The 72,089-nt window shown below is 41.6% G+C and overlaps 1 protein-coding gene across 1 annotated transcript; it reads left to right on the top strand.

The window, feature by feature from the left end:
* Positions 1–40,015: 40,015 nt before the first annotated feature.
* C1H21orf91 (chromosome 1 C21orf91 homolog) lies at positions 40,016–60,453 on the top strand. The gene is made up of 5 exons (XM_086631462.1): positions 40,016–40,033; positions 40,468–40,597; positions 54,609–55,142; positions 59,136–59,198; positions 59,593–60,453. The coding sequence occupies exons 2-5, from the start codon at positions 40,474–40,476 to the stop codon at positions 59,751–59,753; spliced, it is 882 nt and encodes a 293-aa protein (XP_086487588.1). The 5' UTR covers positions 40,016–40,033; positions 40,468–40,473; the 3' UTR covers positions 59,754–60,453.
* The last annotated feature ends 11,636 nt before the right edge of the window (positions 60,454–72,089 follow it).

Below are 72,089 nucleotides of genomic sequence, written 5' to 3'. Positions count from 1 at the left end.
AATGACTGTATTTAATTACTGAGTTAATTTTGACTGTTTTTTCTTCCTGATCAACTGGACTAATTTATGGTTGTGTTGAATTACAGTATTCAGTAAATATTTAAACAGAAATCCATACACCTAAATGTGTGCCAAATCTTTTTTAAAGAAAAACAAAACAATACATAACTGAAAAGAAAGAATCCTCCCCAAAAGCGTAGGAAGACTGTAACAATTATTTCAGACTAACAGACTGCCTGTATTGGGTTTGCGTGGCAAGGTTTTGGTAGCAGAGGGACTGCAGGGGTGTCTTCTGTGAGATGTCAGAAGCTTCCCCCATGTCTGATAAAACCAACGCCAGCCAACTTCAAGACAGACCCATCGGTGGCTAAGGCCGAGCCCATCAGTGATGGTGGTAGCATCTCTGCGATAATATATTTAAGTAGGGGAAAAAAAACTACTGCTACCCAACCATAAAGGGGTTAAAGTTTTTGTGTAAGAATTTCATGAAGAGTTTAGTAGGCAGTAGGTAATTTACCTAAAGAATATAACAAGATGACCATCCTTGAAGCTGTCAGGAGTGATTAAAAGGGAGACTCTTTTATCAAGAACTCTCTGCCCTTGAAGGGATTGTCCCAGAAACTGTATGAACTTTGTTATCATGTTTTTCTAAACTGTGAACATGCACAGCAGTGACTTGGGGAAGAAGTAATTCCAGCAGGGGGAGATCGTGACCACCGACTCACGGACCACCTACCCTAAACATAACCCATACCCAAAAGAAAGGGTAGAGGAAGAGAACTGAGCATGTGAAGTAATTTACATGTAAAGCAAGAGAAAATTAACCAATTGTTTAAGAGAATAACAATGAATATGTAGACGTGTTATGAATATGCATGATTGTAGTGTGTAACTAATTTTCTGTCCAGGGGACAGGTGTGCACGCTAGGAGGAGATATCCTACGTGCACCTGGCACCGCAATAAAGAATGCCTGCTTTCCAAACTCCAAAACAAGTCTTGGAGAATTTGATTTCAATTGCAAAGATTTTTCGGCTATCAGTACCATCAGAAGTCTGCTCAGCAACAAAAGCTAACAGAAAGGAGGAAGGGAGGGGGCATTTGTGCTTAACTCATTTGTCTTCTGGAGCCACAGATGCAAGTACTGAGGCCCTACTTCCAGGTAGTGGCTGGACATTGCCTGCTGATGGGAAGTAGAAAATAATTTTTTTGTTGTTTTCATTGTTTCCACATGCAGCCTTTGCTTTTTCGTTATTAAGCTGTTTTATTCTCATCCTATGAGTTCTTTTGTTTTCATTTTCTTTTCTACCCCCCTTCCCTGGTAAGGAGGAGAGTAACAGAACAACTGGGTGGGCATCTGACAGCCAGCGAAGGTCAACCGACTGCAAAGGCCATACTGACGCACCCGTGCAGAGGAGTGAGGGGAGCCAAGACATGCCATAGAAGCCCACCCTGCCCCAGCCCTCCACTGAGTACAGGGGGCCAGAACATGCCATAAAGGGCCATACTGACCCACCCCTCCATTGAGTGCTATGGGCCAGGACATGCCATGTACGGCCATACTGCCCCAATCCTCCGTTGCATGCACTGGGACAGAACATCTCATACAAGGCAATATGGCCTCAATCCTCCATTGTACGCAAGGAGCCAGGCCATGCCATGTACAGCCATACTGCCCCACTCCTCCATTGTGTGCAAGAAGCTAAGTGCCAGCCTGCGGCGGGTGCTGTGCTCCAGGTGCCAGGGCCGGCGGGGCAAGACCTGGCGCTTCCACGCAGCCCTCGCAACCGGCTGCTGGAGCACAAGGCCCGCCTGCAGCATGCCCTGGAAGAGCTGGAGAGGTGACGCGGCGCCCTGCAGATGGAGAACAACCGCCTGAGAAAGGGAAGCTCTCCAGAAGCGCATGAGGAGGCAGGGAGGCTCCAGCAGCGATGTGCCAAGCTAGCTGCGCTGGCGGAGCAGCTGGAAGCAAGAGACAGGCATTTGCAGCAGACCATCGAGGCCCTGATGAATCCTCCAGTGCCACTGCCCGTCCAAAGCACTGCTGAGGAACTGGGCGTGATCTCCTTGCCTCAGCAGAGGGCTGGAGGAAGAAGGAAGCCTGCCGGAACTTTGCTGGCACAGGGCAAGCAGAAGGAAGCCTCCCAGAAGGCTGCTGAGGAGCTTCAGGCCCAACCGGCTGCAGGCAAAGAGGGCACCTCTCACCTGGCCACCCTCAGACAAAGGTGTCAGGAGTTAGAGGTGCAGCTTGTGGAGATGAAGGTTGAAAACACCAGACTGACCCAAGAAAACTCTCACCTCCATGAGCTGATGCACTGGGCAGAAAAGGTTCAAGCTGAGAACGCCGACCTGAAGGGGCAGCTGATGCGAGTGGCAGAGAAGCAAAATTCTGTCACCCGAGTCATCAGTTGTGTGCAAACCCGAGTGGAGAAAGCCGTGAGAGAAATGGCAGAAAGAAAGCCACAGCTGGAGAAGGGAGGTGAGCAAAGTCAGTGCCGCGGAGGAAAGAAGCAGCAGTCGAGCTTTTGCCCCAAGAAGCCAAGCAACTGTTTCAAGCCCAGGTGAGCGAGCTGGAGAATCGATTTCAGAGCCCCTCAGTGTCAGCTTGGGCAGAGGACAGTCCTGGAACCTCCTGCCTTCTTTCAGAGGAAGACCCTGCCAGGGAGTCAGAGGAGCATTCATAGCTTGAGACAGCTACAAACCTTTTGATGGCCCCGGTCAGCATCCTGAAGTAGAGCTTCCTCTAACTGCTGAACAATATGTTTATGTCTTGGGACAGGTGGGTGAAGACAGCAGGTGGGTGAGGACAGTAGGTGTGTGAGACAGCTGGCGGACAGCAGAAGAGGATTTGTCCTCTCCAATTGTATCCAAGAGTTTCCAGATGACGACCTGGAAAAGAAGAATGGTAAGGATCCTTTTTATCTTTTCGGTCTCTCATCTATCTTGGAGGAAGATGAAGAGGATCTAGGTGCCATTACGGCAGGCTAAAATGCATGGAAGCAACGAATTGTAATAAATGCAGCCTCCACGACCTTCCAGCATGTCTGCAGCAGGGAATTTGTACTTCAAAGGCATTTGGTTTAGTCTGCTAGATTTTTTAGAGTCGGGGAACTGCCAAGGTGCGTTGGGGTCTCTCAAATTTACAGGACAATGTCCTCTGTGGTATAAACTTTCTTTTATGAGCTCCTTAAGAAATATAATAAGCAAACACGACAAACAGGGGCTCCATTCCCTTTTGCTCAGATTGCTCCACCACACTAATTCACTTATCCACTAGTCAAGTCACAAGGTTTCATCACTTATAACCCGTAACTCTCAGCATCCTGCACCTCTGAGCAAAAGAAAAGAATGAGCTGCCTGGCCAACGGTGAGCGTGCTCATTCTTCCCCCTCCCTCACGGGGCGGGCATCCCCTGGATCCCACCAGGAAGCGTGAAAGCCTCAGCAGTCCAGCTGCTGTTGGACCTGCTTCAAAAGTTTTTTGCAGAAGCTGCTGTTTAATACCTTCCAGCTCAGCTTGGAGGTTTGGTCTAGAACATTTCCAGAAGTTTGTGGGTTCTGGGCAAACTGCCAGACAAAAGAGAATGGCTGCCGGAGAGAGCAATTTTCAGATAGCCATGGCTGCAGAACGGCCTGTGTGCTCTTCCTGCCACCTGTCCTGACTCTGTGCTGCTCTCACTTTGACTTAATGGCGCTGCTGCCGGCGTGCATCAGGCCTTAGCAGGAGCTGGGTTAGCCAAAATTGGAGCAAGATTTCCGTGAACAGTCACAGGGGACCTCTGAAGGGCAGCAGAGGCCTCTAACAGGCTCCTGCAAAGCCCAAAGAAGGATCCAGGGCGCTCTGGAGGGTAATCAGGGCCCGTAGGGGCCCCTGCAGAGCCCAGCAAAGGCCCCTGGGGCTTTCTGGAGGGCAGCTCTACCATCTCAGAGCACTTCTGCTGTTGGCAGCGATGGGAGACCTCCTGTCAGGGCCTGTTGCTGGGCACATCCTCCCCATGGGGAGCAGGGAGTCAGGGGAAGGGAACCAGCGATTGGCACTGCCCCAGGGACCATCTGCACTCACATCCGTCATGCACCAGGAAAGGATGTTTGCGCGGGGCAACTCAAACCCACTGCTGCCTCTGCCTTTGCAGCCTGGAAATAAGCTGAATGAATGGACTGGACTTGGCCAGGGCTTCCCAGAGTGTCCCTGCATCCCTTCCCCAGCCCAAACCAGCCCTGCAGGTCTTTTGGCTCCCAGATGCTTCTTCTGGCTTCCTGAGAGTGTTGCCCAGGAAAGCACTTTGGAGTGGGAAGCCCGATGCCTGCCGTGTCATTGCTCATGGAGCACACCTTGTCTGCATGTCTGTGCGTGTGCAACTTCTGCTCCCACACAAAGCACCCAGAGGAGCATGTGCTCGAGGACATAGCCTGTGCCTGTTGCTTATGCTCCTTGGGAGCATTTCCCTGTTGCTTCTTCCACAGGCTACTTTCTTTCTGAAAAGCAGTGCACCCTGCTCTGCCCCTGTTGCTCTTCCTGGAAAATCAAGAGCACCCAGATTTTCCCCCTTCCTGGGCCATTGCACACCATATTCCCATGTAGCCCCCTTCCATGACCTTCTTTTTCATCTTATTTTCTTTCCCCGTCTTTCTGAGGAGGGGAGTTATAGAGCAACTAGGTGGGCACCAAGGCATCCAGCCAAAGTCTACCCACCGCACTACCTAACCCTGTTATCCTGTGCTGTTATTTCTTTTACTATCTCTCCTAATTTTCTGTTGCAGTGAAAAACAATGTAAAGACTACCAGAACCACCTGTCTTATTTTTTTATTTTTTTCTCAAATGCACTTTCTGTTAAAAGCTATATAGAAACTAATAAATATTTCTATAGCTCTGCAGAGACGATTCAGTGCAGTAAACATTTCAACAAAGGGAATAATACGGTCTAACAGATCAGCTTTGTCTTTCTCTTATATTGTCTATGAACACGTGACTTTCTCAAATGCTTTTAAAAGTTTGTAAAATCCTGGTAATCCTCAGCCACCAAAATTTTCTAGTGTTTGTTCTTTTTGGTCTTTGCGTTTCTTGGTTTACTTTGCCTTTTATTTAAAAAACCTTTCTAGTAACATTCACTTTGATATTGCTATTCTTTTGGGCAAAAGGCATCCTAGATCAAGGTACAGATAATAACTGTCTTTTAAGGGACCTAAATTAAACAAAAAATGCACTGCACCTCAGCTCTAAAGCTTCTGTACAAAACATTAATTGTATTTTGTTTTGTAGAGGTCTGCATGTTTCTATAATGCATGTATGGGATGAGAGCTTCTAAGTAATAATAAAAAAAAAAAGCATCTTAGAGAGCCAGCAATGTTTTATAATAGCACGGAAATCTGCACTCATTGCTGAATATAGCGGTCTTCCAGTACCTCAAGGGGGCCTACAAGAAAGATGGGGAGAGGCTGTTCAGGAGGGCCAGTTGTGATAGGACAAGGGGTAATGGTTTTAAAATAGAGGGAGGTAGATTCAGGTTGGATATTAGGAAAAAATTTTTTACCATGAGAGTTGTAGAACACTGGAACAGGTTGCCCAGAGAGGTGGTGGATGCTCCATCCCTGGAGACGTTCAAGGCCCGGTTGGATGAGGCCCTGAGCAACCTGATCTAGTTGGAGATGTCCCTGTTCCTTGCAGGGGGGCTGGACTAGATGACCTTTGAAGGTCCCTTCCAGCCCTGACGATTCTATGATTCTATGAATCTGTTGTGCTGTAACACGTTAGCTTGCTTGTTTGAAACCTGAATATAGCACCTTGCTTATGCACAGGCACAACCCAGAAAATACATATCAAAGTTGCAGAGCAAAGTGACAAACTTCAGTCCCGGGTCTCCATAGTCTGGAGCTTGAGTTTCAATGAAGCCTAACACAGAAGGAAATCAGTAATTCACACAACTGAGCATCAGGTTGGACCTTCCCTGAAAATTAGGCAAAATCCCAGCCCCAACGAATGCGAGATGAGAGTCTGGGGCTTTGGATACAACCAGATTTATGATCTGGATATGTCCAGATCCAAGCCAAGTATCTTATGAACATGCCCATAATTCCTAATAACAGGACTATTACCGCTTTGAGCCTTGTCTTCAGCTCCAGAGAATCTGTGAAGCTCCATTTGTGTTTTAGCGCAAGCCAATCAAATGACGACAGGTCTTTATGAGACTCTGAGCAGTGTCACACAGATTGGGAACACAAGACCTACAGGCTTGCACTCAGGATTTGAGTACTAAATGCCACAATCTGCTTTAAAAAAAATATTGTATAATTTTGGACAAAAATTTACATGAGGAATTTTACTCTGTTTCATAGGTGTTTTTTTGAATTATGACATAAGATATTCTGGCAGATCGTGCCATGGTGTGAAAGTCCTGTCTTTTTGCATAACATCAACTGTCTTACAAGTGACACTACCTCTCAAGATTTTTTGGACTGGAAAGAACAAATGTAGAACTGAGGTTTTCTTAGGAAGCGAGGCTTAAATAATTAACAGATAAAAACAGAAAGCAGGTGTTATTATTCTCAGACAGGTTAGTTGCCTGTAGTAAAGACCTTCTGGTTTGGTTTTGCTTCTCTCTTTTTTTTTTCTCTGTTGTTAATTTCAGGAATAACTTCCTGTGTCATTTCTCCTCATCGTCTCGTGACAAAGCAATTTGACAGGAGCTCTAAATCCAGGAATCCCCTGGATTTAAGGTTCAAGATGGCTTCCTAATCGACCCATCTGTCCTTCACTATGTTGACAGGAAAGGAGAACTGAAAAGTATTCAACATCTTGTATGGTAGCCCACCTCTGAATGTACAGTTTTAGGGGCTGTTTAGATTAAGTCCCACGTTTACTGCCATGCTGGAACTTGCTGGTTGATCACAAGCTCGGTCTAGCATCAATGTGCTCCATTAAAGTGTTTTGCACTGCTGTCTGGCTTTCTTCTAAGGATCTTAATACACTTTATAATAATTTTATCTTCACAGCCAACTGTTGTGAACATTATACAGAAAAGTGTGACAGAAACTAAATCTGATTTGCCTGATTTCAACAGTTTTCCTGAGGAGCAGAATCTGCTTTCGTGCCTCAAGACAATCTTAGTAATTTATCTAGAATTTACCTTCTACTAAGGCAGTTAAGTTTCCTGTTGATTTGGGTTTTTTCCTATGCTGTTACTGAAGTAATTGTTCATTTCACCCACAGGAGGGCAGCAAGGTATTTGTGATATTGCAGGGAGCTATTCAAATTTCCAATTTACATTGCGAGGAAAATTCCATTGAAAAATCTTTTCATCTCAAATCAGCATGAGGAGTCAAGGCATCATTCTCTTTTTCCTCAAATGAATTTTTTTGAGAAAGTTGAAAATTAAAATGTTAAAATGTTTCATTCAGTCTTGGTCCAATTGTTTCTCCTCTTTAGCATGTTGCAGTTTGAGTGCTTGGAGTCATAGCCTTCCATATGGAATAGATATTCTGAGGTTTACTTCTATGTTGTTTTAACAAGAAAAGAGATGCAACCAACACAGTTATGACCATACCACACCTAGACCATAAAGGCCAACAGAAGCACAGGAACCCAGGCCTGCCTTTCACAATGCATTTCATCAGGTCACACAAAATTAATCACTGGAAACTGTCTAAGGATCCAAAATGCCTTAGCTCAGTCTGTTCCAAACCAGCATTAAATATTTTCTGGAGCAACAATTTAAAAATGGAGGAAAAATTAAAATGATCCTTAAAGAAATTCTCAATCAGTGAAAAGTGCCCTGCCCATTAAAACATACAATGATGTGAAATTCCTAAATATGTCCATTACAGAAGATGATTTTCACCAACAGTTAACTGTACTTTGCAAAGGCTGTGAGATCCTGTGACCACCAATGTTTAAGTTTATTTTAATAAATGTGCATTAATAATTCCTATTCATACTGTTGTACTAACATAAAGGAAGAAATTGAGATGTTATCGCATGTTGAGTGTTGTGGGTTAGGCTGAACCCCCACACACAGCCGGTCACTCACCCTCCCCCTCCCCCAGGAATGAGGGAGAGAATTAAAGGAGAAACAGGAAACCCGTGGGTTGAGATAAGAACAATTTAATACAGATGATTTAATACACAGGATAGATGCTCACCACCCCCTCGTATGCGAAGCCCGTCTTGTCCCGAAGCTGCAATCCCGGACGAACTTGAGGCCCCGAAATAGAGAGGGGCAGAGAGAGAGAGAGAGAGTACTCCGAGAGTGGGAATACTGGGAGAGAGAGAAAAAGAAAGAAAAACAACAGAGCAAAAGCGCAGCAAGCGCAAAAGAGCAAAAGCGGCGAAAGAGCCAAAGCGCAAAAGCCCTTCTGTCCGGCTGACCCTCACTTTTATACTGGGCATGACGCTGCGTGATATGGAATACTAACTGGCCAGTTTGGCCCTCAATCTTAAGTTCCACCACAAATCACAAGGGGAATCATGTCCCCCTTGTCCCAGCTATGCTCCCCCCTTATCCCGCCGTGCTTCTGCACTCCGGCACACTGAAAAGTCCTTGGAGTTTCACTTCCAACCACAAACATCAGCTTGCTATCAGCATTCTTCTCAGAGCGAGCCTCTGAGTAAAACCAAAACACGGAGCTCTTCTAGCTGTTAAAAAGAAGAGCTAACACTGTCCCAGCTAAAACCAGGACATTGAGATAAAAGGTTTAATCCACTCGAGATTATAAAACATCCTCAGTTATATATACATGCTTTTAAGGAAAATTACACTGGCAGGGGATTGTTCAAATGTCTTAGATTACAATTTTTATTTGCATCTAACTACTTCGCGTTTATGTGGCATTTTTAATGAAAGAATATTTGCTTTACTGATTCTGGTGAGTCGGATACAATATATCATGCAGTAGCTCAGTCCAGCCGTAGCTCAGTCTAGCTCAGCTTCTTACCAGTGGTGCCTCTCATTTCTGTCAGTAAATTGAGGCAAAGTGACTCACAATATACTTAAAGGAACACGGATGGCTTTTCAGAACCAAAATTCACATTATAAATATTTTGGAGTGCTAGCAAATCACTTCTTCAATCAATAAGCACACAAGTTGGAAAGGGCTATGGCCTATACGTCCTTCCATATTATCCAAACAAATATTATGTAATTGCAATGGAAGTAACACCACTCCACAAAGAAGAGCTATGGAAACTGAGCTGCATTTGTTATACTGCTGTAAAAATCTGAGCTTCTGTTTGGTCGCTGAGCTTCAGAAAAGTCACAAGCCATATTGATTCATCTGCTTCAACAGGAGGGACTTTTTTTTTCTTACAGGTCTTTATTTCACATACCGTGTTTTAATGCCTTTGCCAGCTCTATTCTGAAGTGTGGTCAGCACAGCAGAGACCTCAGCATGTATTCCAAAATATTACCTGTCCAAGTGTGTTCATATGAATCTAGTCCCTTAATATTTCAGCTTCACTTTGAACTGCCTCCTCATCACCTGCACTCCAATACATGGAAATTTCCACCTATTCATGAGCATCTCTATTCACAGTTGAAAGCTGTGATTTGGCCTTCAGCTTGGGCTGACAGCGCAGACTTGGTAGAAGGGTCTTGAAACAAAATGACATTTTTTAGTAGTTAGTTTCTCACTGCAAATTGCTTAACACGTGGTGCCTGGAGCCATCCTACAGGATAATACCGTGGCAGTATGCTTTGTTTTCGTTTAAGTAACATGCCAGTCCTTCACTCTGCCTTGTTGCACATCCCCCTTTGATGGCAAAACTTTTTCTTGTCCTCCTAGCATTCGGGATCAATTTTATTAAATAACCTAGTGATAGGATTTGCCTTTGGGAACCTGTCAGAAAAAAAGCTGTGGTTTGCAGCGTCATCATCTCAGTTTCCCTTGCTATTTATACTAAATTGACACAGAGGCACTGAAGTGACACAATATATTTCTTAGGAACAGGAACCCTGTTCATAATTAATTTTGTAGATGTCAACACAGATATTTCACTCTGGCAATCATTGCTGGGCGTTTTACATCTAAACATCTACCTTATTCACCTCTGGGTTCAGTCACCTTGTAGTAATAGATTTCTTTTTTCTAGTATCTTATATCCAAGCAAATACACAACATGATCTTTAAGAAGCTTGCCTGTGCACTAGAAGAAAAGCAGCGATAGACATGTTAAACTTTTTTTTCCTGACTGGTAATGATGTAGCCTGGATGCCCAAATCACTGCCATGCAACAAGAGCACATATTTGCTATGCTTGGATTGGTATTTCTCTGTTTAGACGGCAGCATTTGAAGCTGCACTGTCAGTGGAAAAGACAAAAAGCTTAACTCGAAAAGTACTGAGCCCTTTTAATGAGCCCTCAAGGATGTCAAACATTGTTTGTCCGGTTCTCAAGGGCACTCTTTGACGTATCTGGTACTTTTGTCCAAACAGACAACTAAAGTCCTCATGGGCCTTTTGTATCACAGTGTCAGTGCTTAACTTTGCTCCAGGTACGCAGGAGCTGCCATAACACATCGAACACAGCATCCGTCTGATCCAGCAGCCTGTCCCTGACACCAACTGGCACCAGAGACCTCAGAGGAGTCTCTGTAGTGGACAGTGTGAAACGGTTCTGGTAGCGGGAGAGGGGGTCTCATGGCTGCTGGGTGCTGCTGGGCCGAGTGATCTGGAGAGGGCTGAGAGCTGGGAGAGACGGGCACACCGACACCGGGTTGGTGCGGCTGGAGCAGGAGGAGGTGCCGGAGCAGGGATTGCCCTCAGCCTGTGGGGAGGTGGCGGGCGGCCCTCTGCAGCCATGAGAGACGGTGGGGCAGAGACCCACCCGCAGCCCATGGAGAAGCCCACGCTGGAGCAGGGATGCCTGAGCCTGATGCATCTGGAGTTCGTGGAAAAACCCACGCCGGAGTGGGTAGCAGCTCCCTAATAACCCATGACTCCGTAGTAAAAGCCCGCGCTGGAGCGATCTGATGGGTAAGGAGTGCATCCTGCAGGAAGGACTCACATTGGAGAAGTCTGTGGACTGTCCTGTGAAGAGGGGATCCACTGGAGCAGGGGAAAGAGTGCGAGGAGTCCTCCTCCTTTAAGAAAGGAGCAGCAGAAACAACGTGTGACGAACTGACCTGCAGCCCCCATTCCCCGTCCCCTGTGCTGTTGGGGAGGAGGTAGAGCCGGGAAGAAGGAGGGGTCGGGGGAGGTGTTGCTTTTAAGATCTGGTTTTGTTTCTTGTTGTCCTCTCAAGTAACTGTTAATAAATTAAATTGATTTGTCTGCAAGCCGAGTCTGTTTTACCCGGTCATCCCCCCTCTGTTCTTCTGTCGCCCCTCAGACCTTTGGTTACACGTTTCTCCTCTCCAACCCGCTGAGGGGAGGAGCAAGCGAGTTGCTGAGCAGTGGCGGCGCCGCCAGCGGGGCTGAACCACGACAGCAGTTACCAGCAACCTCTCCAGCAGGAGCTGCTTCTGGCTGTCAGGCGTCTGGTGACTACTTGTGCATGACTGACTGTTTGTGTGTGTGTCCATATGTCCCACACACGGAAGGAGTTTGAGGTGCCTGTTTTTTAGAATCATAGAATCACAGAATGGTTTGGGTTGGAAGGGACCTCAAAGATCATCTAGTTCCAACTCCCCTGCCATGGGCAGGGAAACTCTCCACTGCACCAGGTTGCCCAAAGCCTCTTCCAACCTGGCCTTTTAATCTCCTTTAATGCAACTTGGGGTTCTCTTCACTGCTCTTGTAATGAAAATCTTTTGGTTTGTTTTCTTCTTTTTAAGTAAGTTGCGTAAGAACCTGAATGTCATTGTGTCTTTTTGGCAGAGTTCCACACAGCAACTCTGTTCTGTGTGTGTAATCAGCTTGGAAACTTTAAACTATCACGTTTTATTTTAGGGGAAGGGAAATATCTGTATCTTTTATATATCCTATATGCCATCCTTTATTATACAGTATACCTTTGCTCAGCCTTCTCACATTTGCTGTACAGTGTAAAGCATTCTGACCTACTCATTCTCTCTCTGTAAAAATTAAGTCATTAAGTAATTATCTTGATCAAGTTTGCCGTGTTTGTCAATATTGTTTTACTTTTAATATTTTATTTGCTATTTTGTTTCAATTTTGACAATGTGACTGGAAGTCAGCAGAATACTTGGGATGGCTTAAGCAGAAATCATGAAGCCCATGGATCTAGACATAGAGCTAACTTACAGAGGGAGATAAATTTCATAATTTAACTGATCTGAAAGAAGAAAAGGAATGGCCTAGCCTGTCTTCACTGATGTTCTTATTCTTGTTCCTCAAATTGATGGTCATTCTTTCTTATTCTCTAGTCCTCATTCTTCCTGTTTCAGAGGTAAATTCTCAGCCCTATTAAAACCAAGGGAATTTGGCAATTCAGTAGAGCCAGGATTTCACACTTCAGGTGAAGACGCTAAAGAAACTGGAACATCAACTGTGGTTCAAGAGACAATGCAAATAGGTATGTTGGCTCTTAAGTGAAATATTACATATAAATAAAATTTACATTCTCCATTCAATAGCCTTTTGAAGCACCAGGATACCTAGTTCCAAAGGCACCTAAACCGTAGCTGTGCCTGCAGCTGCCCAAGGTTTGACAGTACTGTGCAAAGAAGCATCCCAGTTTAACTGTGAGCCAGTGACCTGGCTTTTCACTCCTTCCCTCAGATGCACGGCCAACTGTAAAGTGATGACCTCACAGCATACCTACCACATCAGTTTCAGGCACAGTTTCAATTTCAGTTTGTGTAGTTTATATCAAACAGGTATTACATAGGATATTGAAGGACAAAAATCCAGGTATTTTTTTCCATGCAGGGAAGTGTTCTGATACCAAACTGTCCCCTATTATTGGGACAAATAAATTTGTTCTAATTTCCTGCAAACTGAAGCCTTTTCAAGGAGAAACAGTAAGGGTCCTTCCTTCCGAATTGGTCTGATTGTTAGACTGTTTGCAAGAGATTAGAGACATAGATATACAACCTCTCAGGCAGAGGAAGAAAATTATTCTAATTTTTTGTTATCTTGGTGAGAGTTTTAAATATTGAGGTACTAGATAAAAGAAAGCTACTCTATCTGTCTCCTTACATGCGCTTCATATAATAGTCTCTTCTTCACAAAGTAGAGACTTGGAGAGAGCTTGAGGAGGAAGGATCAGACTGGTGAAACACAGAATAAATTGTTTAAGGCCAAGACAAGAGCAGATCCACTTGTTTTGCAGTGTTTCCTGTGGCTGTTTCCTGCTCTGCACGCATTGGTATCATCTCGGGTATGTAATTCTTCTCACACATCACAGAGGAAGCCTGGGCTCCCAGCTCAGGACTGTGATTTTTCTGGGAGAGACCAGGTGCCCTCAAGGTTACATGTTGCACTACTATGTGCTGTACAGTCAGATGTACTTTATGTTTCTAGCTTTTAACTTGCTTTAAGCAGTAGCAGTAATAATAATACAAAGAAGGAGACCGGTTTTATTAGATGGATTGATATGGCTAGGGGAAAAAAGGCCAAAATCCCAGACCCATAAATTCTCTCACTCCAATACATTCCTTCTCTTTACAAACCTTGCCGACTATATTCTTGGCTATAGTGTAGTCTCACCAGGACATTTGGAATGGATCTAAAAAAAAAGATTTATCATTCTTTTTTAAGTAAATTGGGCACAGACAGGTTCTCTCTTGGCACCTACATTTGTCACAGTTGTTGGCCATTCCTACATCCTGTAACATATCTCCTCCTACGTGATCTGATATTGGAGAAAAAGCACTTTGCTTTTGCTGTTAGGTATACAATACTTAATCCTTTTTACAGAGGTCTTGCATTTATCTCCAGACTAATTACCATTATCTGCAGTATATTACTGGAAGGTAACTCACAGTGCAGAAATAAGGTACCTGAATGGCTGAAATACAATTTAGTTATGTCAACAGCAAGTGAGCAACATTCAACCCCAGCAGCAGTAATGCTAAAAATGTTAATTTTGTGGATAGTTTGGATCAAGATCTGCTTGCATTTGCATAATTTTTGCAATGGTGACATCCTTGCATCAGAACAAGTGAAAACAGATTCACTTATCTTCTGCAAGATGGTTAGTAATAAACAAACTGATGAAGTCCATGTGTGCATCGTTGTGGTTTCATTCATTGAATGCCTATGAAGGAACATTTGCATTCAAACCAAGATCTTTGCTTGAATGAAAAATTATCCCCACTGGAATCAAATGAGGCTATTTGATATAAGTATAGAAATCAATTTAATATCTCTCTCTGCTGAGGGACTCTGGGCCTAGGTAGGCCTGCTGCTGTTGAACTCATTGGATAGATAGGGCTCATTATCCTGTCCTTGTCGGAGATTATGGACTACTTCTACGGTCCTGCAGAAGGCTTCTTATTGGCACTAAGACCTAAATACTCTGATAAGTGACTTTCATTTCTGCACAGGCATAATATTATACACACTTCTAATGCTATTTCCAATGCTGGAGCAAAATCTTGCCCCCAGACTTCTGGGCTACAGGATCATGCTGTGGCTGTGTGGAGAGAGTTTATCCTCGATGTGCATTTTTTCTCTTCCCACTGTTTCAGTGAGAGGAAAATGCAATTAATCTACTTCAATTTCAAAACAGAAAAAAGTAATCACAAAAATTACAGTAATTGGGGCATTCAGCGGCACTTCAAAGGATATTCTTTTCTTTACCATCCTTGCTGAAATGTAGTTTCAGATTTCCTAATGAAATGCCCTCCCTTCCCCATCATTGGTCTTCTTAAAAATGAATCTTAAAAATTTTTTATGGCATGAGTATGAAATCACTGAAATCAAATGATACAAGTCAATGACTCTGTTATATTTAATGGTCTTTGATCTTAAAAAAAAATAAACAGCAGGGAGTTACATAAAATTCAATCCATATAGTTGATGTTGTAAATGAAAGTATCTTTGAGCTTCCTGCAAACCCAGGGCGTGAACTGAAATGTCACTGAAATTACAGGAAATGTTTCCTTAATTTAAATGACTTAGTGTAATGTAGTGCCTAAAAGTTCCATGAGAATAGTGCTGCTGTAAGCAATATAACTATTAAGTCAGGTTTCCTGCTGAAATATGTCCTTTTCCTTTAAATAATTTCTTCTTACTATTACAACCCCAATGTCTCTCCAGTTCCCTGTGCCAGTCCACTGGGCAGGGGATAATGTGTGCTGCAGCAGTGCACTGATTGCTGCCTAAGAAAACAGATCATAACACTGTTCTTGTGTTTTTCTTAGTGGGAAAATTAAGGTCTCTCTTCTGTTTGAATACTAGTTTTCACGAAGCTAGTAGGAGCATGGTATATTTGAGACTTTGAGACTTTCCTTCAATTTGATCTCAGCTCATAGGTTCAGAAGTTACTTGATGATGGCAATGACAATAACATTATTAAAAATAACAATAGCAATAATAATAATAATAATAATGTACAGTTTAAAATGCTGTACACACAGTTTTAATATCTACTCCTTTTTCTTTTCTGGTGTTATGCTGCCCTGTCACTGTCCCTCTGATTCCCAAGGTCAGTGGCTTCAGTCTGGGTAGAGTGGTACAGTGAATCATCCTGACTCCTTCGCCAGGAGTTTGGTGTTGATGGTGTCTTCTTCCTCCACTTAGGATCTGGCTAGTGTCATTTTTATATGTTTGCTAACAGATCTTCAAACCTTGCTTTTTCTCCTTTGGTCTGCAGTTCATGTTACATCTCAATTCGCTACCTATGGTGTGGTTTTCATAGCTTAGAAGCTTGTTCTTTGTGCTTTTCGTTACCCAAAACCAGTTTGGTTTAGCTCCAGGTCTGTATTTCTGTAATGGAACGTGGGTGAGCTGTGTGCAGCCACAGGGCCTCCAGGGCCATCTCGTGCCCCATCTTTGGCCATCCCACATCTGTGCACCTCTAAGCAGCATCCCGTGCTCCACTTCCCAAGGCCTCTGCTGTCGTACCAGGGCTGTGTTTCCCTACACTGTATCTTTCTGTTAGTTAGAAATATCTTGTTCTGTGCAGAATAACTGCTTGTGACTACTATCTGTGTAAAATTACACTCATACCATACAAAGATAACCAAAGACAAAAGACATGAGCATAGCCACCTGGTGATTAGAAAGATTGCTGTTACATCTAAAACACATGAAGACAAAGCTCCAGGCAAACCAAGACAAGTTTAAATGAAACAAATCTGGCAAGCCTTCGTCCTGAGGTCCTGCAAAATCAGTACAAATCCTGTGGTGAGTTACTAGCGACACTGTTTTTACCAAGCTACTAGGCTGCAGTACAGTTACTGAAACATTTTTTTTCTTTAGAAAACCAAGGTAATGTGGAGAAAGGGAAGCAGTTAATCTCCTCTGTGAATTGCCTGTCTTCTTTATCATAGTTCTACGTATCTTCTATTTGTAAGTCATTTTCAGTGGAGAAAAAGCATTTAAAAGGCTGGCATGGGTAGGAAGCTACCCAGAGTGCAAACCAGAAAGCAATGTCCAGTGGAGGTCTCGGAAGCATGGCAATGAGATGTAGAACAGCAAGAAAAGTCACTGCAGCCCTTCTCCTCACTTTTCCTTACATTTAGCGTTTTCAGGTTCAATGATGTCCAGTCAGCTACACTCCTCGTGTTTCACCTGCAGATGCTGCTCCCTGGTTTCACACAGGTGCCACACAACATCCGAGACTTCTCCTGGGAACCACAGATCTTACTGGACCGCCTTCACTCACCCCACTCAGGCTAACTTCCTAGATCTGATGTTTTCACATGTTCAGGTACAGCCCAGACCACGCGGGTCATGTCTGAGTCTGGTGAAGGGCCCACAGTACATAGGGATGCAGGATGCCCAGGGAAGAAATGGCAGGAAAAGCTGTGAGCTGTCCCTGGCTTGCTTTAGGACTGCAGGCAGGCTATTGCAGCCCAGAGAAGGCTGCGGGAGCTCAAGTGTGCCTAGAAGTGTTTTGAAACACAGGGAAATACTACAGTACGTAAAAGCTTGCATAGCAGATGATCATGCTGTAAGCACGTCTTAGGTGCAGAGAGTCAGTGGAAACAGCAGCCGACCTTCCTCTTCCAGTGCACTGGTATCCATAAACTGCCCCGCCATCAGACTGAGGTAGTGAGCCCGGCTTTTTTTCAAACACAGACATCTAAGGCATAACTGGCTGCCAGCTGGAGCTGCCATTGCCTGAGCTGCTTTCAGCCTTTCTGCCGCTGACCCACCGCACTCACTGGCTGATTGCTGCGGCACATCGGGCAACGCCATCTTCCCTGCGAGACAGCTCATGGTACAGCACCTCTGGTACTGCCAGGTGGGTGTTAAAGGAGGCACGACCAAGTGTTGGCCCCCTGGGGAAGTGCCACAGGCAAAAAGCTCCCCAGAGGCTGAGCCCTTGAAGAGACCTTTGAATCAGGAGGGCATTGCAACTGCAGGCTATTAATTTCCTACTGATCCCATTTCCATAATCGGAAGACAGATCTGTTGGCCCTTAATACGGATTTTTATGCTAATCCTTCGCAGAGACTAAGGCAGCTGTATAAACACTTCAGGTGGATGAGGGCAAAGAAACTGGACAGGGAGAGATCCCTGGCAGAAAGAAGCTGTGTATTTCCTTGGCGTTTATTTCATTTCCTACCTGGAATGTACTTAAGGACTAATAGGAAATAAACATAGTTATGGGAAGGAGCAGTTGACTGTGAAACTATTTAAAATTAATAGACACTGCTTTTCATGGCCTTTTGTGAGATGTGAGTAACATTGGTGAGCCTTCCCATATCCTCAGAAGTTCGTTTAGACTGAGAGCAAACTCCCTGTGGTTTAATGGGCTCTAAAACCTCATCTCCAAAACTAGTGAATTACCAGTTAAAAGCAGTAATGGCAACTGCAGCAAAGAAGCCATGACAGGTAGTAATAAGATCTTTCTTGTTTAAAGAAGAAAATGGAAAGTATACATTTGCTTTCAAGAAATGGTGATCCTTGTAAGACATTAAGAATAGCTTACCTCAAGCTCCATGTGGAGCAGATGGAAAGAAAAATAATACTTAAGCTTTGGGAACGAGTCCCCTGTGGGGATGGTCTGCTGGCAAGATCTAGTTCATTATCTGTGGAAATGTAAATGTTATGTCACCACTACAGGGAAAAAATGGATCGAGCCTCTGTTTTAAAAGACAGAGCCTTGTGTTTTCTCCAATTTAGCTGCAGTAAAATTAGCTGCAGTCTTTATTCTCTCTTACAAAGTTGTGCTCCAAAATCTAAGCTTTTATCTAAAACAACAGATTATATTTCTGCACCTCTGCTGTGAAGAAAGTCTTCAAAATGTCACCTTAGTCTGAACCAATAGAATATCATTCTTCTTAAGTAGCAAATATGATTTGAAAAAACAGACCATATTTTCAGATTTACTAATTTTTTTCACACTGCTGAGGTGTTTCAGAGGTCCCTCAGTGGGCAAGGACATGGCCTGTGCACAGAAGATTTCCTGTTTTGAGCTCAGATAACTGTTTTCTTCTGGCTTTCCCTCAGTCATCTGTGTCTGACGTAGAACTGAAGTAGAACTGAAGTACGGTGCATAATGACCAAGCCTGCTTCCCTGGGGTCCACAGGCCTTTCTTTTGCAAATCAGTATCACTAGACACATCATTGTTAAGTTTTCTTGTACACAAAACATAAATTAAAATAAGATTTGGAGTTTCTTGTCTCTTGCTCCGGTTCTTTACCTCTAAACCACTTACCACAGTCTGCGCTTCACCAGCTTCAGAAAAAATTATCGCGTTGGTCTAACTGCTCTTGTAACTCACCCTACCAATGGCTGGTCGTTAACTGTGAGTTAATGACCAGTTTTGAAATGCAATAATCACTTCTCCTGTAATCCTATTTTTATGCACTATATTATGCAGAAAATCTGTCATGCTGAATTTGTACATCGTTTTCACAGGCAATTTGATGTAAATTCATCACTTTAAAGTAAAAATTAATAAATAAAAAAAATGTATTACTATATTAAAATTCAGCTCAGAATTCCCTGATGTTGTAAGCATTAAATTTAAATTTCCTTCATAGTAAGTATTTTGGTTTAATTACATGTGATGTTGTTTAGGCAATTAATTTTTATTCCTCCAAGAAGGCCACGTTCATGAAAGGATGTTTATTACATCCCCAGCCGGGTGCCACGCAGAATTGGAGGAAGGCAGTGTGAATGACAATTGCAGTGTTAACGCTTACAGGAAAACACTATAAATAGAGCAGTTAAACTCAGGGACACACCTGCTGCTGCGCTTTTAGAATTTAATCCTCGTACGAGGTGAATCCTCGTACGAGGTGCTGAGCATCACGAAGTAGAAAGCTCGTAGAAATCACTAGGCATTAAGATGATCCACACCCATGTTGTAGAGTGAGGTAGGCGTGAGGGTAATGCCAGTGTTGCTGCAAAACCCCTGAAATGTGCTATTTTGAAGGATGCTGAAACGTTGTGTGCTGAACTTCATGGCACAGCTCACAGTGCTTCCTCCTCCATGCTAAAAATAGAAGATCAGGAGACAGCTAGTGAACCACGCCACTATCTCCCATGCAATGTAAAAGAGGTACATAAATGTGAATTTCTCCCATAGTGCTTCCAAAGCACCAGCTCTTCCCAAGAGTAAACTCCCTTGGTAACTGCCAGAGCAGAAATTCCATCAAAACCAATATTTAAAGCCACTATGTAGATCTTCATAGAAAAATCCCCATCTAGGTACTTTCAAAAGTTCAGTGTTTTATTTACTTGCCTGTCAGTTTTTCAACAAGTACAGTGCACTCACGCTCTTCATTAGGATTTGTGAGCCTGCCCTTCAGCTTAAAGAAAAAAAAACAATATCACATGCATCCTAGGAACTGAGAATTAAATAAAAATGTCAGGTGGTGTGATGAAAGGGAGCCTGAAATATGAAAAATAAAAATTGGTGAAAGGGAAACACATATTGCCTGCACCATAGCTTCTTCTCCTTTTGTGTGTTTGTGTACGTGCATGACATGATGATGTCAAGGACAAAGGACCTCAGAAATAAGACAAGAATGGAAAACTTCAGTAACTGAATCCAACACCAATCTCATAGAGATTTATATCATTTCTTCCATAAACTTGTGAAATTCCCATCGGAAAACTGCCCAGGTGTCTCGTCACACTGCTTTAAGTAACTTGTTTTTTCTGATTATTAGAAACATTCTGCTAGGTTTCAAGCCGAAACATAGTGTGCCAGTTTATATACATTTGTTTTTATATAACCACCGTTCTTCGGTGTTTGAGCCTTTTCTATCACATTTGTCTGTTCACTGTACTAAAAACAAGCAATCATGTCCCTTCAGGTCTTCCTACTGCAAGCTGAACAGAACAAAAGCTTGCCTTCATACTTTTTAAGAAAGGATGGCATAATTAATAAGAAGAGTGACACATAGAGCAAAATCCTAATTCTGCCTGGAATCATAGAATCATAGAATTTTTAGTGTTGGAAGGGACCTCAAAGATCATCTAGTTCCAACCCCCCTGCCATAGGCAGGGAAACCCTCCACTACACCAGGTTGCCCAAAGCCTCATCCAACCTGGCCTTGAACACCTCCAGGAATGGGGCATCTACAGCTTCTCTGGGCAACCTGTTCCACTGCCTCACCACCCTCTGAGTGAAAAATTTCTTCCTTATATCTAATCTAAATCTACCCTCTTTCAGTTTAAATCCATTGCCCCTTATCCTATCACTACATGCCCTTGGAAAAAGTCCCTCTCCAGCTTTCCTGTAGGCCCCCTTTAAGTGCTGGAAAGCTGCAACAAGATCACCCCGGAGCCTTCTCTTCTCCAGGCTGAACAGCCCCAACTCTCTCAGCCTGTCTTCATAGCAGAGGTGCTCCAGCCCTCAGATCATCTTCGTGGCCCTCCTCTGGACCCGCTCCAGCAGCTCCATGTCTTTCTTGTGTTGGGGACTCCAGAGCTGAATGCAGTATTCCAGGTGGGGTCTCACAAGAGCAGAGTAGAGGGGCAGAATCACCTCCCTCAATCTGCTGGCCACTCTTCTTTTGATACAGCCCAAGATACAGTTGGCTTTCTGGGCTGCCAGTGCACATTGTCAGCTCATGTTGAGCTTCTCATCCACCAGCACTCCCAAGTCCTTTTCCTCAGGGCTGCTCTCAATCCATTCTCCATCCAGCCTGTGCTTGTGCTTGGGATTGCCCTGACCCACATGCAGGACCTTGCACTTGGCCTTGTTGGACTTCATGAGGTTCTCACAGGCCCACCTCTCCAGCCTGTCAAGGTCCCTCTGTACGGCATCCCTTCCCTCCAGCGTGTCCACAACACCACACAATAATAATAATAATAATGGCAAAACTATTTTTTGTTTTACTAGGATCAGAATATTATCCATCACAGTCAGAGAGGTGGCCCATAAAACACTCATAGGTCAAACAAATAATTGAAGAGGGACAAAGAAGAGAGACTGTTAAACGCAGAGTAATATATTAATCTTATCATGAGGACGTGTTTAGTAATCTCTAGGTGTATGAAAGGGGAAGTGTAACCAGGACTTCTCTGCTAAGTCAGAGGCAAAAACCTTTACGAACCATACAAGACGAAGGAGCTGTGAATGCTTTCTGTTAGCTTTTTTCCCAGGATGGACGCAGGGTTGGAGCCTTTCATTCTCAGCAGAAGACGAGGGATGGGTACAGGTGGCTCTGTATGGAGACTACGGGCTGTCGCGCGTGCATGGGGCGCACAACAATCACATTCAGTCTTAGGTTCTGCGCACACTTGGGCTACAGGCAATGTAAATGCACCGAGTTCGTCACCGTGCGAGTATTTCACTCACATCCAAAGATCTGTTCTATTTTCTACTAGTCACATTGGGTTATTTTTAGAAAAAAGAAGAATTTTCAATGCCTTAAAGTTTCTGATTTGCAAAAAAGAACAGCTGGAAAACACATCTTGCATCTCCCATACAGAGAGGGTGGCATGTTCCAAATAGTTGATAAATTATAGCATGAAAATATTCCACAAATAATAATGGCAGCTCTCCAAATCTAGTTTTCTTTTCTTATAGTTACTCTGGCGTTTATTGCAGCAATGGAGATTGTCACTAGGAACTATAAATTCATTCAGGAGCTAAAGAGTGCCTGAGAGTTTTACAGTATTGATTTTGTGGCGATCACTAGTATATCAAGCCCAACAGCTATTATGCCTTCCATTGCTTGACAGGGTCCCGTGAAACCTACCTGGACGTTTATGGAGTTCTCATTTCCTAAGATGGAAGAAATTGCATTTAGAAGAAACCCACAAGGGACTTCCAAACTCCAGGAAACAGCACGGGTCAGGCAGTTAAGAAATAAAGCAAGAAAAGACGGACATAAATAAAAAGCTGCTGGCAGAGCTGGGTGCTATAGTGCTTCATTATCAGTTTCCCAGGGAGAAATAATTTTGTGTGGCAGGTCAGAGTTGAAGGAGGAAAAGAAGGCAGGTTGCTCTGACTGTCATCCCATGAGTATGCATGTGTCATCTCGATTTAAAATTAACATCATTTGGGGAGATTAACTTGTAAGTTACACAGTGCTTTATACTAATCGAAATATGTGAAGAAAATTAACACAAAGTCTTTAGTTCTCCTCAAGGGAGACACTTTTTTAGTGTTGTTTCCAGTTGATTTAGCTTTTAAATGAGTAAGGTTATAATTGGTAATTAAGCTGGCTGCATTTTGGGCATACAAATGAAGATGAAAAGTGGAGTTGCAGCCTCTGAGGGGAAAATGAGAGTAAGCATATGGGAAGCAGATGAGGCTAATATGACACAATTCACAGCTTCATTAACATCAGTATGCAAGTCAGGCAGGCTCCCCTGCATGTTAACACTACACTTGCTGAACTTCATCATCAGGTGACAAGTTCTGTAACAAGCCTAAAGAAAACAAAGAGGTAAAGCATAGTTACTAGATGAGAAAACACCTAAAAATAAAATACTCACAAGCCTCACTCATACTCTGAAACGTAAAGATAAGCCACAGTCGCACTACTGAGACATGGAAGAAGATCTGGAGCGCTCCAAAGCTTAGATGACGTATGAATCAGGGTTCTGTCTGCTACAGTTATAAAGCAGCCTTGGATACCACTATTTCCTTCTGATTTGTACAAAAAAACATGTTCATTTTCTGGCTTTGGTCAAATTTTCTGTGTTAACACACTGATTGAGAAGTCAGGTATTTGCAGTAAGAAACAGGACATTTCTATACATCCAAGTGAGAGAGCATATAGAAAACTGAGAAAGATAACTACTGAATAGAGTGCTACCCTTTGGGCCAAGACCCACTGAAATGAATAGAAGTCTTTCCATTGAATTAATGAGGTTTTCTGTGAGTGGGCTGCGCTCACTATATATATATGTGAGAGTGCAGATACTGGTGGCAACAGTATTTGGAATACTCGCTATAGGAGAAGTTGCTTCCCAATAGCGGACTGTGATCTTTACTTTCTTCCAGTTATATCCTACTAGTCCTTCCAACTATGTTCCAATCATTTTGGTTCCTCCTACCTCTATTCAGTCAGGTGGCCCTCTCCAGATTTTGGTATTAATGTCTCATGGGTGCTTTTCCCAAGGTAACTGGTCAGGAACAGCTGCATTCTGGATCCAGCTATGTGCAAAACCTGTAGTAAGTCAGAAGAAAAACATAGTACCTTGGTCGCTCCTACACTCAGTAATAATTTGATTCTACTTACGAAATAGATTTCTAAATGCTAAAGATCCAGAAAATCTCCACATCAACAATCTTTTTCTGCTAGGTTTTTCAGAGCTTGTACAAAAATAAGCCCGAGGTAAATATATGCTGAAGGATATTGAATGAAACAGATTTTTTAAAAAAGCTCTAACCAGAAATATTAAAACCTGTCAGAGCATCTGGCAGACTCGTGAAATGTTAGGTCTGAATCCTGCATGTCTTGTGAATGCAAACAGCATCTAGGCAAATCTGCAATGAAAAGTAAAAGTATTTGTTCAGATTTTTTTCACAGTCCTCAAGATTTCATTAAGCCAGTTGTCACCTTTCTCTTCAAAAAAGAGTAGCAGTGCATTTGACACACCTGTTCACTAGTTTACTTTACCAAGAAACATCCTAAGGAATAAACGCCAAATAGTTTCTCATAGTAAGACCATTCCATGTGGCAAGTATATATCATTCCACTTTTTTTTTTCCCCTGCCTGATAAAGCTATGCTCAAAGGCATTTTTCTGTATGAGCAGATGGGAGAGAGAAAGAGAGAGTAAGAAGGAGAGATGGCAGGTAGAGTAAGGGAGCCAGAGCAAGAAATAATGAACATATCTCTCCCCTGGACACGTTTGTGTCTGCTTTTTGCAGCCTGTGTCCTTGGCTGGCACAAAATTGACTTTCAATAAGTAGAGATTGCATCACTGTGATGTAAGAGGTGGCCTTGTGGGTCGCAGATAAAGTTAACGAGTTAATAACTGCACTGCCAAAAGATATGTCTGGTCACTTTATGTTTCAAATTACATGCCTATTGGAGAGGTCACATACTGTTTTACTGAAAAAGAGCCAGAGCTGCACGCTAGCTACTGTACAGCTTGCTCAAGTAGGGCAGCACAACTGTGCTGTTACTGTGGCGTGTCTATCCTTTTGGTTGCTCTACTCCACAGAGTATAGCTTGTCTTTACTGAAATATAACTTTATATGTGACATATCTATATATCTATATATCTACAGCTAGAAATCTCCCGTAGTTCCGTCTACCTTTAAGTCTTCTGATAATCATGACAACACAGCATTTGCAAACCTTCATTTTCTTTCAAATATTATAATGTCTATCATAGTAACATAGAGAATTGCTATGCTTCTGATTCATCCATCCAAAACATTTTGCCTTTTAAGCTGTTGCAGGAAGGAAGAATCAGTCAAACTATATGGAAAATTAGCAACGACTTGGGATGATGATAAATATCAGATCAGCCACATGTGTGAATAATTGATCACAACGTACAACGTCTGAAATTGGTCTACTGTCAATTATGGGGTGAAGTGACTGAATGCACTAGCCTTATGTAACTGATCTGTAATGGAGAGGTCACAAGTTTCCCACTCATGATATCAGGTTTTATTAGGACATCATGTATTTTGCAAATACGCTACTTCAAATATTCTGCTATTGAGCGGACTCTTTTGGCTGCTCTTGTGTACATGAACAGGCTGCCCTGGCTTGAAGATTAAACAAATAAACCAGCAGAGGATGCTGAGAGTGTCTCGGCTGAAGAAGATGTTGAACTAATTATTACTGCAGGCATTCCCTGACATAGAGAGCTGTATATGTAGGTAACAATTTTTTAATTAAATCTCTACTTGTTTTAAAACGTTCTATATTATTTTAATGTATTTGTAGACACCTAAAATAAAGACATTTCAGGGAATAAGGATCATATTTTTTTCCCAGGAATTCTGAAATAGACAGAAAATTAATGACAATATAGCAGATAGTGAGAGAATAAGCAGTACTAGGATGATAGCTGATGTCTAAAAAAATTTTCAAACTGTTAGCTTAAAATGCAGAGACAGGGAGCTTTGTGGTATGCTAGTTCCATGAAGGAACTTGGTGCTTATTCTGCCCTTTCCCTGACAATTGGTGAGATGGCCCTTGGAGGAACATGACTCTCAGCTGGCTGGTCCCCAGCCAGGAAGAATAAACCAGAAAATCCCACTCGAGCAGAGACGTAGTCATGCTGACTGTATTTGAGGAGCTTTGCTGCCAGTGGAAGTGGAGTGGGGTGCTGAACTAATTAAAGAGACGGCTTGGAGAAGCTGCATCACAGCAGCAGTATGAGCAGTTTAAGATGAGGGCTTAGATCAAAGTTTTCCTCAGCACAAAAATGCTGACAACTTTGTTTAACAACAAATGCTGCTATTCTCCAAAATAGCTTTTTCTGACCAAAACAACTACAGTGATACAGTTCAGTTCTAGAAAACTGATCTTTGATGACTGCCAATACATAAATATAACATTTATACATATATAAATATTACATGTTTTACACGTTACACAGTAAACTACATTAAATAATATACTTTACACAAATATATTTCTATGTCCCCTAACATAAACATATAGTTATCAGATTAATATCAAGCTAATACCAATAATCAAAAGAATTGGATCGTGTAAACCTAATTCTTCATTATCCTGTACTCTGTGTCAGCATTGACATCAAGGGATGTAAACATTACTAAATGAAAATGCTACATTAGGCACTCACTCATTCTTCTGACGTGGCCTGTGGCACAGAGTAATGAAAAACGCCTCCCCAGTATTGCTAATACTCATTTTTGTAGGTTGCCTACTTTTTATCTTTTTCTGTTAATGTTTATAAGCCAGCAAGTATGTTATAATGACTAGATAAGCAACATTTGAACACTGTTAAAGTCATAGGATTTTGTAGTTCAAGTACTTTGCTGGGGTTCCATGTACAAGTGAATTAAATTATCATCATTTTTGGTACACTGAACCCACCCAACAATATCCAGAAGCTAAAATTAGGCATTTTAGACTGGAAATAATTTGCATGTTGTGAACAGTGATGACGATTAACCATTGGCGTGTTTACTTGGTGATGCTTCTCTATAATAATGGGAAAATGGCCATCTCAATAAAAATTGATGATCTTTCTAAAGTTCACAGCTCCAGCAAATAAACAATCCATATGCTCGAGAAAAGAACTGGATTTCATTCCTCAGCCTGGGCTATGCATGATGCCAGGCTGGACTACTGCAAACATCGTTCTCAGCACAGAAGGTGCTACACAGAACTGATCTGTCACAAAAAACAGGAATGACCTATAGCTGATGTTTCTCCAATGACCTGAGTATTGTTCTATGTATTCTAGATAGTCTGTGCTTTAATGCATTATCTTCCAAAATCACTCGTTATACAAGAATACTAAGCTTGTTACATATGATATTAGCTTTTTTAATTTTTTTTTCTAAAAAAAGTGAGACATATAATCTGTAAATCTATCAGTCCTATTGGGTTTAGTCGCCCTAAGTATAGTATTTAATATAATATCGGAAAGAGGGTATGGTAACCACCAGTGACAGCATGGGAATAGTGCTATAGCTTATAAGAGTGACTAAGACAACTGAGCACTAGTTAAGACAGGCAAAAGTTATTGCATCAGAAAAAATCCAAGGTGCAAGACAGATACGAGCTTAGGCTTCCCACAGGCACAAGATAGATTAGAAGCAACAGTCTGAAGGCGAAGTAGCAAATAAACTTGCAGCCAGTTTGGCATGAGTGAATTTACCATATTTATATTAAGATACTGTAATCATACCTGATTACTTTATATAAATTATTTTTATATTATTAAGATAATATAAGGGCAAGTCAAGTACCCTAAGTTTTCCTCTGTCCTTAAACCTACAGTTCATGCAGAAGTTCCCAACTGCAGATGCCCAATTCTTCCTGACGTGGGGTCACTGAACTTAGATAAATTAGATCAGACTTCTGTCCCAGTGAGTGATTTTCTTATCAGTGTTTTACTGGAATTAACAATTTTACTTTACTAAATAATACAACTTTTACTTTACTCTCAATCTGCTTTTCTTCTTTCACTTTTTGTTTTTGTTTTCATTCTAATTTCACATAGTCATCATTTGTTTACATTTCATAGTACAGAAACACATGAATTTGTCTTGTTATATCTATGACACACAACTGTTTATTTTCATTATATTGCACAATTGTTAAGTAAAAATAAAAATTTCATCTGTTACCATGAAAGCCAGAGCTCCTGAGGGAAAGTTTTCAGAACATGTGAGGACCATTGTCCTGGTTTTGTCTGGAACAGAGTTAGTTTTTCTTTTTAGTAGCTAGTGTTTTGGATTTAGTATTGGATTTGTTATGAGAAGAATATTGATAGCCCACTGGTGTTTATAGTTTGTGCTGAGACATGAAGGACTTTTCAGCTTGCCATGTTTTTGCCCGTGTGCAGGAGCACAAGAGGCTGGGGCGGAGTGTGGTCAGTACAAAGGGCCCACAGATCCTCTTATGATTCGAACTCAGACTTAGAACTGAGGGCCAAACTGGCCAATGGCATATTTCATATCATGCAACATCATGCCCAGTATATAGATGCGAGTTGGCCGGGAAGTTTGATCTCTCAGATTCTCGGACTCTCAGTCTCCTGGAGTTCTATCTCCCTCTCACTCTTTTTTGGCCACTCACTCTTCTAGGATTGCAGTTTCGGGACTTACCTGTTTCGGGATTGCTTGCTAGGATGGGATGGGCATCGGTCACTGGGTGGTGAGCAATTACACTGTGCATCACTTATTTGTATATATTATTATATTTTTATATATTATCATACATCATTATCATTATTACTTTTTGTTTTATTTTATTTTAATTATTAAATTGTTCTTATCTCAACCCACGAGTGTCCTTCTGTTTTCTCCTTTAATTTTCTTCCCCATTCGCCAGGGGACGGGGGAGGGTGAGCGAGCAGCTGTGTGGTGTTTAGTGCCAGCCAGGTTAAACCACAACAACTCCCAGTTCAGAGTGCCTCACCAAGTAGTTGTGAATAGCTTTGGCAATCTGTTCAAAGAACACATCTATCCAGTCATCTCCCTTAACCTCTGTTAATAATTTTTAGATCTTTCTCCAATTTCAGACATATTTGGCAGAGAGACAGAAGTCTAAATGTTTTTTTGCATATTTAATGAAAGTGGTTGTGTAGAGTGGAGAGATTTCAACAGTGCCCCTACACAGCAAAAGAGTGCAGTGTGATAGTACAAAACATTTATCAAGTACTAGCAACGTGTGAGGAGAGAGATGTTTTGAATGTCTCAACCGTAGAACAATCTTCCACATTACTTCATTCCTTCCTACACACCAAAGGTTAGTCACAAGGTACAAATCTGTAGGAAATTTCATTAGTTCAATGCTCACAGAACTCTTGAGTTAGTTCCATTTTCTGGGTATCTCCATATGAATGAAGTTCGGCAAGCAGTTTGGCAATAAAGAAGGTAGTTAGCAATCCATCTTTTGTCCAGTTATAGAAGCAAGTAACTTACCCGAATAGATCAAAAGTACAATGCAAGAAATACAGCAAATTCATTTCATTTTATTTCAGAAATCTGTCTGTGGTGGGACAAGACAAGCAGGTACAGTTATCTGCATTGAGGCTTTTCCCGTCTCCTGGAAGTGTTCTCAGAGCTGTTCAAGAGTACAAGCATCGCTACAGACTAAGTTATTAAACTAGATGTTTCCAGACTTCTTAACCCGAGTTATCTTCGGTTTTCTTCACTAGTCTGGCTTGCACTTCACCCAACATACCTATTCTGAGTGTTGGCTCAACAAATAAAAATTTGTTCAACAAAAGCCTAAGGCATGCATTGAAGGCTAAATTTAGCAGCCATCGCTTCAAAAAGGCTGCATGTATATGATTCTCTCAAAATGACAAGGAGAGTTGTAGGTGCCTGTTGCTGCCTCTGAGAGATGAATCTAATATTAATTTGATCAGGAGGGCAAGGCTATGTGACACAGGATTTCTGCTCCTGGATCACACAGCTACTTGAGGAGACAGGAGAACATGTAGCAACTAGCAACCACAGCCCCTTCTCTGCTTTGGAGAACTCTATAGGTCAAGAGCAGGGAGAGCTGGGAACTCAGCATCCCTGGCACCTGCAGTCTCTTCCCGAGGCTATGATGGTCATGATGATGAAAAGCAAATCTCTTCCCACATGACTGTCAGACATTGCTCTTGGAGCTTCAAGGGAAAGGGTGACCACTAAGTTTCCTTTCCATACCACACATTCTCATTTGATCTTACTGTAGAGCCCTTCACTCTGTAAAATGCCAGTGACGGTCAAGCCCGGCACCATTTATATCATAAGGTCAGGCACCTAACTGACATCTCAACAGAGAGAGAAATAGAGAGATATCCCCAGAAAATGATTCAGATGAATCCAGATTTCTGCAGTTGCATTAAAAAAGAAAAAAAAATCAGTCTGCTGTTTTAGTATGATATTTTAGGGTTAAAAAAGAAACAGACATAATGCTCATTACATAGAACCAGCAGGCATATGATTTGAAATGGGATTAGTTCCCCAGTCCTGCTGTGCTGATTTCATGTACATGGATGGATTAACAAAACAGGTTGGGTTTGAGCTTTTTTTTTTCCCTTCATTTCAGTTCAGGACTATCAGTCACTACTTTTTCCTGACTTTGCTGACTAAAACTTTTAATGAATCTATCAATGGAAACTAGGCCACTGTCAACAATGAGCTTAATACTAACTGACACTCTTTGGAGATCAAGGCTTAGCCTGTACATACAGTGATGTGTCATTTTAATTTTAATTAAGTAAAAAGACACAACTAAACACAGCCTTTGCTTCTCATTAAGTTTAATAGAGACAACATGTATACCGGGCAGCTGTACGGGGCACTGCCTGCATTTTTCAGAGGCCAATAAACTGAATCAGTAAGAGAGTCAGAAATCTAGCATGTTCAGGGATGGAGTTAGGAAATGCAACAACCATCTGGAGTTGAATCTGGTGAGGGACGTGAAGGGCAACAAGGAGAGCTTCTACAGGTACATCAGCAGCAAAAAGACGACCAGGGAAAATGTGGGCCCACTACTTAACAGGGCAGGGTGTCTGGTGAGAAAGGACATGAAAAAGGCCACCATATGCAATGCCTTTGCCTACCAGTAAAGACCAGCCTGCAGGAATATCAGGCCCATGAGACTAGTGGGAAAGTCTGGAGCAAGGAGGACTTAACCCTCAGTGGGGGGGAAGAAAGAACATGAAGAGAACTACAGGCTGGTCAGCTTCACCTTGATCCTTGGGAGGGTGATGGGACAAATAATCCTGGAAATCATTTCCAAACACATGAAGGACAAGAAGGTGACTAGGACCAGCAAGGATTTATGAAGGGAAAGTCATGCCTCACCAACCTGAGAGCCTTCTTCAACAAAATAATTACTTCACTGGATGAGGGAAAATCAATGATGTTCTTTATCCCGACTTTAACAAAGCTTTCAACACTGTCTCTAATAAAGAGGCTTTTATAGAGAAACTGATGAAATACGGACTAGATAGAAGTATGTGTGGTGGACTGAAAACCACCAGAACTGAGCTGAAAAAATTGTGATCAGCAGCATGAAGTTCAGCTGGAAACCAGTCCCTAATGGTGTACTGCAGGGGTTGATGCAGAGCCAGTACCATTTAACATCTTCATTAGCTACCTGGGTGATGGGACAGAGTGCATCCCCAGCCACTTTGCAGTTGGCACAAAATCCAGAAGTGTGGCTGAGACATGAGAGGGTCATGCTGACCTTCAAATGGTCCTCAACAGGCTGGAGAAATGGGCTGACAGGAGCCTCATGAAGTTCAACAAGGAGAAGTGCAAAGTCCTGCACTCCAGGAGGAATAACCCCATGCACCAGTATAAGCTGGGAGCCCACTGGCTAGAAAGAGGTTTGCAGAAAAGGAGCCGAGGATTCTGGTGGGCAAGAAGTGGGACATAATCCAGCAATGTGCCCTTGCAGTAGAGAAGGCCAACAGCCTCCTGAGCTGGATTAGGCAGAGCGTTGCCAGCAGGTCATAGGAGGTGATTCTTCACATCTGCTCAGCCCTGGTAAGACACATCTGGAGCACAGGGTCTGTGCTAGGCTTTCCAGTACAAGAGAGATATAGAGTCACTGGAGACAGTCCAGTGGATGCCACAATGATTGAAGGCACCTGTCCTATGGGGAGACACTGAGAGGTCTGGGACTGTTCAGCCTGGATCAGAGAAGGCTCAGAGGGATCTTACCAATGTGTATAAATACCTGATGGAGGAGTAAAGAAGAGGAAGCCAAGCTCTTTGTAGTGGTATCCAGTAACAAGACAAGAGGCAACGGGGACTGAGTGAAATACAGAAAATTCCACTGAAACATGAGGAAAACCTTTTTACTGTGAGGGTGGTCAAACACTGACACAGGTTATCCAGAGAGGCTGTGGAGCCTCCAACCTTGGAAATACTCAAAACCCAGCTGGACACAGCCCTGAGCAACCTGCTCTGGGCAGGGGCTGGACCAGGAGATCCCTGGAGGTGTCTTCTTCCCTCAGCTGGTCCGTGACTGTGTATGATTAGAAATGTTGCACAGTATGTTGTGCCCAGATGATTCTAAAATCGACGGCCACACAAATTCTTGATGTTTCCCTCCCTCACCTTCCATCTTCTGCTATGTTTAGGCATCTGGACTGAATTAGTCGTGGTCTTTGCCAGCATTGCAGTATGGCACTAACTCTTCCTCCTGCTGATGTAAGTGGTTTCTGAGTGTACAGTTAGTGCAAATGCACCAAAGCATGCCCATCAGAGCTGGAAGACAGGGCTAAGCCAACAACTCGGACACAGGGATCCTAACAGCCATACTACAGCGGAACTCTCTCTACGTATACATAGACAAAAGCCTTTATAAGAGGGAAGCTCAGTGAAGCAAGTATTACGGTAGGTTCACCATCTGCACTAGTGCAAACTTGTATTGCTGCAAAGTGCTGCTTGCTTCTGCAAGTACATTTCCTCTGACGCCCTATTGTCTTTTTTCATTGAAGCAATAACTTTTAAATATGTGTGTGTGTATAAGGACATAAATGGTGACAGCAACAAGAGGCAGAAGCAACAAATAGTGTCTCTGGATAAATTAGTTTCCAAAGAGGATGATTCTGCCGCAGCAACAATTGGAATTAGTGTCGCAGAGAACAATTCTGGCACTCCAATCAAGTATATGTTTCCTGAGGCAAGCACTACCATCACAGAGGCATCCTACCACTTGGAGAATTATTATCATCAAAATACAGGGTGTAGAGAAGAAATAATTCAAACAATAGCATTCAAAAGAGAAAGCGGTTCTCATTTTTTACAAGTTTTACTAAATGTTTTTAGCTTGTTTTACAATTTTACACAGGTAGTTGATTTTTCTGGGGTTTTTTTTCTGGTTTGTTGGTGTGATTTTTTTGGTCTACTGAACTTTAAGTCTAGGAAACAAATGGGGGAAGAAACCACTTAATGGATAAGCCCCTTCTGATATCCTGTTAAAGAGCAGTTTCAGGATTGAAAAAAAAATTGGGAGGACAGTAGCCTGAAGATGCTGTTCTTGTGTTTGCTGCTGTAGTAGGAAGACAGCATACTCTGTGTGCTGAAAACACAATTAATGCTAACGTTTCTCCAGGTAAGTATAGAGCATTTGCTAAGATACTGAAACACCTACATACTTCAGAACTCGCACCTCAATCTGTGTAGTAGATAGTGATATACATCTTTCTGCTCTCTCAGATAGGTAACTACCTTGTTGTATACTTTTCAGGTTGATATTTCAACATGTGGAAAGTCATTAAAGATCACAAAAGTTTCATAATGCTATAGGTATAGATGTAGGTTTCATAACACTGTGTTGATGTTGCTAAAATAGATTATTACAAAAATTCTCCTAATCAAAAATCAGAGCTTTCTGTACTAACTAGTGGTCCTCACGTTTGGGGAGCCAGAGGCACTCTGGCACTTCTCAAAGTTTCTCACGTAATATTATATACCATTTAGCCAGAACTTTAATGAAACTTTTACTCAAGTAACATGAGACTTCCGACTACTTAAATGGCTTTCAGTAGACCACAGTTTGGCAGCCGTACGGCTTTGGTAACTACTGCATAAGTACTTGTAACAAATGGAGTTTACAGGTTGCAAAAATACAAGGAGTAGAACAACTGGATAAATAGCACTGGTGAAGAGAATGAAGGGTACAGAGCACAATGACTGCATTTTACGTGTTCAGCTCTAGGCAACAATGCAGAAATAAGTCTTGGGTGAGATGACAGCATGAACCAATTCCTTTAAAGGTTGCAAGGAACTTCCAGCAAAGGAGGAGGTACTTTGTAAAAAGGCCAAAGGTGACTGTGTGAGAAATACACTAATGAGACAGTGAAGACTAGTAATAATGACAGAGAGTACATGAGGGCTGATGCTCAATGAGACAATAAAGCTGATTCAGTACAGAGTCAATTGATCAGAAACTTTGAAGAGGACAATGAGTTTGCCTTTGATGCTAATGAAATGGAAAGCCAGAAGAGACACATAGACATTATGTCAGCAAGGGAGATAATCCTCACAGGGCAATTCTGAATGAGCTTTCGGAGAACACAGTGGAAGTCGCAGGAGTCAGAGAGAGAAGCTGTTAATAGGTGAGGTGTGAAGTGACAAGGGAACTGAGACAAGCCTGAATCAACAAGCCTGAATCTTCTAATTGACACGTAGGAAGAAGCAAGATACTATAGACACAATCTTCATGCATAGATCCCGAGAGACTGTTACGCTGCAAGCTGTATTCAAATTAAAGACCTAAATGACTTGAAGGGCAGTGTGGCACTCACAGTAAAAAGAGGGAGAAAGAGAGGTTTGTGAGAGAAAAAACAGGACCTGAACATGCTGTGCCAAGTGTAAGCTGTGGTAGCTGCCTTCAAGGAGGTGACCATTTTAACTGGGTGTGGAAAGACAGGCCAGCAATAGCGATGGAGAGCCATGAGTCACCAGGATAAGACATGAGTCAATGCCAAGTTCATGGGTAAGAGAACTAGAGACAGGGCTCACAGCTGTGAGGACTTCGAGGGATGTGTTACAGATCCTGATTAAAAGCTGATTGACAAGAATCAGCTGCTTTAAGAGAAATAGCCAAAAATTAGAAAGTACATCAGAGAAAACCCAAAAGCCAATATGAAGTCTTGATTTTAGAAACGATGGAATGACTTGCACTGTCAGACAATACTAAGAGGTCAAGGGAGATTAAGGTGGTATAGAAGGGCTGAGATTTGGGCAGGAGGAAGGCATGATCAGCTTGGGACAGGACTTTCAGTGACTTGTAGACATCCACAAATTTGTAGATTGTTGTGAGGATCAAGGAGGAAAACGAGGCTGTGCCAGAAAAGAAGGCTGTGGCAGTAGACAACGCATTCAGTTAACCTTGAAAGATGAAGTGTAAAAAGCTTTAAAGAGTGTTGTTGATTATTAAAGGGGCAAGAGGCACTGTAAAGGATATTCACACCTACGGATGAAAAAGGAATGCATAAACACCACTTAGAAATTAAGTGCTGTTTCATCATTATAATTAATCAATGAGATCTTGTGAGGATCAGGAAATCTTGTGTGTTCTTCTGAATAGAAAATCAGGATAAACTAGTACTAGGAAGTTTTTTATCAGAATGTGAAGGCAGAGAAGTCACCCCCCTCTGTCTCCCATTCATGACTTGTTTTAACATCCATATACTGATTTATCATGCCTCTGATCCACCGTAGCCAGTAACCTGCTACAAGCCTTTGTTTATAAGACACAAATTCTTGTTGCTTCACCCTTGTGTGCTGTGACTCAGAAGTAATTTTAGGTTGGCTCAGCTTCCTCCATTTTGTGGCCTATCAGATGTCCACAGTTGCAGATTTGTTTTTCTAACCTCACAAAGTACAGGACATGACTTTCCAAGGAATCATTTTTCACACTAGCTGGATATTAAATTTCAAGGGGCAATCGTGAAGACGAAAATCTCAACAATGAGCAATCTTTCCTTTTCTAGCTGGTTTACTCAGAGGACATCTGTGAATTAGACCAGTGACATCGTGGTTAGCTTTTAAAATTTTCCTTAGCAGTGTCTCTTCAAGTTCAGTGCTGAGTTTGCTGAGTTTCCAGAACAGCCTTACATCTTCTTCTGTCACTGACTAATGAACAAAATTGAATTTCTGTAGGAGATCTCAGTTTAATTAAGGCATGCAATTCAGCAAGCGCAAGAAGAACAAGAAGAAGGTGTAAGAGTTACAGACTGGTGGTGTGCCATAGCATAGACAGGAGTGTTCTACAGAACAAGCAGTGGAGAAACTGCATGGTTTCACAGGATGAATGGAACAGGAGGGACAGGAACAGGATGGACACAGAGGAAAGGGACTGGAGGAAAACGGTGACAAGGTGAAGAACAGAAAAACAGAAAAAGACAGGAGAAGAAAGACCTAGGCTGTCTTTACCTATGTATTCATGCAATTGGCTTAAATGGACTCTACTACTGCTCTCTACTCCTTCTGCCGTCTTGACACCGCCCTGCAGTATCACAATGAATGTCTGGGCAATCACACAGTGAACTCGAAAGGAACCTGACTGATATTGGTCACTTTTCAGCACATAACCCAACAAAAATTAAAATAACAGGGGAAAAATTGGATAGAAGCTGGGAATACTTCAGCTGGCACTGCTGCCAAAAAGACGATCATGATATCATAGCCTGGAAGGAAGATATTCCGAAGGGACTGGATAACTGAACAGAAGGACTAGGAGCAAGATATAAAACTGGTGATGTTACATCAAGTTTGATGCAATTTCAGATTGCGGGAAGGCCAGTCACATTCCCACCCCAAAAACCCTTACACCAAATCTAGCAGTAATGTAGCTGAACATATAGTCATTTCAATGAGCTGATCAAGAAGTTTTGAGGGGATTTTTTTTAGTTTGAGGTTTTTTTCTTTTGCATCACCTCAGTGACTCATTTCACCTTGCCATAAGATCACCAGATCCAACACAAAGGAAATGGCAGGGAGAGGGAAAGCAGAACTACCTGTCCTCAATTGGGTTTTATACCACACATTAAGGGGACTAAGATCAGTCAATAAAGGTTTAAAATAATACGTTATAGTAAAGGTTGCACACTGAGTGAAGCTGAAAGAGGACTGGGAGAATAAGAAGATATAACAAGTCACAAAATAGAGGAGTAAAGATAGGGGGTACAGCAAAGTATTCCTATCTATATTTGTTTAGTCTTCCAGTGGTGAAAGATAAAATAAACTAGGAAAGGTTAGAGAACACAGAAATAAAAGATCTGTAAAAAAAAAAAAAAAGACAGCAACAAGTAACTAGGAAAAAAACAGCAGAATACAAAAAAAAAAAAAAAACAGAAGAATTGGAGAAAATCTATGTGTTTATTAGCTGCCGACAGAGAACTGCCTGAAGAACACGAAGATCTGCCAGAATGCCTGGAAAAGCCCCAGTCGCCTGACCTACAGAGGGAAAAAATATCCCCAAGCCCAGGGGAGAGCAGAATGAAGACAGCAGAAAGAGAAGAGAAAGAAGTCAGGCTGATTTTGAAACGCTACTTTTTAGATGTGTTCAGGTGGGCAGACCTACCTCACCTAGACTGTGAGTTTCGAATGCAAATTTATAAACTTTTCTCCTTTCCTGAGTTTCTTTTCCTACGCACACAGAAACCTACACAGATACTTTCATTTGAGCAGTGCCAATACTATTCGTTACATCCGCTGGGGATTTGCTGCAGTGTTTTTGATAGTGCTCACGCAACCGCACCTCTCCCCGGACTCCTGTTTAACGCTGGATTTTTCAGCAAAATGTTTTTTTAACTTTAGAACTTCTAAATCTTCACTCAGGAAACTGGAACTAAGTATGCCCGTAAAACACTGACATAAGCTTTCATTTACGATTTTTATCTACTCAGAGTGAAGATCCTAAGGAAGCTCAAGCCATGATTTCATGATACAGGGGCCTGAGTACTCACTTCATCTATGCGTTACCCCTTCAGCCGCCTTCCCACCAGTGCTTATAGGGCTGCACTGGGAAGCAAAGGAGTGAATCGATCTGAGGTAGAATTAATTTTATTTCTCTTAAATCGGTGATCGAGTCCCTTGTGTCATCTCACAAACACTGAAACACAGCAAGAAAATAGTGTGGGAACGCGACCAAGCAGCTGGGGGAAGGTGAAACAGTGGGAATTATTAAAACAACGATCACTGCCAAGGCCTCCTTATAATGAAAATGCAAACTCAGGAGGGAAAAAGATACATAAAAAGTATGCTACTAAAATAATTTTCAATGTAAGTAAACCGTTAGCTAGAATAACGTGCACTGATGAACCAAGGGTCTTGGGAGGAAATATGTATGTGTATGTATACATATAAACTGCATCATGGGCGGTAGTTAAGATTGCACAGACAAGCTTCATCTCGGCATTTACTAGGTTTTTTCGTAACTTTGCACCTGAAGCATTAGTTCTCTTTCACCATTTTTATTGCAATGACCTCTCTATTTCAGAGTAATTCTTTACAAGAAAAGCGGCTCAATTACCGAGAGCCATACTGTCTCCCACATGTCATTTATTAACAAGATTCATGACTTTTTTTGCCATCGGATTTCACAGCTGCTCCTGCACTGTGGCGATGGGCTGTTGAAACTCAATAGCCTTTGGATCTACAGCAGATTCTGGAGGGGAAAATACTCCAATATTTATACATTTTATAATCCTCTACTATCATCTGTCCAGTCTCTCCTTTCTGTTTCTAAATCTACTCCAGGCTGACAACCTTTTTTTCTCTCTTAATATTGCTTTTGCAATGAAGTCAGGCTGCTGCTTCTTTGCCACTCCTCATGCATAACAAAAAAAGCAGATGATGAGAGGATGAGGAAATGCAACCCCTTTCCCAAGTCCAGTCTCAGCCCGTGCAAGAAACAATTTGAGGAAGATTTCAGGAAGCTCTGGGATGAAATATGCTCTGTCATCCTCCAACAAAAGCAAATCTAAAGCTGACTCACTACTTAAGAGTTGTGAAGGATGTGATCTAGCACGGCGTGGGATTTCTTTTTTCTTTCTTTTTGATAAAATTGAAGAAAACGCCCCAAGAAAATATAGTGAAAGAAACAATAAAAATTGTAGAGACGTGTTTTGACAGAGGAGGTTCTGGAAGATTACTTAGCTCTCTCATAAATAATCTTACTTTGACACGTAGGAATGTGGTGTTGTACGTAATTTCCGTCAGTTGTGGAAATTCTCAAGACGATACAATCTACCAGTTGTGGCTTCACCTACGAAGTGCGAGCACAGACCTGGCTTGGTTTTGCTTTCCATTCGGATCATGCTTACAGCCTGCACTTGGCATTTTCCACCATGTCAAATATCTATACTTGTGACTGTAAGACTGTTTCTGGTTTAGGCATATCCTCCCTTCTCCTTCTCCTCTTCTTCCTTTCATGCACACTAACTTTTAATCTTGTTCGACAGCAGCTTTTTTCTTTCCTTCCTCGGTAGGTACACAGAATGAAACAACAATACTCAAGGAGCAATTTTTTTTTCCTGGAAGGCTCAGGTTAGACTAGTCCCATCCTGCGCCACCAAAGGACGTAGCTAAAATTCGACGCGGATTTGCCGCTCCCGCACACACGCGCGGCCGCAGGACTCGACTCTATTTCCTCCTCGCCATTCGCCCACCCCTCCCTGGCCTCAATTCCCGGCCACAAATGAATTTCGCGTTTCTAGCAAAACCTCATCCACACGAATCCCACGGGTACCCTGCATGACGTATCACCAGCTAATTCCATGTAAACGTACGCTGGGTTAACTGCAGAGTTACGCCGCAAACGAGACGCCAACTACGCCACGACACTCACCCCCATCCACGGGGTCCCCCGGGGGGGGACGGAGCTGGGCGGGGCGGGGGGCGGAGCTAGGCTGTCGGTGGGCGGAGCTTGAGGCGGAGCTGGCGGAGCAGGGGGCGGGGCAGACACGCCATGCCGCGCCGCGGGGGCGGGGCTGCCGCGGCACCCGGCGACTTCCCCTCACACACACACACCCCCCTCCCGCCCCGCCCCCGTACCCCGCGCGGGGGAGACACGGCAGCCGCGCTCTGGGAGAGCCCAACTGCTGCCGGGGAGCAGGGGAGCTCCCGGCCGCTGCGGCTGCATAGAGGGACAGGAAGGCGGGAGCCGCTGGTTCACCCTGCCTCGCCGCCCTTCGCTGCACCGCTGCGAGGCGACGCCAGCCTCCGGCGTGCGGCCCATCGCGGCTCCGGGGCCCCCGTCCCCCCCAGCCCCGTCTCGCAGGAGCCGTGGTCTCGGCCGGAAGCGGCGGGCGGTGCCTGGCGCCGAGCTCCGGCGGCGGAGGGGCTGGCGGCTGAACAATAGTGGAGCGCGGCGCTGGGGCGGGCGGCACGGCACGGTGTGGCGCGGCGCGGCGCGGCACGGCGGTGAGCGGGGATGGGGCCAGGGCCAGGGCCAGGTCTCGTCTGGCGCCAGGGCCGCGACCGGGTCCGTCGCGGTTCTGGCGGTGGCGGAGCGTCTGCGCCGCTGATGCGCGGAGAAAGGGGGGGATGAGACGCCTGAAGATGAAGCTGGGAGGGAGTGGGACGGGACGGGGAAGCCTCTGGGGGAAGGAAGGGGTGCGCGGGCGGGGAGGCGGCGGGAGGGCTCGGTCTCTGCCGGCACTGGCCCCTGCCCGCGCCGCGGCCCCCGCGCTCCGAGCGAGAAACTTCCCCAGGACGGTCCCTCCCTCGTTCCCCCTGACGGCGGTTTCGGAGCGGCGGCCGGCGGTGGCGTGTGGTGCTGCCCGCCGCCTCCCCAGGCGCGGGGCGGCCGGCGTTTGGAATAACGGTCCCGTCCCTCGTCGCCTCCTTCTCAACAGGGCACTATGAACGAGGAGCAGTTTGTGAGCATCGACCTGGACGATGACAACATCTGCAGCGTCTGCAAGCTGGGGACCGACAAGGAAACGCTTTCGTTCTGCCACGTGTGTTTTGAGCTGAACATTGAAGGTAACGTGTTTTAACGCGGGTCATCTTGTGCGAACTTTGGTCGTAGGCTGCCCGGCTTGGAGCTGAACGCAAGTTAGACTTACCCGAAAGCTTTCGGAAAGGCTTGGGTTTGAAAATGTGTGCGTTTAGAAAGTTTTCTTTCTTGCCAAACTAGTTTGTTAGGTTTACAAGTAGCTCATCTCCAGTGAAGGTAGGTGCCCCAGCTGCTCTAGTGCCTGCTTCTCTAGGTGTAAAGATGTAACCTCCTTCAGAGAGCTTCTGAAGTGCCCTGGTGTTTGTTTCACCTTCTGGTATGGGACCTCTGGTGTTAATTCAGATTGGAAGTTTATTTTCTGCCTTTATTCGGGGACTTTGTTCAATAGTTAAGGGGATCTATATATAAAACTTACTTAAACTGTAAGTTTTAAAGCATAATAGATTTTTTTTTTAAGCGGATCAGTGTTTCGCTTTCACTAGAAATAATCAGAGGATTATTTATTTTTGCTTTTATAAGATGATAATACATGTAATATGATAAAACTAGGTTCATTGCCAAAGCTTCTTAAGGTTTGCAAATTATAAAGTAGGAATTTTGTCCATCTTTTAAAAGACTAATCTTGGGAGCATCTCTGGCCTCCAAAATCGTATATTTAGAATTTCAGACCTTTTTTTGCTAAATAATTTCCTTATCTTGTTGCTCGTCTTCATGTATGAATCAATGGGCATGAACGAGCAATAGATTAGTTATTTCCCTTTTTTAAGTCAATAAGGATTGTTTTTGTAAGTACAAATACTGTTAGTTGGTTTTTGGGACAACAAAGTAATTTGTTTCGGTTATATAAAGTGGTATTTTCCAATTGCACATGCACCTGACTACCTACAGTAATCTGTATTGGTATAGGGCATATCTTAATATGGGGAATTAATGGCGAGTATCTTAACACTGTTATGTGAATAGTCCAATTTCTTGATGGCAGTAACATTTACTGTGTCTCTGATCATATGAGAGTACATTATAGGTCTTAGGATCAAGTCTTTCTGAGGGTAAAGTGCTATGAGATATGAGCACTGTACTCAGTGATCTGGTTGCTTATTCTGAACCCTAGAAGCATAAAACTGAGTGGAATGTAGGAGGCTCTAAGGATATGTATTCCATACACTGTTAATATCATGCATCTGACTTTTAATGCATGCATAGGTAATAAAATTTTGTTCTTACCTTACAGAAATCTGAAAAAATGCATTAGTTAATTGCAACCACTTTTAAATACTGATATGATTACTGTGTTTTGATTAAAAAAAAAAAAAGTTATGCCTTTAAGGTCTTTGTTGCTACTAGGGGCAATATATTTTGATTTGACCAATACTTTCATACTTAAGTAGTAATTTGCATGCTTTATGCTTTCATTTAGAATACACATATATTTGCATTTTTTGTTGAAGCTCAGAGCAACTATCTAACGTAAGACAACCTGTCAGTCTGCTTGAGTTTTCTTTCTGCTTTAAAACAGGCTTATGGTTCTCACTATGAGTTAAGGTGTTTCTCTCGAGGCTTGAAAATGAGAAAAAAACATATTGCCATAATGAGAATTAAGTACTCTGATTACATTCAGAATGAGTTTTATTTTGGAAGTGTTGAAATAAATAAAACAGGATGCATTAAAAAATTGCTGGATGGTTTCTGTGCTCTGTTTGAGATAAGCTGTGGATTTGTCAAAGTTACTTGTTATGGATATTACTTTACAAAATGATCTCATGTCTTTTAGCTGGAACAGCTTTTTTTTTTTTTCTTCTGGAACTCCTAAGTAGACTTGATAATAGTAAAGACTTAATCTGTGCAGTAGACTACTTTGCATAATCCTTTAAATTTTCAGTTAATTTTAAAAGAATACTACTTAAACAGAATACTGATGAAAGCTCACCTGAAATTACATAAGCCATTATATTCTTATCTTCTCTTTTGCATAGTAAAAGAAAAGTCTTAATATAGTTTGTCATTATAGCATCAAAATACCTCAATTTCTGATATTCTGTCTTCTGTGTACCCCTTGAAAAGATGTACTGTTAACTGCTTTTATAGAGAAAGGCAGCAGAGGCTGTGTAAGCGACTTCATGAAGAATCATTATAAAACTTTCTAGCTGAACCACTGCATTAGCCAGCCGTTTACCATATCCATGATCACGCTCTTCCTACTTTTGACGTATCTATTGCATTCTGGTATTTTCCTGTGGCAAAGACTATGATTTATATACATCTAAAATAACAATCTTTTGGCAGCCCTGGGCAGGGAATGAAATGGATAATTCACTAACTCAATGTTATACTAGGTTTTTCTCATACTAACTTCCTGCTTATGTTTTAATGAAGTTCGGATGTTTAATAACATAGCTACTTGTTGAACAGAATTGACTGTAAGTGGTATCAACTCTCTAGATGTACTATCCCACACTTTCAAACAAGTGTCACTTTCCTTTTTATTTAACATCATATTGAAAAATTCAAGCAAGTAAAACATGTACATGTATTTTTGAGTAATTCAGGAAGGGAGATAGGCTATTCTAAAAAGATAGTCGTGCATCAGCTAGGACAGTGCAGAAGGCTTGCTCGTTTTTCGTGTTGATGTGCATCTGTAACTTCTTCCTCGGTGCAGTAGGAAATAGCTGCTGTTCAAGAACAGGCAGGCTATTAGTCACAGCTCAGCATCTTGCAGAACGCTGAAGTACTCCCACTGTTTGCAGCACCCTGTTAATTTCCATGTGTTAAGTGCTGTCTTAAGGGGAATGCTTGGCACGTCTTCCGTCTTTCCTGACCATCCAGTCCTCGGTAGGAGGTGGGTCAGGATAGAAGGGAGCCATGCAGATGCATGTGTAAGGGCAAGCGGTGGACTTGACAGTGTTAGATTTACAGTTGGACTCAGTGACCTTAAAGGTCTGTTCCAACCTTCAATGATTCCATGGGTCTACGTATGAAATTCTGGAAATAGGATTCCCAATTTTCTTTTTTAAAAGGGTGCCATATTCCAGTGCTTTAACAAAACTCCTGAGAGCAATTCTGTTTCCCTTTGTGCCAGCATCTGGTTGCTTAAAATCTATGGTAAATAGATAGTCTATGGTAAATCCATGCACTGCAAACTGATCTGGCCTCAGGCTTAACCACCTGAACCCCCTCTGAAACAAACTTCCTCAAATGTATATAAACAAAACACTACAGAAATAAAATTTTCTTAGCTGTATTTAGTTACATTATAGTTTAGTATCGGTGAATCTTTTTGTCTTCCGACATCTGTGAGTTCAACAGCTGTACAAGTTTGCTTGTGTGTAGGTCGTAATGTTGTTGATCGTCTTGGTTAAGTAAGATGAGTAATTAGAAACGAGCAAATCAGAGACCATCCCCGTTTTCAGTGACTCAACAGACTTCTTCCTGGATTAGTGTTGTGATGTGTCTCAGCCTTTACCTTCCTGACGTTGGTGTGGGTTTTTTCTAACCTTTATTGTGTTTGGACAGTAGCTCGATAGCGATATATAACTGAAAAAAAAATTCAAGTTAGTCTTATAGTTCTTTTTAGAGAAGATAGCTATACAGAAAGCTGAGTTTCTGAATGAGGAAGTTAGTTACCGTGTCACAAAACTTGTGGTGTTTGTCAGAAATAAGGTCTCCATTGTAATTGTTATTAATAGTAGATTTCTAGTCTTTTAATGAAATAAAATGTTAGCTTAGCTAAAATGTGATTATGCTTCTTACTAAGTTCAGTTTAATTCACAGAAACTACTCGTTTCAGTGCAGTTTAGAGTTCAGCTATGGTGTCTGTCCCAGAATTTATTCAGGAGAGATGTATGTGGATTATAGGGTCTGTTTCTCTGAAGTTGACTGAAAGAGTGGTAGCAAGAAGAGGAGAAAAGGAAAAGTGGGCATACAGAATAAACAGAAAGCCAAGGTGCAGGTTTAAACTTTCTCCTGTTACATGTCATCAACCTTTCTTGGACAGGGAAGAGTAATGTTCTTAGAGTTTAGTAGTGCTAATCTTCAGTCTAAACGGGGCAGGGGGGAGGCGGTGGGCAGCGTATCTTGAAAGGACAGTATTTTTGTTGCTATTGCACCTGCTCTTTCAGCTCACTTAGTTTGAAGAGTAATGCTCAGGGAATCTGAGTGGACTAAGCTACACATAAATAGTTTAATTGCAAAACTAGCTTTTGTGTCTGAAGGATCATTATGGGATGATTTAGCATGACAGAATACTAAAGTGATTCTTAAACTATAAAATATGCAAAGTACTTACATACGGAGTATTAAACTAACATTTTGAGAAATGAAGCTGATTTCGTACAGTGGTTTTACGTTTCTGGATGGGGTTTACAATATCCTAGTGGTGTGGGTCTGCTGGAGTTCGATGTTGGCTTTTGTTTGCCTTCTGCAGATGAAGTGACCACCAGGAGAGATTGTTATATATTGTTTTGTTTTCTGAGTAGGTGTCACAGTAATCTGTGGATTGAAACAGGAAATGTTTTAAATTCATGTGTAACTAGATTGCATAAGCCAGGAAATCATGTGTCGTATGTTACTTTGAGACAAATTTATTCTAATTTTTAGTTTCATTATAATATGGGAAAATGATTAATTGAACTCTGGTAGCAAATATATAATACTAACAACACATCTGCAGTTATAACTGGAAGGTAGGGGGCAAATATGTGAATACACAAAAACGCATGCGTGCGTGTATGCGTAAAAGCTGTCTATATGTGTATATATATCAACAACACAAACCCCTCTGCTTGAATATGGTGTCCCTACAAGCTGCTTTGAAACTCCACTTGTAGGGTTTCCACATAAGAACGCAGTGCCCTGTGGGATACCTGACTGCTTCAGTTCTGCTGTTCGGACGCTGTGACCATCCAGCCCCTGTTCCACAGCGCAGGCATGGAGTTCCACAGGCGGCTGGAGTTCTCAGCAGTTGTGCTACCAGTGGTGCTGCTTGCAGTTTTGTAGGTGTCTTCACATGGGAATGCATTGTGCAGTGCAGATGTGTCCTTCGTTTAATGCATGCTTTGGGATCCTCTGGACAATGCCTGTGGAAATCCCAGCTTCAGGAGCTTAATACTTAAATGTATTTGTTCAAATATCGGACTTGTCTCTGAAGATTTCAAAGTTGAAAGTCTGTAATAATCATGGCTTAGCTTAGCTTTATCATATATAATGTATCTGTCTTAACTTGCTTTTATGCTAGTATGTCTTAATGCATAATTATTTAGGAGTCTGTGAGTTGCCTGAAATTCAAGGGTTTGTAACGGAGACAAAAGCATAATAGAAGAGGGAAATCTGATTGATTGAGCTGATTTTTAATCACTCTTTTACTTATCTGATACTGCTAACTACGGTAACATCTTGGATAATGCTAGCTGTCGAGCAAACTGGCTTGCGTCCATTTCTGTTTAGAGTTGAACAACAGCTGAATAGCAAATGACAGTCCAGATCAGAGGTCTTGTAATAGAAGAGATTGAATAAGTACTGAGTGTCTATTCCCTTGATTTTTTTTTTTTAAGATAGTTACATTTCTGTGGTCTTTTAAAGCGCTGGTGGACTCAGCATTCGAGGCAATTTCAGTGTCAGGTTGGTGCATCCCAGTTTCCAGGTTGAGAGACAGATGCTATAAACAAATCTGTCTTATTGCATAGCTTTTTTCCTGTTAAGGTTTATAAAATCTTGTGTAATATCCTCATTTTATGTTGTGTTCATATTAAAAAAAAAAAGTGATTTAGTTGTTAAAAGCTCAAAAAAAATTCACTTCTTTCCTTCTTACACCCTACAGAAGAATATCTCACTGAAATAAAATGAGTTGTAAGGTGTAGCTGAAAGGGCTGGAAACTGCTGTTTTAATTTCATTCTGTTCCAAAGTATTGCACATCCTTATTTTTTTCCATGTTAATGAAATAATAACCAATAAGTTATATTATTCTGGCAACAAAAGCTAAAAAATTTCGTCATTGCCCCTTCGGCTAGACAGATGAGAACTTGTTTCAAGGTAGCATTTGCAGTCCAGGGGTATGACTCATTTCTGCAAACTTGAATGGACTTGCGGAGCTACTTGCAGTTTCCAGTAAACCACTTAACTATGAATTCAAGTCCAAACATAGTTGGAGATGCTATTCTTAATCTCCTAAGTGCCGTATAAGTACCGCTGAGTAATAGTAAAGTTGTGTGGCTAGTTCTAAAAGTACATTTTTGAATTCTCTATGTGTAAATTTGGGAGGTTTGTACATGCAAACAAGTAAATTGAGCAATTATGTTACTTACCTGACAACATCCAGAACTCAGAAATATCATCTCATGGCTTCCACTCTCGGTCAGTTTAACTGATTTTTCTCACAAAGTAGGAGACATCTTTAACATAGTAGTTCTTGCAAAGTTTTCATCAGAAAGTATTGGCTTGTCTAATATAGTAGTAAACTCTCTTCTTAAATAGTAAAGTAGTTTATAGGGAACATGGGTTTTGAAAGTGTGTTTAAAGGGTCAGTTGAATCTCTGTTCTGCCTTAGATAGGATGTCTTTGCTGTGTGCCAAAATACAAATGAGCTAATAGAAATGCAGTAGGAGATAATTTGTGAGCACACCTGATGTATGGAATGCACTGACTTTATTGTATGAAAGTGAGGAGAGAACATTAATTTATGAACAAGATAATACCTGGTCTTTACCATGTGTCTGTTTTTGGAAGTTAATCAATGGCACTGGCATTTTCCTTCTATCTAATCTAATAAATTATAAGATTTAACTCTGAGATTAAATTGTGGGCATAAATTTAAAAGTAGCAGTTGGCTTTAAGTCTTGTCAGACATGTATTTGAGATGTGTGTCTCTAATGATCCCATTTTTCAGTGTTGGCAGAATTGTACGACTGAAGAATATCAGTTTCCCCCACCCCTTGTCATTTAGGTGTGTGGATAACTTGCTGTCTTAGGTCATCATGGATTGGTTTTGTTTAATGTATTTTGAATGTATCTTGGGATCTGCTTTTCTGTTGTAAGAACCCCCCTCTTTCAGTCCTCCTGACGAGCAGACTAATATGCAGCAGTGGCTTAAAACAGATGAACGTGAACGTTTAGTGTCTTGTGAAGTGTTTGTTTCCCTGTCTGCCGCAGGTCTTATCCCTGTGCACTAGGTAAACCAAACGTGAGCTCGTCTGATCTTAGTGTTCAAGCGGGCACTAGCAGTTGTTCAGGAGCTGGCTCAACTTCCCTGTTTCAGCAGCAGTACTCTGTGTGTGTGAGGTGGACAGCCGAGGGGAGCAGCAGCTGGAGTGTATAGTAAAAACCGGAGCTCTTAAGGTAGGCACCCATGGACTGGTGGCTTTCGCAAGAGCTCTTGCTTACTTAGAGGATTAAAGGAAAAAGCACAGGTGCCTATCACAAATCTTCCTAGAGTTAACTATTTAGGATGAGGTGAACTGTGCCTGAGAAATGTTTCTTCACTGGCTGTGAAGGCAGTCTCCACAACTAAAACTAGAGATAGACCTTTTCTAAGTGTTCTGACTTAAGCAGATAATTTCATCCATGTTGCCACCGCTACACAGATTTGTATTATGAAGTGCATCCACTCTCTTTTGACTGTCCTTAATTACCACGTGTACTTTACACATTTATAGAAGCTATATGTGTGGTGGATGCTAGCTTCATACCAAGAAGGCAGCTTTTCTATTCCGCTTTCTATGGTCAGGTACAAATCTTACCCATAAGTATTTGTAAGTTCTTTAAAGAGACTTTAATATGACTTTCACTAACAAATGTCATAGTACAAACTCATAATTGACTATTCATTAGAAGTCTAGAAGTATTCTTGTTGATTTTGATTTACTCCAACTTAAATTCTGGGGTGCTTTTTTTTTACCTCTTCAGTTGCTGAAGCTACGGTTATTCACCATTGCAAAAACAATTAGTTTCCAACATTGCATTATAAATTGCTAAGAAGGGAATGCAGCCTTTCTTTAATGTTATTTTCAACTGATGGAGTTGAAAGACCAAATGAGAAGGTTTTTTAAAAAAGAATAACAAACAAATTAAAAAAAAACACTGGAAGATAAACAAGCAGGCTACTGATCACGGATGGGTTTTTTAATGAAAACATTTGTTTGTGAAGGGATGTGAAGTAGTCTTGTTATTCAAGAGCATTCCTTTTGAATTGAACTTGTTCATTATTCTTATAATCTCCAAATAAGACAACTGTGCTAGCCAGCTTTATATATAAATTTGAGCAAACATTTTAACTTTGTTCTGTATCTTTATCATGAGGAAGAGTTATACATAGTTCTCAAAGAATCAATTGTAAAGGCAGAAATAAAGTCTTTGTAGACTTCTTCCCTTCTAAAAAAAAGGCCCAGAACTTTAATATGGTAGAAACTGATTTTACTTTCAAGTACAAATGCTTTTAAATGGGGTAGAATTTATTGATATGTGATTACGCACCTGGTTATATTGTAAATATTCTTCCTGCTACTTCGCACTTTTGAGTAACTAGAAGTTACAGAAATACATACTGCTTTATAAATTGCCTGATTGCTAGTCATTCATTTACAAAACTATTTTGCAGTAGTGGATTAGGACTCCTTGTGTTGAGAACTGTACCAGTATAGAGGAGGAGTTTCTGCCTTGCCTAGCTTACAAATTGAAATATTCAAATTTTTTTTTTGCCTAAATACTAGGCTCTTAAATAAGCAGCCCTGTTCTTAGATATGCTCAACATACAAAGATATTGCTGAGTAAAGTGATACTGTTCATATTTCATCTAGGACACATGAGTTACCAGAATCAGAAGGAAATTACGTTCTTTTATGATTTGTCTTGAGGTTTGGCATCATCCTGTGAATCTTGCTCACTTGAGGAATGCTTTCTGGCGTGAGCTTGTTTCCTAATAGCATCTGCTGTCTGAAGTTAGATATGGTCTTCTAGATGTTAACTGAATTTTGGTGGATTTTTTTTTTTTCCCTGCAGATGAAACTTTCCTGCTTTGGATGATTGTGGGCTTTTGAGGTTCTTTTTCCTTCTCTGAAAAAATAGGTATGAAGGGCAGGACATACTTGGACATATTCTGCAATCCTATTATTAGAAAGTAAAACAAAGGACAAATTTACACATATCTACAAGCGTGGAAGAAAAGTGTTGATGATTGTATGATTGGTGACTTGAAGAACCAGCAGAAAATAAAAAGGTTGAGATGGATATTAGCAAATAGCAACATCAAGACGGAACTGAAACCCTGTGAATATCCCCAGAACGGACAATAGCTGTTTATCAAAATTACAGTGTTGCTTGTTGTAATGTACAGAAGTCTTACCTTGCTTTATTCATCTCTCTGTGTATGATGTTGAATGAAGTAATGTGTCTTCTAAAACTAAATCATCTTATATATCATTTGTTTGATCCATGACAGTTTACCAGCTGGTAGATTTTCCTGCAATTGTGATGAAGGGAAAAATACAGGAAGTAATCTTGAGTGGAGTGTTAAGTCTTACCAAAAAGAAATAGGCATTGTTTCTGCCTCGTAAAGCTGATGGTATTGCCCACAACGGCAGGATTTGTGTCAAAGAAATGTACTCTGACTTGCTGTAATACTGGTACATCACTGCTAGTTTGTGCTGGCACAGCAGCTGCTGTCAGTGCTCAGCTCTTGGGATGCAGTTCCAGAAGGTTAGTGGCTGACATTATTCATGCTCTCTGTGTAGGAAAGGACTAATTGTCACCTTAGTACAAAAGAAAGATTGAGGGTTGTTTTGGGTTTGTTTTGTTTTTTTGCAGGTCTTTGTTGCAGTAGAAATCCAAACATGTTACGTGAAAGCTGAAGCAAGTCTGTCAGCAATTCTGTACAAAACTGCTTTGATTTTCTACATTTTCTGTTTCTTACTATATTGAAGAGTACGGAGCTAGATCCTTCTTGGATTTTTTTCAGTGGAGTCAAAGATGGGGAAGGCTGTAAATTCTGGTCTTGGGGGGAAGTAGGTTCTTTTTTGTATACTGGAAGTGTTTTGTAATAATTGGCTCTGTGTTCAGAAATAGTGACGTTACGGCTCATATGTGGCATGTAAATAGCAAAACTCAGGCTTCCAAAGTAACATTTTTACCTCTGTAGTAGTCGCTAATTTCAGGCATACCCAATATTACTGAGTTCTGATAAAATAGATTTCTTTGAGCGGTGTCCCTGGAGCAGGGAAGTTAACCATGTTCAGAACTCTCCTAAAAAAGATAAATTTGTCAGAAAGAAGGACTTGAATAACCTTGAGCTTATGGCTTAGACATAAAAATCAGGTGGGTCTTCATAAAGTCATGCTGCACTTGTTCTTTTTTTTGTATAACTGACATTGTATGTTGTTTATTTTGTGTAGCCTCATGCCCTTTTCCTATTGGACAAGTAACGTGTTATTCTCGTGGAAATAATGAAGCAGAAAGCCTCAAAGGAATTTTTTTTTTTCAGTGAGACTGCAGTATTCTATCATATGTTGTGTAGGTGTTGCTTTTGTGATTGCCCCAGAAGTGATAGTGTGCCATGTGTGAGGAAATGTAGTCTGACCTGCTTCTTCTGATGTGCCAGGCAGAGGACATAACTGCAAGAGGCCATGCCTCTAGCATCAGCTCTGGGAATATTTCATTAAATTTGCAAGGTTCAGTTTTTCTGTTTTTAATAGAAACAGTGCAGTAGTTCTTTCCCCACAACTACAGAAAGAAGGGATGCAGGGGAGAATAAGGAGAAGTAAAAACTTGATAGATATGTTTGATCTTTGAGTTTGGAGAAGGGTGGTATCCTGAGAGCAAAACGAATATTAATGCCTATTAGCAGCCATGAACTTGAAACAGTCTGTGCAAAACTGCACTTGTCCCAGATTTTACTAGTTGTGCTTTCTGCAGTTCTCCTTCCTCTTCTTCACTGAATCTTCAGGTATGTGCTTTAGACAGGATTAATCTGTCCTGTGATAAGAAAACATTGACTTCATTCATTCATCTTATGTTCACATTGTTAGATGGGTTCCTAAGCATTATTGTATAGAAAATTGTGTAAAACTTGTTTTTCAGTTGATCTGATGACATTTTCTAAAAGTAAAAGAAGCACTGTAAACATCAGCAGTGTAGCATGTTGAAGAATGACTTGGGTAAAGTAAATAAATATTGAACAAATCAGTCTGGTTTTGTAGGGTGTCGTGGGTTAGGCCGCTCCAGCAACCAAACCCTACACAGTCGCTCACTCCCCCACCCCCCAGGGATGCGGGAGAGAATCAAAGAAGAAAAAGAAGAGAGACCCGTGGGCTGAAATAAGAACAATTTACTACTACCACTACCTATATATATATGTACGGATATGTACAAGGATAAATATATACAAACAAGTGATGTACAGTGTAATTGCTCACCACCCCTTGACCGAGGCCTGTCTCTTCCCAAAGCTGCAATCCCGAAACAGATAATCCCGATACCGCAATCCCGGATGAATGGGAGGCCCGAAATAGCGAGAGAGAGAGAAAGCACTCTGAGAGTCTAAAAGCCCTTCTTTCCGGCTGACCCTCACTTTTATACTGGGCATGACGCTGCATGATATGGAATACTAATTGGCCAATTTGGCCCTCAATCCTAAATCCAAGTACAAATCGTAAGGACAGTTGTGGACTCCCCATCCCGGCCATGCTCCCCCCCTATCCTGTTGTGCTCCTGCACACTGGCAAGAACACAGCAAGCGGAAAAGTCCTTGAGACCTCAGTGCCAACTACAAACATCAGCTTGCTGTCAACATTCTTCTCAGAGCGAGCCTCTGAGTAAAACCAAAACACGGAGCTCTTCTAGCTGCTAAAAAGAAGAGCTAACCCTGTCCCAGCTGAAACCAGGACATAGGGTTTGCAATGTCGTGAATATACGCCTTGTAACTTCAATTGACTGTTTGCTCTTCCTTGATGGCTTACAGATTTAAGGGTTTCCATTGTGCTACTTGAGTTAAGCCGACTCGTTATATTTAAACTGTACTGGTAAGTCATGAAAACAAATGACTTGATTTTCCTTTTTTTCACTAGAAATGTTTTGGGTTTTTTAAGTCTCTGTAGAGATGGAGAAGGAAAATAGCCTTGCCAGTAGGCAAGATCGTGTAGAGCTTAAGAAAAGTTAGTGAATGTCTATTTGCTGAAAGGTGTAAAGACATTTTGAGGTGTAGAGTGAGAATCTTGATTCTCTACCCATGACCAGAACATCTGTCTTTGCACTTTCCTTGGAAACTTCCTTCTTAAAAGGTGACTCTGGTTAGGATGTGGTTTTTGTTTGTTCTAATACTTACTTCATGGGTAGAAGGAGTGTCTGTTTTCATGACCTTACCTTTCTCCCCTGCTGCTAAGAACAAAATAAATTCCACTGCTGTCCTCTTTCGTCTCTCATTCTTCTTGTCATTTTGTGCCATAAATTTTGTGTATGCCCTCTAGAAACTTGACCAGAACAGTAATGCTCTTGAATTTCAATGCTGCCCAAAGAGCAGAAAATCAAAAATTTATAATGGCTAGCCTCAATGCTTGAACTCCCCAACTTGAAACAGCAGTTACCAGCAAGTGAGATAATCAAAATTATGGATTTGTTTTCAGTAGTTCCATATTTTACCTTTGTGGCTTAGTTTTGAGAGTAGATTGGGATTTTGCAGAATTTAATCACTTAAACATTGTCATTTGTTATTTGTTTGGGGTGAGGATCTTGAAAGTTTAGCACAAGAATTTAAGAGGGTAAGTCAGACATAACTAAGAATTGTTGTAACACGTTGCTTTCTTCTAATTGCTCGTTAAAGTCTCTATTATCAAACTTTATTACCTGTTGCATTTCATGTTTTTTATTTTAATCACTTTTTTCTACTTCCTTCTGTACTAAAAGGTAAAATGGCTGCATCTTGGTTCATGTCGCCTAGTTTCAAAGATGATATTTGAATATGAATGTTATCATATCTTGATTTAAATATTCTGGCTTTAGTAAGCATTGAGCACTTTCAGCCTGTGGTTCACAGATATATTATTTGTTATTTGCAATGAGGAGCTTGTTTGACAGAATCGTTTTTCATTATATTGGGAACTTCCCAAGTAGTATACTGGGTGTTGTGGTCAATGTTGAACTGTTCAGTATTCTGGACTTTGATACTGAATCTACTGTGTAGGTGACTCTGAAGAAAAACAAATACCCACTGAAGTTGCAGAAAGTAATTTTGTACTGGAGTACTATTAACTTCCTGAAATAGTCATTTCTCATACCATCTGTGTTCGCTCACCAACTGTAGATCTTCACAGATTGTGTTCCTTTTCAACGTCAGTCACCTATCAGTTACTTTGAGGTTTGAGTAAGTTACCTGCTGTAGCTGTATGAATAGTCTTTGAAGGAGGACAACCAGAGAGGAGAATAAACATCTATCTTGCACAAAATTAATTTCAAGACAGTTTAATGTTGGCAAGCATCAACAGTGTTAGAACTTGCCTCTCTAGCTAGGCTACGGGCTTGTACCAATGCAAAATAATAAACCAAGACTGAAGTCTGAATCGTGTTTGACCACTTGGATGACACAATCCCGCACACTGCGGTGTTTGTTGAGCAGATGGCTCATAACGTTATCCATAGAAGATGGGAGCATGAATGGCTGCTCTTAAAACGCTCTTCACTATTGTTCTGTAGAACTTTCTGATGTATAGTTGGGATTATTTTACTTCTACAGTTTATACACTTGTGTATAGGTGTGATGCAATATGTACAGAGTTAACACTTTGCTTCATCTGGGTTATTATCCAAGAGGCACGTGTAGGTAATCTATAAGTCCTGCACTAGAGATTTACTGTGTACAAAATGCTTTGTATGCTAAGGACTCAAGACTGAGTGGAATTTCAGAAAAAAAACGAGTATCATATATCCTGGTTTACTTCAGTGATTAGACTGTTAATAGAAAAGCATCAGTTAAGTTTTTGTTTTCTTGGTTGCTTGTAAGTAAAGATGTTGAAAATTAGTTGAGTATACAGTAGGTAAACTTTTTTCCAATTGTGTCTTTACAGGAGTACCAAAGTCAGATCTTCTACATACAAGATCTTTAAGAGGGCACAGAGACTGCTTTGAAAAATTCCACTTAATAGCAAATCAGGACTGTCCGCGATCAAAGCTCTCTAAAAGTCCATATGCAGAAGTAAAAAATATCCTGAGCAGAAAAATTAGCTGGATCATACAGTACGCACAAAACAAGGATTTAGACTGTGATCCTGAAAGCTCAAAAACAACCCAGCACCAACTTTTTAACTTCAGACATCAGACTGAGAGAAAGTTACTCCCACAGGTTGAATCTCCAGTACCTAGATACTCTGCGAAATGGATAGATGGAAATTCTGGGGGCATCTCGAGCTGCTCACAAACTCTTTTGGAACAAAGAGAATCCACTGATTTCAGACTTGGTGTGTTACAAGAAGCAGGTACCACCTTCTGTTGCAGCAGTGTTTTGTGGTCTAATCACAACCAAGCCCAGAAAGCTGAAAAAGCTGAAGGCGCTTCACTCACCAGTGCTCGTAGAAAGCATCCTCAGTACAGCAGGGAAGAATGTAAGTATATATCTATTTACATGCAACCTGGCAAACAAGAGCATTCTTTGATGTATCTCTTGACCATTTAATGTCCCCATAGGACATTAATTCACAGCCTGAAATACAGCTTTTAACAGTTCGGAGTTACTGTAAAATCTGTGAAGATAAAGGCTACACGACTAAGCAAATAGTGTTGAGAGTATGGTTGGTGTGGGGGTTTTGTTTGGTTGTTACACCCTGATGTGATACAGGACATGCCTAATTTGCAAAAAAATTACTGTTACCATTGATTGCAGTCACTTTAACGTGTCAGTCCTGGCAGTTGCACAGTCCTGCCTGTGGAGATTACTAAGCTCCTGAAAAAAACTGTCTTAATGAACTTGTGCGGTGGCTTGAGTTACCTTTTAGAGAGCTGCCCTAAGCAATAGGGGAAATTAGAGGTAAGGTAGCAGAGCAAACTTGTGAAACAACATAAAATTAAACATTCTCAACAGTAACAGACTTTCCTTGTGTGTTTTACTAGGATGAGGTGTTTTTTTTTTCCTTCTGTTTATTGGGCATAAGAAAATGAGAAAGCCCTTGTGCCACCATGTCCCATTAAAGTCTGTAGCAGTAGACCTGAGCAATACTTTTGATGACTGTAGTGATACTGAAAGCAGCGGAAAATAAGTTTTCCTGTTATTTAAGGTCCCTAGAAAAAGTATTTAGAAAAATCTAGGATATTGTAGTGTCTCTGAAATTGACCTACATGAAATGTGTTAGGAGTAAGTTCTTGGAGATCTCTGCAGTTACTATCCTGCTTTTAGAACAGGGCCTGGCCCTAAACTGGAATACATCCACTCTTACTTCTGTAGATGAGAGAAGTAGTTGGAGAGGGTTTCTGAATTTCAAAAGACCTGAGAAAGACAAAAATAATCTTAAAATATTCAGTGGAAAACTAGGTAATGAAAAAGAAGATACTAATGGAATTCAGAGTGTTGGAAGAGAGTGTGAGAAAGAGGTACTGTAAAAAGTTGGAATCAGGTTTTTTAGGCTACCATTTTTTTAATAAAGTAACAAAATTGTCCTTGCAAAGTCTAATCATTTCCCATTCTTTATAAAAGGATTCTAACTGCTGTATGATGCTTTATATTGCATTTGTAGTGAATTAGTTGTCTTAAAGCCATAAATCAAAACAGATATGCTGTGCTGTTTGACCACCTGTCCTCTGGACTCATAAATTGGGATTACATAAATCAGGACAGCAGTTAACAGGAATTATGAAAGCTTGGCCTGGTTTATGGGGTTATCTAACTGAAGTTAGTGACTTGGAATTTATCTCTCTGATCTCTGATTTTGGGACGGGGGACCATAAAGCTCCTTTGAGCATGATAACAAGGGTTTTTTTTTCTTCTGTCATTACTGTGTAATGCACTTCTGAAGCATTTTTGCTTTGTATTATAAAGTTTTTTAATCTTTTTACAATATTTAGCTTTAAGAGACATTGATTTGGAGACTCTATGATTGTATAAAGTTTATATTTTAGATAAAAAGTCAAGCTTTTTCTGCTAGAATTAGGTACCACCTGATTGCAGTACTTGCACTTTAACAAGATAGCATTTTACTAAAAAATTAGGTTGTTAATGAAAGTGTAAATGGCTTGGTCAGTATCTCTAATTTACCTCAGTCATGGATAGAACAATCTCTTCTTTAAATTTGGTGGTCTGTTCCTTCTCCCTTTCCCTTCTGTATAAGAATTGTGACATGAAACAGTCTGTCCTGATACACACATGAAATGTGTGAACCTACCTATCTGCTACAGTTGATGAAATGTTGATGAAAATAATGAAGAAATGGAAATTAACAGCCTAACACTTAGTATGGGAGGAGGGAAAAATTATTTTTAAAGCCGTCAATTACTATATTAAATCCAGTCAAGATTTTCATGGAGCTTAAAAAAATGTTAACTTAAAAGATGATAAGATGTGAAAAAGCTATCGATAGAACAGAAGATTCTTGAAGGTAGGAAGGAGCAGCACCGTACCTGGCTGTTGGAGGAGAAAGGTGGATCTATTTCTCCTAAATTGCTTTATGTCTTGAGTAACAAGTAGGTTATCTTGGCTGCTGCCAACTTCTTTGGTTTGGCAATAGCAAGAGAAAGTTAATGTCCTACAAGTGCAAGATGTGAGAAGGGTAGACAGCTTCGAATAGTCCCGTGGGTAAGTAAAAACTGTCCTGTTCAGAATTTAGGTTTTAAATTTACAATATAGAAAATTCCTGCACTGAGAAATGTCTGAACGAAAGCTGCATGATTGCAGCGTAGGTTTTTCCTAAGTACGCAGTGAGAGGTTTGCTAAGCTGCAGCATTACTTAAAAACAAAATTTAAAAATTACAAGGTCTTAAATCATGTTTTGGTGCCCTATATCCTCTTGTGGTGATCAGGATTGTCACTTTCCACCATGCTGCCTAGAGCTTCTCAGCAACAGGAATGGCACCGACCTGTGCCCACCACTGCCAGGTTGAGGGATTTCTAGGAAGCAGGCCAGTGCTTCCCTACTAGCTACTGTTGCTGCATAGAATACTTTCACAACTCCCTCCTCTGAGGTTTAATATATATTTGCTATAAGGATGATCAATGTACACATAACCTGATGTCGTGGGTTAGGCCACTCCAGCAACCAAGCCCTACACTGTCGCTCACTCACCCTCCCCCACCTCCAGGGATGACGAGGAGAATCAAAGAAGAAAAAGAAAAGAGACCCGTGGGTTGAGATAAGAACAATATACTACTACCGCTACCGATATATATGTATGGATATGTACAAGGATAAATACATACAAACGAGTGATGTACAGTGTAATTGCTCACCACCCTTGACCGAGGCCCATCTCTTCCCAAAGCTGCAGTCCTGAAACAGATAAATTCCGACACCACAATCCTGGATGAACGGGAGGCCCTGAAATAGTGAGAGAGAGAGAAAGCACTCTGAGAGTCCGAAAGTGAGAGTCCCAGAAGAGTAAAAAGCCCTTCTTTCCGGCTGACCCTCACTTTTATACTGGGCATGACACTGCATGATATGGAATACTAATTGGCCAGTTTGGCCCTCAATCCTAAGTCCAAATACAAATCGTAAGGAGAGAGTAATTGTGGACCCCTTGTCCCAGCTATGCTCCCCCCTTATCCTGTTGTGCTCCTGCACACTGGCAAGAACACGGCAGCTGAAAAGTCCTTGAGACCTCAGTGCCAACTACAAACATCAGTGCGCTGTCAGCATTCTTCTCAGAGCGAGCCTCTGAGTGAAACCGAAACACGGAGCTCTTCTAGCTGCTGAAAAGAAGAGCTAACCCTGTCCCAGCTGAAACCAGGACACGTGAGATACAGAAAGGCTTTTGAGTGATGCAGAGAGTCTTTTAGTTTCACTAGGAACATGGCACAAGAAAGTGAGAAGTAAACCTATTTTTATATGCTGATCTTTGTATCAGACTAAGATTATTTTTTTTCTTCATCATTTGTCACTCAGGTATGCAGTGGAAACTGTATATATTATTCTTACATGTGTAAAGCGCAAAACTTCATAGCCAAAACAGGGAGCTGTGTGCTGAACACTCTGGCCAGAGGCCAATTCCTGTAGGCTTGCAGACGTAGCAGGATTTACCTCAGGATGGTCCACTTGCCCACAGTTAAGCAGATGTACTTGCAGATGGGTTACACTATGGGAACTGCGTTTTGCATAAAGTATTTCAAGGTGTCAGGCAATTCTGATTCTGGACGTTTCTGTTTTGAGGGCTTGAGTTTCCAGCTTTTTGACATTGAGGAAGGGGCTTTCCTATGAAGTAAACCCTTGTCTGTCAACATAAAAGAGAGAATTTTCAAACTTTCCACAAATGACTGGTAGATACTGTTGCCTCTGACTTACTGCCACACATCTCTTGATTATTGGGATGCACATGCCAATTTGAGAAAATAGGACTCTTCTTAAGAGATGCTTATGTGACTTCAATAGTAGTAATAACAGATTTTATTGTTACAGTGACTATGATGACTCCTGGAGAGTTAAAGCAACTTAATGAAAAACTGCTCAAGCAAATCCAGGGTGAGAATTTTTCAGTACTCTTTGGTTTGGGTTTGTGTTGCTTTGTAGTAAAGAAAATGTTGTTAAAAAAAAAAAAATTGTGATGGCTTTACTGTCAGTGAAGTTTTGAACTGAAATCTGTGTATATTTCCATATAAACCAAGAAACTTCTAGGTGCTTTTGTTATGTAACCTCACTGGGCATTGCAAACTGGCACTTCAGTATTTTCGTTAAGTTTTTTGACTGGAATCCACTTCATTTTGAGTTATAAACTGATCCACCTTTGCTCAGATCCCCTAAAACTGTGAACTGGTGATCCTGGTCTTGTGCCTCTCTTATGGTAACGTTCAGTGCTGCTTCTTAACTCCATGAAGGTTCGGAGACCAAGTGCATTAACCTGCTAATGTTCTTGCAGATGTGTTTGAAGAGCTGGCGCAGCAAGTCCAAGAAAAGGACTCTTTGGCCTCAGAGCTCAATGTCCGTCATATTGCTATTGAGCAGCTGCTGAAGAACTGCTCCAAACTGCCATGTCTACAGATGGGACGAGCAGGGATGAAATCAAATGTCCCCATATAAAGGGGATACAGCTTCTATCCCCCTGTAGAGCTAACTTTCCCAAACAGCTTTGATAACCATTCCATACAGCTGCACAGATATCTGGAAGCTCTTGAGGAACCTGGGGCAGCTTTCTCTTTGCATTCGTAATCCATAAAATCCACTTTGGCTTTAACAAAAAGGGCAAATATTTTAGATATTAAAATATACTGTAGTAAGGTTTATTCACGCTTAGGGATTGTCTTTTTTTTGCCCATAACTACGCATGAGCCTTGAAATGAATTCTGTGTTTTGTTGATAATAAAATTGTTTCTAACAAAGAACGACCTGACGCCTTTAACTTGCCTCCTTCATAAAGAGGAAAAATAAAAATTTGAGTTTTGATCAGGTCTGATCATGTTACATCCAAGAGAGCTTTAAGGGGAGAACAGTATTAATAAAACTCATGTTTTCTTATTTATTACAAGCAATATTTTATTACTGAAATTTTATACTAAATAAATACACTATTTTAGGTACTTTTCCAGATCTCTTTATAAAACGTCTGAATTACTCTGTGTAATGTTTATGCCTTGTGTATGATTGTTTATCCTTTTTCAGGTCTGTTTCTTTCATGATACAATTTTAAAAAAGAAAAAAAACACAACTTTTTTCCCAAAGAGATGAATTTCACATGTTAAAGGAAAAAAAAAAAACCATGGTGGTGCATCACTTATTTTTATCAGCTTTCACAGCACTTCCTTTTAATTTAAAAAAATAAAATCCATACTTTGGTTTTAATGGATAGAAGTTGAAGTTGTTTTATATGTGTGAACTTTTCAATGCTGAAAAATTACTTTGACGAAGCTAAATAAATTTGTAATACTATATTACCTTGTTATGAGTCTTTTGTAAAGTTGGATCAGACTATTATAAAGTGTTTTCACTTTGAAATGCAAATAGTGGTGATACATTATAAATCAGAACAGCCTCTGCTTTTTTAAAAAGTTCTTAAGTTTGCCATACTGAGAAGTCTTAGTTAATCTTTGACAGAAAGACTGTAGGACTGTGTTTATGTAACTGAAAGGTCCTGAGTTCCGCTGAAAAAGTCAGGGGTGGGGGGAAGACTTCTTCCCCCACACACTAAAGTCTTTGTGCTTTCCGATTGTGTCACTTCAAGTGAAAACAAGGAGTAATTCATATAGCTGAGCTGAAAGATTGATGAGCATGAAGAAAGGTGAAGATGTTGGTTTAAAATCAGACTGAGAGGTAAGCTGCAGTTCATGCTAGGTTTATTGATCGCTCTCCCTACAGTTATACCTGGACTACATAAGACAGGTTAATTAACTTTTTTTTTTTTTCCGTAATGCATTTCTGCAAGAGCCCTGAAAGGGGTTTGGAACAGCTAATCCCTGATTATAGTTGTCAGATGATGGATTCATCTCCATGTGCAAGTCTATAAACCTTATTAATACAGCACTAAGATAACTGCACATGTAAGGCAAGAGGAAAAGTGCTGCTGTTTCTGGTAGCTGAAAACGACCATCCTACCGGCCGAGTGAGAATTCCCCATGTGTCTGATCAGACTGATAAGGGTCTTGATTTCACTTCACTGTATATTGAGGAGAATTAAGTTGCACTTCCACTTTTGCTGCTTGCTCTTGTGGGAACTAAAAGCAGAGCATCTACAGTTCCAAGTCCTTCATACTACATTTCCTTTATTTGTTGTTACATTAGGTTTTTTATCTGAAGAACGGTGTGGGGGCTGATGTTGGTTTTAAGATGGTGTCCTGGTTTTGCTGGGGTAGAATCACAGAATCAGTTTTCCGTTCAGAGAAGCTGTGTTTCTGCAGTAAGCTGTGTTTTCAAAAAGACTGTAGTACCCAATTCGGTGGGAACAGAGTTGATAAGACACTTTGGTTTAGTCTGTAGCCAGCCATGGTATGCAGGCATCTGTAGTGCTCAAGGACTTTCCAGCTTGTTTTTGCCTGTGACCTAGATGTCCAAGAACCTGGTGGGAGTGTGGCCAGGGAGATTGATGCTAAATTGGCAAATGGATATTCCATACCATGTAACATCATGCTCACTATAAATTGGAGTTTGTTGGGGATGGGCACTTTGCCCCTTCTTGTCGCTCTCACTCTCTGTTTCTCAATGGCCACCATCCCTGGAGGGTCTCGCTCATCATTCTGCTCCCGAGGCTGCTTCTGTCTCTCCTGGGATTGCGGTTTCAGGGCTTTCCTGCACTGGGATCACTGGCTGGGAACGGGCTGGATGTTGGTCAAAGGGTGGTGAGAAATTGCACCGTACATCACTCGTCTGTCTATATTATTAATTTTTTTCCATTTTGTTTTATTTCACTTATTAAATAGTTCTTATCTCAACCTACAGGTCTTTTTCCTTTTCCTGATTCCTCATCTCGAGTGAGGAGGGGTCATTGGGTAGTAGAACAGGTGGCTATTGCTTAGCCCCAGATACAGGCTAAATGTAGGCAGGTGGATTATAATTAGGAAGGATAACTTTTGGGGCACATAAGCTGCGGAAGCACAAATTCTTTTTTATCATTTGCCCTCAATACGATTGTGAGTCAGAGGAAAAGGAAAGCATACAGCTAGCGTATGTGCTTAAAAGAAAGTAACTATATAGCTGTTTCTTCTTCGTAAGCTCAAGATGCGGAGGGGGCCAGTATGTACCCTGACTGTCTGGCAGCTCTGAATGGGAGCTGCTGCTGCGCGTCTCCAGCCCAGAGGAGTTCAGGAAGATAGAAGCAGCTGTGTTCTTGGGTACTCTGGTTTAAAATAATGTGTTACAAGACTTTCACTGAGAAACCTGTCTGGTGTAAATCTCGCATTAAATCTGAGTTGTTTCTGTGTGTGAAATGCTGATCCTTCAGATACGAGATGCGTGTATTTTGAGTGAGTAGTGAGCAAGGTTCATACAAGGTGGGAGGGGAGAAAGACTTGCATTTGCAAAAGTTATATTTAAGGCAATGAACACCTATCAAATAAAATCCAATTTGAGACTCTTAACAGCTTAAAACTTAGCAGTTTTCATTTTCATTATAAGCTGTTGCTTATTTAAAATGGTAATAAGAAGTGGCCAGAAAGTGGCATACTTAGACAGAAAGATCTTAATTAAATGCTCTCTGAAAACATATGCAGAATTGATACGTTTGTTTTGTGGGGATTTTTTTTGCGGTTGTTGGGCGCCAGCGCTGGCTTGGTTTGGTTGGTCGTTGCACTTGTTGGATTCCTTGTGAAGCTCACTCTTCACCAGTTCAGGTCGTTCCTGCTACGTTACTTCCTACAACATACAACTCACATCACAGATTATTTTTCCCCCCCTGGGTTAAACCTCCTTGAGGCACACACTGGGTCTCCCCGTCCTTCCGTGTTACCCACCAAGTACACCCAAGTCCTTGAGCGATAATCCCATGAATAGACTTGCCTTTTCCCAAGGGTGGAGCAATCCACACCGCCTTCCCCAGCCACTTCCCTGTATGGGACCTTATTTCTTCTCACAGTATGTAGGAGTTTTGTTTGGGCGGAACCAGGATGGTTAGCAGACCCTCTGGTGTTAACGAGCCAGATGGCTTCTGCTAAATTTATATCTCACTGTTTCCATGCCTCATTGCCCAAAGCTCCCAACATAGTCTCTAGCAGACCATTATATCTCTCAGTCTTTCCAGAGGTTTGTGGGTGATAGGAGATGTGATACATCCACTCAATGCTGTGCTTCTTGGCCCAGGAGTTTATGAGGTTATTTCGAATTGGTCCGAAATTGTCGGATTCAATTCTTTCTGAGGTACCATGTCACCACAAACTTTGCCTTGTAAGGCCTAAGTTGGTGTTTTGGGCAGTGGCAAGGTTCCGGGGGTATGTTTCGAACGAACTGGTAGTTGACTCCACCATGGGGAGTGTGTAGCGCTTGCCCTGGTGTGTTTGTGGCAGTCGTCCAATTTAGCCAAGTTGCCAGGCCTCGTCATGTCAAAAACCCAGCTGCCATCCTCTGTTACAGGGAGACTTCACTGGTGTGGCTCGCTTGGTTGCGGCCCATGTTTCACACTCCAGGGTGACCTCTGTGATGGCCTCCAGGGTCAGATCCGCCCATCGATCACAAGCCCATCTGTATGCTGCTTCCCTCCCTAATTGCAATATTTTTATTGATAATATGTTCCTTTGTTAAAAAATAGAATTCAGTTTCTGCCTTTGCAAAACAATGTACAAACAAAGGCCATGCTGACGCACCCCTCCATGTGTGCAGAGGAGTGAGGGGAGCTCATAAAAATATTCACCTAAACTGAATTCTGAAACCTTTTGTTACTTTATTTGTAATGCAGTGCCTGGAGACTCCAACCGTGAGAACACAGCTGGATCTAAGGCTTGATGAGACAGTAATTAAATTCACAAGGAGGAGTCTTACTCGATCGAAACAAGATTCATAGGAGCATAAAAGAGCATACCACAAAGTTAGATCCATTTAAGAGCTTAATCTATTCTTTTCATGCAGATTCTTCCTTTTTTAGGAACAACTCAGTAACTGCATTATGAAAATGTTGCTCTCCCTTTTTCCTAACTGGGGATCTCACATTGGGCAGGAGTATTCTCTTAGCACCCCTGAATGATAATGCATGTGCTGCTTTCCATGCCAACAAACTATTTCCAGAAAGCAGGTAGGGGGCTTGGGGTGTGTTGCTGCTTTTTAATTAATCAAACCCTTGTGTGGGAAAATAATCCAAATTGAGGAAATGGAAAAATACTGCTTTGCAAAGTTCAGCTCAAAAGCTGCAATACTAAAGGTAGCTTTGAGGCAAGGAGCAGCTGTTGCTCCCAGCAACACAATGCGGTTGGCATGGCCAAGGCCTGCCCTGGCCGAACAGAACACGCAATGTCCTTGACATGGGGAGCAGAGTGGTACGAAGGTGTCACAGCTCGTCCCTATGCTCAGAGATCAAAGAATGGCTGGCAAAGGAAATCACACAACTGTCAAGGAAGACAGATCGTGGCCCTCGCCTCAACAATGGTGAACCTAGCCAGGCGTTCACCTAGGCCATTTGGACCTGTTAATATTTAACAAGTTGCCAAATGGCTAGCCTTTGGGTGAACTTTGCTCATTATAATATCATTATAATACTAAATCACACCTCCACCTCAAAAGCTACCCACCTCCAGGCTGCGACCACCCCTCACTGAGCAGGCGCCCTGAATTTCTTTTGCCTGTACCTTTAATTTGAAGCAAGGAAAATTTACACCAATCCTAACAAAGGTATGTATGACTAGAGTCACTCAAGCTCCACCTAAAAGTAATGAAATAGTATAAAATGGCAAAAGACAAAGGGGATGCTAGGGAGAAGACCCCCATTGAAACGTCCGGGATCAGTTGACGGGCTGAACCTCTCCTCTCCCCCCCATAGGGACACCTATTGGGTAAGAACTCTGTGTTATGTGCACTTACTTATTAACACCTTGATAGCTATTTAGTATTATCACTGCAGTATTTTAATCAAAGTTGTTTTTTGTAGTCAGTCACTATCACCGGCTATCTTCGAATCTATATCCTGTCACGGATAAAATTATATATATATATGTTTCCGGAAACTTTTGAATTATTATAAGGAGTTTGGGCCATAGTACTACTGCTGTTGGTCCCTAATAAGTGGACAAACCACCCTCCAATTCAGCAGGCTGCCAAGGGAAGGCAGGGGGAATCGGGCACAAGGGTCTTGCCTGACTTGGGAAACTGGTATACTGGTCAAATTACCTCCTGTTCGTCTATTGATGTTGGGTCCCTCGATAAGTCAGAAGAATCACCCTCCGATTCAGCGGGCTGCCAAGGGAAGGCAGGGGGAGTCGGACATAAGAGTCTCGCCTGCCTTGGGACACTGATAGACTGTTTTTTTTGACTTCAAAACGTGACACCTTGGAACAGAATTGATTATTTTTTTGTTCGTTTTTATTAGAAATCTTTCTGCCACATAACAGTTTCTAGATAATGCAACTATTTCATTCAAAACTGGAAATGCCAATTACATGTGGCAAATATGTAAGGGCAGTTAAATTTGTTTTGCAATTTTAAGGTTTAGATTGACTTATACATATTTAAACACTGAGATGTAATTTTGAGGAAAAAGAAATAAAGCAATCTGTTAATTTCTTTTTCAGATAAAGAGATTGTTTATGTTATTAATTATTCTCCGGGATCTTTTGTTTTAAAAATAAATAAAATGTTGTTTCTGTTTTTTACTGGATATAAAATTAGTGATGTATAACTGAAACGACATTAAGGAAACTGTCTGTAGGAATAGCATTGAAGCTGTTAGAGTTGGTTGGGTTGTATGTTAAGAAAACTCACACAACAGCTGTGGTTCTAAACATCTCAAAATCTTGATGCTTCTGGCTAAAGAAAGAAAGGTTTAAATTCATAAAGACTGCAAGTAAAGCTATTTTTTTTAAAAGTCCTTTTTTTTTTATGCTGTGTGAAGCAGCCCTCTATTCACTTGTGTTTTGCTATGATTAAATGTGTTAGCTTCAAGTATTTAAAAAATGATTTCATAAGGATATTGTGTTAAGATGGTGTGTAAGAATAAAGGGAAGTAGGAATGCCAGTGGCCACAGGTCTTGAAGTAGATTAAATTCTGCAGTAGGGTGGAAAAAACAAAGATGCTACTAAATTACTACTATTGGTTTGTGCTGTAGTAATAACACAAGTTAACAGTGGATCCCACTGTGAAAAGAAAGGCAGAACTTTATTAGGTTTTTCGCCTCCATTTAATTTGTATCCCATACAGTTCCCATTGCCATAGAGTCCTGAAACCTGCAGGAAATGCCCTGCAAACTGTTGTTTATGTACCATCTGCTTAAATGCTTATTTAAAGGAATGTTTTCCTCAATTACTGAGAACAAATTAATTTGCCAGTTGAAGGCGTGGTTATATAGGTGTTTCATTAGATCCTTCCTAAGGTAGCCACATCCGACACCTCCTGGTCCTTGCCTGCACTAGCGTCCTCTTCACCGCAGTCTCCTCTCCTGAGTCTCCCTGAAAAGCCTTTGTTTTTCTGATAGGATAAACAACAACAACAAAATCACAGTTACCTTCTCAGTACTTGTAATACCTGAAAATTTCGTCTCTGCTCCTTCGGCACTTATCTTGCACTCCTGGTAACCCTCCAGTACCTTCTCCACTCACCTCCTCGCCGTTCCGTTGCCGGCCTTCCCTGGGTCCCAGGCACAGCTGCCTGACCCCCACTTGGGTTTCAGGAATGGTGCTGCCATGTGAGACAGCACCTTGAGAACAAGAAGTAAAACTACAGGCTGAATGAAGTAAGATGGTTGACAGAGCAATTTGCTGGTAGCTCAAGGATTCAAGAGTAAAGCACGAACATGAAAAGGTAGAAAACGGGGAAGAAATGAAGGGTGTCGAGCTGGCAGTCAGCCAGGCCATCGGTGTCACCATCAGTGGACTCGGTGCGTGAGTGCAGTTCAGCCGGCCCCGAGGTCGGTGGCTCTGCTCTCGTGCCCGGCTCCCCCATCCCCACCACCCCTCCCCGATGGATGCCTGCTTGGTCAGCAGCAGTTCTTCAAGCATCTCACTGGGCCACCAGCACACTGGTGCTTAGCCAAGTAGCCCAGTAAGCTCTGCAGATGTTGGGGGTGTGTGTGTGTGTGTGAGGAACAATAAATACTTGCTTTGTACTTGTATGTGTCTGGCTTGCAGAGCCTCTGTGCACGGCTACGGATGGCCAAACACCGCGAGTGACTCAAGCAGTAAACCATGTCTGCGTTTGTACGGTGAATACAGTCTCTAGGGAGATGCAGGTATATTGTTATGTGCTGACTGAACCTGAGATGTGCAGGCAGCAAATAATGTCCTTGATGCTACATATGGGTATTGGTGCTACAGGTCAAGTATGTCAGAGAGGAAAAAAAACCTGACTGCTACGTGCAGGTCATAAATGCGCAGTGAAGGTGATAACTTATAAAGTTAATAAAGTTTTGTTTGTGCACAAATGGAGATAAAAACACTCTAACTGTGAAATTTGAAGTTAGGTGTACACCAGACGTGCTACTGGTACACGTGAAAAAAAGGGAAGAAAATCTTGATACTTCATTTGCGATAGCATACCTGCCCCTGTGCTAGCAGAAAGAATGGATATGCACATTGATTTTGCATTTCTGATCTTTTGAAGTTATGTGGGTAAGCGTCAACTTTTTTTTTATATTAAAAAGGGTGACCAAAAAAAGGCAATACTCCTTCATATAGTATGTCTAATGGAGATGCCTGAGGGAAGCTCAGATCAGGCAACATGCTACCTTTTAACTAAGTGCACCTGATTGTAAAGTGAAAAAAGGCCTACCTACATACTAAAGAAAATGTTCAACATACATTATTTTAGGGAAGATATTACTTAAGAGTGATGAAAAATGTGTATGCTTCTTAGTAACACCTAATAACCAACAAGGGAAGGCTTCTGCAGTTCTATGTATGTCTATCCTGTTCTCTCACTCTGCCCCAGTAACTCAAGTTATCTGTTAATTTGATATAAATTTGATATAAATTTGATAGAAAGCTAAAAATCACAAAATCTTTATAAGATGATGTGGCCCAAGGAGATTTTATGAAGCCCTCTACAGGTGTTCCACTTAGGAGGAAAGAAAGAATTCTACAGGACAGGATCACACCAAAGCATCAGCAGCAGGAGAGTGGTGCGTATGTGTTTGAGAATGCCTCAACCACAAGGAAACCTTTGCTGAGCACTTAGAAATAAGTAGGAGTCACAAGGGTGTGGGTAAAAGGGCTTCACTCCTCCACTGCTGCAGCTGTGTTGACTTCTTGAGATGCTCTGATGCTTGTAATGCAATCCCCTCAAGCTGAGATCAACATGCCAGGTTTCTAATTGATTTCTTGCTGTGGGTTGAGGAAGCAGTAGAGCAGCTCCTGCTGGGTTACCGGGACAACTCCATGATGTCATCTTTGCAGAATGCATCAGATCTATAGATCATCATACCATCAGAGAGAAGCATTGAATGGACTAGTGATTCACTTGACAGCAGCAGCAGTGTTGCCTTTAAACTTGTACAGGGGCTCTTGACCAACTGTGCGGAATGGCAGAGAAACATCAGCTTACCGGGATGTACGGTCTTGGTGCAGGCTTTCCTTTTTATAATTACTGATGTCACACACAAAAAATGAGGTTAATGAGAAGAGTGGTTAATAAACCTGATGCAAAACCACCAGGAGTCTTTGGAATGATTCTTTTGTATGATCATAACTTCTCAGCAGGTCTAAAATCTGACGCGACCTTCTTCGGTCTGTGTGCTAGACTAGCACATAAAACACACTCTTAGTGTAGCGTTTAGTTTTCCTCACACAACAAAATAATGAATGTAAGTTTGGTTCAAACCTCGAATATTCCTAAGTTAACTCCAGATCAAGATGCCTCCAAGTAAAATCCTCAGCAGTAACAAAAGGCCTGCCAAGACTGGTCCTGGAGCAACTTGCATGTGAACCTCTGTTGCAACAGCTTCAAGATCTTCATCATCATCATCGTCCTTATTTCAAAAGTAGATTGCAATGCTGAGAGACTAAGCAGAACTAGGTTACTGGATAGAGGTAGCCTTTGCAATCTAAGTTGCATGGTGCGTCTATGTGGCTATATTAGTAAAATCAATGATATATAATAATATATATCTACAATGAGAATTTGGCTAAGAATTTTTTCTGTTTCTTCTCTTATTTGAAAGCACCTAAACATTTATTGTGCTTTTCTGTGTATTTTGAATATATGCAAGTGTTTGTTCTGTGGTCACTCAAGCACACGGCAGGCTTCACTGACATCTGGTAAGGACACACTTATACCTCTGTATATAGCACATACATATAAAGTGTGTATAACAGTGTATGTTACAAAGCACGAATCATTGTATCCCATAAGTGAAGAAAAATGGCTAAAGATTGGGTTTATTAACCAAGGGTAGTCTAACTCCTTCTTTTTTTAGTAACACCAGTTTGGTACAGGTTCCTGAGCAGAACAGTTCCAGTAATTCCTCTTTAAAATATTTTTTGTTCCTGATATGGCAGAAAAAATAAGTCCTCTGTGAAGCCAAATGCCTGCTTTAAATGATAAGACTTCTTTAATCTGCCTAAAGAAAGATGAAATTATTGAAAAATAGTTTCACATTTTTCACCTTTTCAATGATTTTTGCTAATCTGCTGAAGCTAAAAAATACTGTGGAAGGTCAGTTTGAAGGGGGTTGGTAGCAGTTTGCGGCTTCCGGTAGATATAGTAATTTGAATTCAAAATCCAAGGCAGCCAGACTTCAAAACGAAAAGATCATAGACTGCAAATGATGCTGTTTAGAGCTGTGCATTGAAATAAACAATAAGGGACTTCTTTCCCAAGGTGGCTTTAAAAAGTGATCCTGAATAGATGGTTATGTAAGCTGCACTTTTGAAAAATAGTTGTGCTCCTGTCTAACTAGAGGTTTGTTTGAAGTGCCATTGCTTTAAGTTCTTTGTGTGGTTAATCTTGAAGGAGGCTTTTATTTAAGGATAGATGGTCTTTAAATGTGGAGATAGGTGAAGGAATAACACAGAGTGAATTTGCAATTAACTTTGGAACACGTAGTGTTTCTCCTCTCTCAACACTCTATAGGCTTTGAAGGGTTTGATAAGCAGCAGCGTCCTCCATAACACTGATGCAGCTGCCAGGCAGAATAAGCTGGACCGTATTCTTTGTCCAAAACCTCCTCCACCCAAACATAAGACCATTTGTAACAATCTTCTGATAATTAACTGCAGCCAGCAACGTGCAGCAAAAGGCAATGTGCAGGGCTGTGCTTGCTGGCACCTGTGAGTACCGAGCTGGGGGTGCTGGGGCAGTGGGAGGGGAGTGGGTCACTGTGGGAAGCCAGGCTCCCAAAAGTCACTAAATAGCCTCTCCTCTCACCGTCACACTACTGAGCCAAATGGGCCGTTGCTCAGACACAGAAGAGCGTTGCTTACATACTTCCCTCTCCAGGCAGATGAGTTGGAGCATGCCAACAGCCAAGTAATAGCCCTGTTTGCTGTGGCTGCTGCTATTTCTCTTTCCTTGCCAACCCTTCCCCCCAGTTGTAGAAATTCCCTCTCCCTTCAAAAACATGCTTAAAAATATCAACCCTTTGTAGAATCATAGCTATTTGGGGTGTGAGGGAGAAAAAAGCTTTTAAAAGTGCTGAATCCAGTTGTGGGAAAGATGCAATCACCTACAACACTAACCAACAGGCAGGTAGGTCAAGCTGGTCTCCACTAGTCTGAAATCATCCTGTATATTTTTTTTCCTCAGCAGCAAATGAGCACTTTTTTTTTTTTTTTTAATTACTGTATGTGCTTATAAAGCTTTCTCTTACAGCACTTCCAACCAAACTGCTCCATTCTCAAAAATCACATTTTCTCTGCATAATCAGCTCTTGAGAGGGAACAGAGGTTAATTCTTGAAGGCAATGTAGTTCTGTGTAATGACAGGCAGAGGAAAGGGAAGGAAAAGGCAAGGCCTGTTTTTTTCTTTTGCTTAGCTTTTTAAAAAAAAGAGATTAATGAGATTTCTCACTACAGTAACTAACAGGTGGTCACAACCTCAGAGGAGGCAGTCAGCGTACATCCCCAAGACGCACGGGCCAGCCTTCAGTGAGCCCCTGTCAACACTCAGCTGCCTTTGTAGTTGGCTCCACTAACGCTTTACCCCGAGATAAGTGAGATGAGGACTGTGATGAAATCTGGTGTTTTCCAGACCCTGCTCCTCCCAAATTAAGCTGTACCTCTGCCTTCCTTGAGATAGCTCTGTATGCACCGCTAGAGTTGGGTTTGTGAGCAGCAGGCATGGGGCTGGCTCCCTCCAGGGAGAGGGGGTGAAGATAAGCAGCCCGTACCGAAGGCATGTTTTTCTGCTGGGTGAGAGCAACCAGGTAATGCCCAGAGCCTGGGCGCTGTGATGCACTACAGCAGCTTTGGCTTGGCTGCAGAGACACTGCACAAACCCTCCCTGTTGCTTGTGAGCAATTGCACTTGTTTTCTTTCGATGTGACAAATGGCCAAGGTCATGGGCTTGCACTTATTTTTTTACTTATTTAAATAACACAGCACTTTCCAAGAAGAATTTGACTTTCGGCATATGAGTCAAAGACATTGATCCAACGGGAAAAGCAGACCAGCTACTGCTGCCGGTAATGCGATGGTGTCCTTCAGTGACAGAAAAATAAAACCAGTAGCCAGATGCTTTCATCTGTTTCCTTATTTCTGCTCTGTGTTATTCAATTACAACAAATCTGTTAATTAACTGCATAGATCAAAATTAAGTGCCTGATGTTTAAATTCAACATTTCCGTGTTCGGTGCTACATGG

The sequence above is a fragment of the Tauraco erythrolophus genome, chromosome 1 (assembly GCF_009769465.1).
Source record: "Tauraco erythrolophus isolate bTauEry1 chromosome 1, bTauEry1.pri, whole genome shotgun sequence".
NCBI classification, from domain to species: Eukaryota; Metazoa; Chordata; class Aves; order Musophagiformes; family Musophagidae; genus Tauraco; species Tauraco erythrolophus.
The sequence above is the reverse complement of the archived record's forward strand: the minus strand, read 5'-3'. Positions and strand labels throughout refer to the sequence as shown.

What these genes read in the sequence shown, in the direction of transcription:
- C1H21orf91 (XM_086631462.1), top strand. Translation starts at nt 40,474, where the DNA reads ATGAACGAGGAGCAGTTTGTGAGCATCGACCTGGACGATGACAACATC. An exon ending in TTTTGAGCTGAACATTGAAG is followed by an intron (nt 40,598 to 54,608) that starts GTAACGTGTTTT and finishes GTGTCTTTACAG; the next exon opens with GAGTACCAAAGTCAGATCTT. An exon ending in ACTGCTCAAGCAAATCCAGG is followed by an intron (nt 59,199 to 59,592) that starts GTGAGAATTTTT and finishes ATGTTCTTGCAG; the next exon opens with ATGTGTTTGAAGAGCTGGCG.